This window comes from Hordeum vulgare, chromosome 1H (assembly GCF_904849725.1).
Source record: "Hordeum vulgare subsp. vulgare chromosome 1H, MorexV3_pseudomolecules_assembly, whole genome shotgun sequence".
Taxonomy (NCBI): Eukaryota; Viridiplantae; Streptophyta; class Magnoliopsida; order Poales; family Poaceae; genus Hordeum; species Hordeum vulgare.
The window spans coordinates 296,303,144-296,375,232 of NC_058518.1; the positions used below are offsets into that span (position 1 = coordinate 296,303,144).

The 72,089-nt window shown below is 46.1% G+C and overlaps 2 protein-coding genes and 2 pseudogenes across 2 annotated transcripts; 1 reads left to right on the forward strand and 3 right to left on the reverse strand.

The window, feature by feature from the left end:
• Nucleotides 1–7,873: 7,873 nt before the first annotated feature.
• On the reverse strand, nucleotides 7,874–9,570 carry LOC123398653 (leucine-rich repeat extensin-like protein 3). The gene is made up of 3 exons (XM_045093108.1): nucleotides 9,481–9,570; nucleotides 8,221–8,950; nucleotides 7,874–8,153 (listed from the first exon to the last, which is right to left on the reverse strand). The coding sequence occupies exons 1-3, from the start codon at nucleotides 9,568–9,570 to the stop codon at nucleotides 8,113–8,115; spliced, it is 861 nt and encodes a 286-aa protein (XP_044949043.1). The 3' UTR covers nucleotides 7,874–8,112.
• A 1,716-nt stretch (nucleotides 9,571–11,286) lies between these two features.
• On the reverse strand, nucleotides 11,287–13,806 carry LOC123409830. The gene has a single exon (XM_045102704.1). It carries the CDS (start codon nucleotides 13,770–13,772, stop codon nucleotides 11,703–11,705), a length of 2,070 nt encoding a protein of 689 aa, XP_044958639.1. The 5' UTR covers nucleotides 13,773–13,806; the 3' UTR covers nucleotides 11,287–11,702.
• A 6,656-nt stretch (nucleotides 13,807–20,462) lies between these two features.
• On the forward strand, nucleotides 20,463–21,175 carry LOC123409840 (annotated as a pseudogene).
• A 5,524-nt stretch (nucleotides 21,176–26,699) lies between these two features.
• On the reverse strand, nucleotides 26,700–27,908 carry LOC123398664 (annotated as a pseudogene).
• Nucleotides 27,909–72,089: the final 44,181 nt, after the last annotated feature.

The following is a 72,089-nucleotide window of genomic DNA, read 5'->3' on the forward strand; positions in this document are numbered from 1 at the left end:
CCAGGAGCAGGAGACAGAGGACTGCAAAGTCCTTTGGTGATGATTTTCTTGTGTATCTCATAGATGACACTCCCAGTTCTATTTTAGAGGCCTATGCGTCTGAAGATGCTGACTACTGGAAGGAGGCAGTCCGTAGTGAGATGGATTCCATCTTGGCAAATGAAACTTGGGAGATCACGGATCGTCCTTATGGGTGCAAACCTATAGGATGCAAATGGGTATTCAAGAAGAAGCTTAGGCCTGATGGTACTATCGAAAAGTACAAGGCACAGCTCGTGGCGAAGGGTTATACCCAGAAGGAAGGTGAAGACTTCTTTGATACTTACTCACCCGTGGCTCGACTGACCACTATTCGAGTACTACTTTCACTAGCCGCCTCACATGGTCTTCTCGTTCATCAAATGGATGTTAAGACTGGTTTCCTAAATGGAGAGTTGGATGAGGAAATTTACATGGAACAACCAGATGGGTTTGTAGTACATGGTGAGGAAGGGAAAGTATGCAAGTTGCTGAAATCTCTATATGGACTTAAGCAAGCACCAAAGCAGTGGCATGAGAAATTTGAAAGAACTCTAACTACTGCATGCTTTGTAGTAAACGAAGCTGATAAATGTGTGTACTATCGCCATGGTGGGGGCGAGGGAGTTATCCTTTGCTTGTATGTTGATGACATACTGATTTTTGGAACAAATCTGAATGTTATTAAAGAGGTCAAGGATTTCCTACCTCAATGTTTTGAGATGACGGATTTAGGAGTGGCTGATGTCATTCTGAACATCAAGTTGTTGAGAGACGAAGATGGTGGGATTACATTGCGTCAATCTCATTATGTGGAAAAGATCTTGAGTCGCTTTGGGTATAGTGACTGCAAGTCCTCTCCCACACCATATGATGCGAGCGTGCTGCTTCGAAAGAATCGAAGACTTGCTAGAGATCAATTGAAATATTCTTAGATTATTGGCTCGCTTATGTACTTAGCTAGTGCTACAAGACCAGACATCTCTTTTGCTGTTAGCAAACTGAGTCGGTTTGTCTCAAAACCAGGAGATGTGCATTGGAAAGCTCTAGAGAAAGTTTTGCGTTATTTGAAAGGCACTGAAATTATGGAATTCACTATACTGGAAACCCAAAGGTGCTTGAAGGGTATAGTGATTCTAACTGGATCTCTGATGCTGATGAGATAAAAGCCACTAGCGGATATGTATTCACTCTTGGAGGTGGCGCTGTTTCTTGGAAGTCTTGCAAGCAAACGATCTTAACAAGGTCAACAATGGAAGCAGAACTCACAGCACTGGATACAGCTTCGGTCGAAGCAGATTGGCTTCGTCGGCTCTTGAGTGACTTGCCGGTTGTTGAGAAACCAGTACCTGGAATCCTTATGAACTGCGACAATAAAACTGTGATCACGAAAGTGAGCAGCTCTAAGGATAACATGAAGTCATCAAGACACATACAGAGAAGGTTAAAATCTGTCAGGAAAATAAGAAACTCTGGAGTTATTGCATTGGACTATATCCAAACATCTAAAAATACGGCAGATCCTTTTACTAAGGGTCTATCACGTAATGTGATAGATAATGCATCGAGGAAGATGGGTATGAGACCCACAATTTGAGTTGTTCACAGTGGTAACCTATTCTTTGTGATCGAAGATCCCGTGAATTAGATGTGGAAGACAAGTTGTTGGTCAACTGAGAGGAAAGTATCCTTATCATTAATGATACCACTCCATGAAGATGCAATACTTTCCTGAACTGCATGGCAGGTTGATATACATCTTAATATGTTCTAAGTTGTTTACTGAAGCAGAGATGTTGTCCTGCAGAACATCTTTTGAAGAACATACCTATATGAGTCAGATTGTTAAACGTCGCAATCTATGAGAGTAGGGTGCTCTCTAGTATACTAATGAAAGGTCTCGGAGTATGACGCATAAGCTCCATCCGCGGGGAAGTCCCACGGCAGCCTAGTATCGGTCAAGGATTTGTGTGAAGCTAGATTCGCAGAAAACTTGCAGTTCAAGGCCTAGTCCACTGTTCAAGTTGCTTACTAGTGTAGCATAGATTTCTAGGTGGAAGTTCAACTTAACACTCTCCACTATAGTATCGGTATATAAAACAGTGTTTTGGAACCAAAGGCAAATTTTGTGTGCCTCTGGGATCTGGTGGGGGATTGCTGGAATTTTGTGTATATATGGGCCAGCCCAATACGTAATTTCAGAAATTCCTAATAAATCCTAGAGGCCCACGCAGCCCATTTGTGCAAGGCAAGAGGTGGAAATGTTTAGTCCCACATCGCTAGTTTAGTGGGCGTTGGACCTCCTTATAAGGGAGGATGTTTTCACACATGTATGAGCTTGAGAACAAGAGAGACATACACGCGCGCTCCTCCTCCTCCGCCGCCCGCCTCGCCTCGTCACGACGCGGGTTGCGGGAATGAGCCGAACTAAATTTTTGCCACGCACGACTGGTATATGAAAGGCCATTCGGGAAAAGCTGAACGTTTTCTGCTGTAGTGGATATTGAAAGCTCACGCTGCAGTTTCGAGGTTGCGTCTGTTCGCTTCACATCCCGTCGCTGGCCTCTCGTCTCCTTCTCCTGCGCCTATAAAAGAGAGGTCGCTCCTCTCCAGAGATACGACGCATCAGAAGTTCCCACTCGCCACCGGTTCTTCTCTCTGTGCTGCTGCTACGTTCTTCCTCATCCCGTCTTGCGGCGTGCACCGTTCGTCGGGACAGTAGGCCTCCGAAGCTCCGTCTCTTCGAGTCCTGTACAGGAGAAGGGCGATAAGGTTTTTGGGGAGCGCTCAGCGCGACTACTGGCTTCCATCACGGACTCCGACGATCTCTTCCCGAACGACGACTTCTTCCCCGACGTCGACCACCTCTTCGGTACTATGGCCAACGACAACGCCAACACCAATGCTCCTACTGCTGCAACTCAGTACGTACTTTTGTGCTTCTTCTTTGAATTCCTATCACACCTTTTTGCTATAGTTTCTCTGCTAGATATATTCCGTTTCTACTCATTACTCCATATGATACCTTATCTTTGTAGAACGGTTTTACATATGCTCTTTTCTGGATCCTACGTGCGCATGTCTTGTGTCTTCTCATCTCTATATAGCTTGCCTTCTTTCGTTGTTGTTATATTGGTTATGTTTTTCCTAGTTTTTCCTATAATAAAATCTTATGGTAAATTGCTCATATTTCCAACACGTACAACCTTGTTCACCTAGGATTTAAGCAACAGAAACCCCTTATCAAATATATTTAAACTTACGCAACAAACATTTCTGCCATACAGTGGAATTAATAAGGTTCAGGAGCCAGTCTCGGCATTTCATCGTCGCTGTCGCGCATGTCGTCCCACCATCTTGAATCGTAGTCTGGAGGTGGACCGTCTGACTCATCGTCTTCACCTAGACGGACTCGTTCAAGTAAATTCAGGTCCATGGGGTCTTCAATGATTTCATCAACATCTAGCTCATCGCCTCCTTCCATGCCATCATCTTCATCTTGCTCGCCGTCTACTTCCATTTCATCGTCATCAGTGGGCAAGTGAATACTAAATTCTCCTATAAGCCCATCTTCCTGATAGAACTCACCCTCATATGTGTTAGGATTTATGCGTTGGTAATCTTCATCGGTTGGAGCAGCTGGTTTACTATGCGTGAGTACATTGATCACAACATCCCAGCCCTTCAGGTTCTTCACAGTTTGGCATGCATATGGTAGATAGAATACCTGCTTGGCCTGGTTAGCCAAAATATAGACATCATCTCCGTCATACTTGTATGCTCGCTGAATTTCGACCCATCCTATGTCTGGGTGCCGCCTGACTCTGGTTGGGTCGAACCAATGGCATCTGAATACAACAGGGTTTTGTCGGTCGCCCAAACCGTAATCCAGCTCGATCATTTCCTCGACTCTACCATAGTAGTAATGTCCATCTGACCCTAGTGTTTCGACCCCGCTGTTTATTGTCTTCACACCGGGCCGGCTCATGTTGTAACAATGGGTATGAAAGCGATACCCATTCACATCGTAAGCATTCAATTTCTTGGCGGAACATGTGAAGCCTATGGCAAAATCTTTCAAATCGGCTCTCATAGGGTCCCTTTTTGCCTACAAGTTCAATAAGAAAAGTTTGATGTATGAGTTGAAAACGACACCAACTTGAAATGTGGACACTAGAAGAAAGTTGGACAAATTGGCATACTTTTGCCGCGAACCAAGGAATGAAACCGCCATTTCCTTTACCGCCTTTATTAAAGATATGTTCCCTCTCCTCTTCGATAGGAGGCCTTTCTAGGTTCCATTATTCAAGTGTGAATTCTCTGTAGCAATTGGAAGGAAGTTAAGGCATACACAAACTTAATTGTGATTACTTGCGAAAAATATAGGAAGCACTTACTCAATGTACGGTTGTACTTCAGGCATGTTTGTCAACACGTACGACATAATAGTCATCCACTCTGGATGTTTTATGTGTCTGGGTCTTCTACCACTTGCTCTGCCACCTATCCCTGAGAAGATGCTAAGCCGGGGTAGATCGTCCGGGGTGATGACATTGTAACGAAGGATTGGATTATGCTGAGTGGGAATATTGGCATCATAGTACTTTGTTGTGTTGTTTGACACCTCCTCATTGAGGTAGGCCTCGACTATAGATGCTTCAATACGACATTTATTCGTGCATTTGGCACAAAGATTCTTATTTTCTCTCTCAGGTCCATACATCCAACGGTACTGCACAGGCCCCCCCAAACACGCCTCAGACGAAAGATGCAAGATCATATGTTGCATCGGATTAAAGAAGCTTGGTGGAAAGATCTTCTCTAGCTTGCACACCAACTCTGGTGCCTGTTTCTCTAGCTTGTCAACAATTTTTGGGTCTAACTCTTTAGCACAAAGTTGACGGAAGAAATAGCTTAACTCCTCCAGCACTCGCCAAATCTCCTCGGAGACAAAGCCTCGAATCATCACCGGCATCACCCGCTTAAGCCAGACATGATAATCATGGCTCTTGAGACCCCCTATTCGCAATGTATTCATATTCACTCCCTTCATTATATTTCCTGCGTACCCATCAGGGAACCGCAATTTATCCAAGACCCACTTCATCATTACCTTCCTATGCTTCCTTCCAGGGCAGAACGGGGCTGGTGGCTTGCACCACCCTTTTCTTTTGGGTCCGGGTTCGACCATTTTTAAATCTGGCCTATCACAGAGTTTCTCTTGATCAAGTCTGGCCTTGACGTTGTCCTTCGTCTTCTCAGTGTCAAAGATTGTGCCAAAAAGGGCCTCGGCGATATTCTTTTCAGTGTGCATTACGTCAATGTTATGTGGGAGGAGGAGATCCGCAAAGTAAGGGAGCCTCCATAGGCATGGTACGTGAGTCCAGTTATGTGTCTCTCCATATCCCACAAAACCTGACCCATTGGCATTGGGCTGGAGACCATCTAACTGAGCCTTGATCATGTGACCGGTCATCACAGGTGGTGGTGGAGCATCAATAACTTTACCTTTCTCAAAGTTTTTTTGGTCTTGTCTGAATGGATGATCAGGATGAAGGAACTGACGATGCTTGTCAAAGCAGGTATACTTCCCACCTTTCTTCAGCCAATAGAACATTAGATTCTGCATACACACCGGGCAAGGCCACTTCCCATGTACGCACCAACCGCAGAAGATTGCACGTGCTGGTAGGTCATGCAGGGATGTGAAGTACCAAACATACATATCAAAGTGTTTCTTTGTTAGGGCGTTGTATGTCCGTATCCCTTTATCCCAAGCGACCATCAAGTCATCCACAAGCGGCTCCAAGTACAAACTCATCTTCTTGCCTGGATATTCAGGACCTGGGATTACCAGTGACAGAAACATGTATTGTCGTTTCATGCAGAAGCCAGGGGGGAGATTCATCGGAATAACAAACACAGGCCAACAGCTGTATGTGGCATTAGTCATACCAAATGGATTGAACCCATCAAGTGTTATCGCAATAGCTACACTGTCCTGTTTACCAGCTTTGTTTGGGTATCGCTTAACAAAATCCTTCCATGCTTCAGCATCAGACGGATGTATCACGACACCGGGCCGGTATCTAGTCCCTTCTGCCGCCCACTTCATGTTTTGGGCAGACTCCGCGGACATAAAGAGATGTTGGATCCTTCGTATGGGATCAAGATACCGAAGGACCTTGTGTGGGATCTTGAGCTGCCTCTTGTGACCATCATCACCGTCAACCTCAATATACCTAGAGGATTGGCACTTTGGGCAGTAATTATCATTCGCGTGTTCTTTCCTAAATAAGATACATTTGTTTGGACAAACATGTATCCGCTCATATGGCAGCTTAAGTTCACTGAAGATTTTGTTTGACTCATACATGTTCTTTGGCAAAATGTTGTCTTTTGGCAAAAGAGTGCGAACAACGGTCAGAAGTGTATCAAAGGAAGATCTAGTCCAGCCAAACTGGGCCTTCACAGCAAGTAGGCGTGCCATGCCATCCAGTTGAGTGACCTCTGTATGCCCGTGTAATGGTCTCTGTGCCCCATTCAAGGTTTCATAGAACTTACTCGTCATTTGCTCCTCATCCTCCTCCCCCAGCCCCTCGTCACCTACGGCGGGATTTTCGGGCGCTGCAGCATTTTCTAGGTCATCTAGCATGAATTCAACATGAGTAACATATTCGGGTGAGTCTGTGCGTTGTCGTACCACCGACTCTCTCGCACGCTGGGGCTCAAACTCACCATGCGCGACCCACCGATGGTAGTTTGGCATAAACCCATTCTTAGAAGGTGCCAACCCATTTCATCCTTTGTTTTTTCCTTGTTGTTCCCACAACTGGTGCAAGGGCACCAAACTCCACCATGTCCTGTGTGCCTGGCAAATGCTACTTCCAAGAACTGATTTGTCTTTGTAATCCATTCTGGAAGCACATCCCCTCCACTCAGTCGTCCACTATACATCCACTCACGATCCTCCATCTGATGTGTTTTTCATTGACCAAGTAGTTTCAACCAGTATTAGTTCAATTAATTACAACTATTCAGTTTTTACGGCATGAACTCAAAACTACCTAATAGGTAAAGATGGGTCCTAATCTCACCCGAGGATGTGTAGGTTGGCTTCGCTTTCATGCCCTACTCCGATCCGACACAGAATTTTGGCAGCACCTCCCCGCTGTTCTCCAAATACACGTCTCGACATAAGCAGAGAGAATGTGTATCCGGAGAACAACGGGGAGACGCTGCCAAAATTCTGTGTCGGATCGGAGTAGTGCATGAAAGCGAAGCCAGCCTACACATTCTCGGGCTGTCCGTGGAAAACGCTAGACAATTCGAAAGAGTTACGGTTATAAATATGCAAAGAGTTGCATATTTATAAATAATGTAACTTTTTCGAACGGGAGACGCATAGGTAACGCGACTAGCTAGCTACATGATTTACATATATATATATCCTTTGAGGCAAATTATTCTTACCCTCGAAGTGTGCTCGGCAATGGTTGTCCCTCCAGCAAAAAGCCTTGCCACGACCCTTCCAATGTCAAATTGATGTGTGTCCTACAATAAAGTGAAAACTAGAATCAAACATAATTCACATGCACAAACCAAAACACAACATATTCTACAGTTCCTTAATAAGTCGTTCTTCGTTTATTTGCCACCCGACATGTTTGATAATTATCCATGTTCCTCGTGTTATATCATCCATAGTTACTATTACTTCAAAATTAAACTAACCCAAGAAATTATTAGCAAGACCAAATTCCAAATGGCTTTCTTTGATGTAATTCTCAAACAAATCAGATTTTCTGTTGTTTTCCGTTGCACCACCTTTCAAACACCTTTCTCAAACTATAATGTAAGAATCTACAACCTTTCAAACATTTCAGGTTGTTTTCTATTGCACCACCAACAAACAAATGAATCTCTGATTTTAAATCACCTAAAACTTGACACCACTTCATAGCATATCTGCATATCCACCTTAGCTACATAGATACATGCACCACCTAAAATGAACCTTCCACCTCAAATAATGCTAGGAGGAGCATCTTGCTGCTGGAGGAAAATCTTCTAGCACCTTGCTGCTGGAGGAGCCTAGTTTGTGAGCACCTTGCTGCTGGAGGAGCCTAGTCTATCTGCAAAAACAGAAACACCCAGTCAGAGAGATAAGAGAGAGAGATATAGGGAGAGAGAGAGACTTACCAGTGCAGGGGGCGGTGGAGGGGGCTGGAGGGGGCTGGTGGAGGGGCCGATGGAGGGGGCTGGTGGAGGGGCCGGTGGAGGGGCTGGAGGGGGACGGTGGAGGGGCTGGAGGGGGCTGGTGGAGGGGCCGGTGGAGGGGGCTCGTGGAGGGGGCGGTGGAGGGGCCCGTGGAGGCGGCCGGTGGAGGGGCCCGTGGAGGCGGCCGGTGGAGGGGGCGGTGGATGGGGCCGGTGAAGGGGCGGTGGAGGGGGCCGGCGATGGAGGGGGCCGGCGGTGGAGGGCCGGCACAGGGGCGGTGGAGGGCCGGCGGTGGAGGGCCGGCGCGGGGGCGGTGGAGGGCCGGCGCGGGGGCGATGGAGGGCCGGCGCGGGGGCGATGGGAGGGCCGGCGGTGGGGCGATGGAGGGCCGGCGGTGGAGGGCTGGTGGAGGGGGCGGTGGAGGGCCGGCGCGGTGGCGATGGAGGGCCGGCGCGGGGGCGATGGGAGGGCCGGCGCAGGGCGATGGAGGGCCAGCGGTGGAGGGCTGGTGGAGGGGCGGTGGAGGGCCGGTGCAGGGGCGGTGGAGGGCTGGTGGAGGGGGCCGGCGCAGGGGCGGTGAAGGGGGCGGTGCGCTGGGGAGCAGTGGTGGGATCTGCTGCGCGAGGTGGAGGGGAGATTTGGAAAAAAAAAACAGAAAGCGCGGTCTATTTTGGAGAAAGCGCGCCTGATATTTGGCCAACTCCCGCGTTTTCTGTATATGGAGTAAGCCGGGTGCAAAAATCTAAGCCGAGTGCCCTATGACAAGTACACACGGCTTACACATGAAAATATGTTCATGTGTGTGCAAATTCGTGTTTAACTTTTATTTTGAATATCCGTGTTTAACTTCCATGACATTCATCTGGTATGGTATTTAATTACTTCAAATTCACATCATAGTTTTTTTATTGACATGACGAGGAAATACCTAGAGCAATACTGTAAGGTTTTTAGATTACTATTAAGGCATTACGTATAGTGCCAAATTTTATTTCTTTTACATACTTCAAGAAAATAAAAATGTTGGTTGCACTAAATCTAATCTTGAAACTTTGGCAGGAATAAAATCGGTTTCTTTATGGCTCTGAACCATATGATGTCCTATGTGATGTATTTGTGACATGGGTATGCCTTGTGCAGTCATGGGAGGGGCAGCCCCAGTCCTCAGGATCAGGCACGATGTCATCACATGCCCCTTGTAGGGTGTCGTAAAAGTTTGGACGCGGTCTGGGTGGGGCTTACCCGAGGCCGCTTGTAAACTGCACCATCTTCGAGGTATTCTCTTGGTATCGAGAGGGAACGTGTCACGTTTGTGAAGGAAGTGTTGGTCATGTTGCTCCGTTGGCATCGAAACTCCTCGTGCTCTCAGAGGAGGCCATCGAATGACACGTGTCAGGCCCGTGCATTTTTCTGACCCGACTACAATATTTGAGACATTTATTGCAATTCTAGGGTTTCAGTGTCGGAAATTGTAGATCTGCAAGGCGACACATGAAATCATGCCCAGAAGAAGCATGGAAAATCCTATGTGATGTATTTGTGACATGGGCATGCCTTGTGCAGGCGTGGGAGGGGCAGCCCCAGCCATCGAGGGTACGAAATCACTTGGGTGACATGCCTCACCAAACCGTTTGAAGCCTCGGAAAAGGGTCGGATGCCAGGCATCATCACATGCCCTTTGTAGGGTGTCGTAAAAGTTTGGACGCGGTCTGGGTGGGGCTTACCCGAGGCCGCTTGTAAACTGCACCATCTTCGAGGTATTCTCTTGGTATCGAGAGGGAACGTGTCACGTTTGTGAAGGAAGTGTTGGTCATGTTGCTCCGTTGGCATCGAAACTCCTCGTGCTCTCAGAGGAGGCCATCGAATGACACGTGTCAGGCCCGTGCATTTTTCTGACCCGACTACAATATTTGAGACATTTATTGCAATTCTAGGGTTTCAGTGTCGGAAATTGCAGATCTGCAAGGCGACACATGAAATCATGCCCAGAAGAAGCATGGAAAATCCTATGTGATGTATTTGTGAAATGGGCATGCCTTGTGCAGGCGTGGGAGGGGCAGCCCAGCCATCGGGGGTACGAAATCACTTGGGTGACATGCCTCACCAAACCGTTTGAAGCCTCGGAAAAGGGTCGGATGCCAGGCATCATCACATGCCCCTTGTAGGGTGTCGTAAAAGTTTGGACGCGGTCTGGGTGGGGCTTACCCGAGGCCGCTTGTAAACTGCACCATCTTCGAGGTATTCTCTTGGTATCGAGAGGGAACGTGTCACGTTTGTGAAGGAAGTGTTGGTCATGTTGCTCCGTTGGCATCGAAACTCCTCGTGCTCTCAGAGGAGGCCATCGAATGACACGTGTCAGGCCCGTGCATTTTTCTGACCCGACTACAATATTTGAGACATTTATTGCAATTCTACGGTTTAGAACTTTTTTAAATTTGAAAATCACTTTAGAGACATGAGAGACATTCCTGTGGTAAAATGAATAAATAAATAACATTCAGGGATTAAAGATAAATGCAAGGGAAATCACTTTAGAACTTTTTTAAATTTGAAAATCTATAAAAAATAAACCGAGTGCTTTTGCAGAACACACGGCATATAGTGTGTAAGCCGTGTTCACTTACCAAGCACACGGCGTATACTATGTGTAAACCATGTGTTCTTGTCAAGCACACGGCCTATAGTGTGTCTAAGCCGTGTGTACTTGTCAAGCACACGGCTTATAGTTCAAGCCGTGACGGCGCCGTCAAACACCGCTGTTGTAGACACGTGGCACGTACCTTTACCGGGTGACACGCTATAAACCGAGTGCTTTCTTCATATATACCGTGTGAAAACCGTAAGCCGAGAGCTTTTTCTGGACACTCGGCTTATATGATAGCATAAGCCGAGTGCGTTGTTTTTACCGGGTGTTTTTTCTTGTGTACACGGCTTATATTCAAATAAGCCGAGTACCCGAAAAAAAGAACACGACTTATAGCTTGCCACACGGTAAAACGGGATTTTCCTGTAGTGCTTGATGCCCGTGTGACACTCTTTCGATGAATATAATCCATGGTGCAAAATACAGTAGTGTAGTGAACGAGTGACTAGAATACACACGGACAAGTGTCACAGGTTTTCTCGCCTCAAAAAAAGTGTCACGGGTTTGCTAACTCAGGGCATCCGTGCCTAAACAAACGTATGTGTTCTAAACAAAACTCAACAACTGAGCAACACATTACAGCCTAGAAGCAAACTGAACGAGCTTAACACTTGCTCGTGCATGCAGAAACGAAAATGACACATAAAGTGACATGTAGTAAGATAAGTCGCAGAACCACATCCTTCAAATCTGACCAAGTTTCACCTGAGAAGCAAATCAACTCCTGCATGTTCGCCCAAGCTGAGAATAGTGTAACAGAGCCACATCCTTCAAATCTGACCAAGTTTCAAGCGGAAAGAAGCTGGAGTTGATTTGCTTCTCAGGTGATGTTGGTCCTGCCCAGGTTGAGTTGATGGATAATCTCACTGTTACCTTCCCGGCTATAGACCAAGATTCTCTGGGGCGCCATCTTTGCCAAAACATCTTCATGAGAAGTGTACACCCTCTTCATCACGAACTCATCATGAACATCCTTCTGGTCAAGCGCTTTCTCGAACTCTGCTTTCACTCTCGTCTCGGATTCCATGTACATACCTGGAAGGTCAGGATGCAGCTTCACACGAAGAGATGGAAGAAGGCTGCCCTCCCTCACACAGGGCCCGGGTGCGTAGAGCGCATTATGACGCTTAACATATGCTGTGCCCAGACATAAACAGCAGAACTTCACATCGCAGCAGGTGGCGGTCCAATCGAAGGCTTCGTCACTGCATATAGCGCAAAGTCTCTTCTTCTGCTCCTCAAGCTCTGCCATCAGGTCTCTCCGCCCGTATTTGGCATTGTAAGTTGCCTCCATGGCCGCTTGTGCAAGATAAATCCGCTTACCATCCTTGCCTTTGACCCACCGAAACCAGCTACCGGCTCCGGCAACGCCTGCCATGGCCGCCACTGCAGCCCCAACAACGGCCCAATACAGTGGCACTCCCCGGTCCCGTGCCCAACCTTGCTCTGCCGGCCGCTGTGAATCATGCAGCGTGAACCTCTTCTTCAGATTTGGCTCGGCCGCGCCGCCGCTGTGCAGCTCTCCGTTGAGGTGCAGCAAAGGTGACTCGATGCCATGCACGGCAATACGAGAGTTGACCACCACATCCGACTCCTTGATGTGTATGTAATTGACGAAGACATTCTCACCGGCGCCGTGCGTGATGACGAGGCTCTGGTCCTCGCCAGCCAGGGTGGGGAGAATTGTGCCGGGCCGGAGACGAAGTAGCTCGGCGCGGGTGAGTCGATGCTTGAGAACGATGTGAAAACGCACCGACGAGACGTAGTCGTGCCCTCCCCTTGCGAAAATGGCCTGGTCCTCGAGTGCGAAAACTGTAAGATTCGCGAACCTCTGAAGCTCTGTGAACTGGAGCCGGAGGGCGATCGCCACAACGCCGAAGCCTCGTCGTCGTAGGCGGGCGATAGCCTCGCGCACGAGCGTGCCACCAGAAGATCGCCCCGCAAGGGAGCGGCGATGGTGCGGGTGCGGGCCGTCGAAGCAGGAGTGCGTGAGCGGGCGCAGGAAGCCGACCAAGCCATGGACGACGTAGAGGCCGTCGTTGTAGAGGTCGGGATGCGAGACCTCCACGTCCTCGGCGTAGATCCTGGCGAGGCCGGTGTCGAAGGGGCCACCTTCTGAAACGATGTTGATGCAGAAGTTGACGGAGGCAGAAGGGATCTTCACCATGGCAGCGGCCGCGAGCTCGGAGTAGGGATAATAGCCCATGGCGATGTGGTGGATGAGCAGGTCTCGACGCGAGCAAGTGGGGCAGGAGGCCTGGAGGAAGGCGTCGGGAGCGGCGAAGACTGTCATCGGCCCGGGCCACTTCGCGAACAGCGGCGAGTTGACGAGGAGCGCTCCCGCCGCAGCCGCCATCTCCTGGTACCCTAGCGAAGCAAGGGCCCTCGAGAGCTGATGCAGACCCTGCTCGCTGTCGGAGACCACCACTTCCCCAGCTGCGGCGCCGGCTTGGACGGGAGGCGGTGGACTCGGTAGCGTACTCTGGTTCGGTAGCGTCGTCGCCGTTGCAGTCGCTGACCCCTCTCGCGGCTGCGGCGTTGCCTCGGAACGGGAGGCCGCCAGATCCGGCCGCGCGACGGACGTGGGAGGCGGTGAGGGCGCCGCGGCTTGGGGTGGCACTGGCACGAGCAGAGGAGGACGGGCCGTTGTCTGCGCGTCGGCGACGGCGGGTTCCACGGCGAGCAGAGGCTGGCTCTCGGTTTCGAGATGGTTTTGATGCATGGAAGGCGCCGCGCCATGGACGGGGTGGAAATGGGCTGTGGCGGTGCCCGTCGGGTAATGGTGGTGGCTGTACGAGGTGGCGCTCTCCGGCGAGTGGGTGGCGGAGGCGGTGGGTAGGAGGGCGGTGAGCAGGAGGAGGAGGGGTAGATGGTGAAGACGGAGAGCCATGGTTGGCGATTTGGAATGGGAATTGGGATGGAATGAGTCCTCCAAACGCTGATTGGGGAGGACGGGAGCGGGGTATAAAGCCACACGCAAGTTGGGAGAGGGGGCGGAGGAAGGGTGCGGAGCACGGACGCACCTGAGATAGCTACACCTGCCTTTGGCTGTATGACACGTGGGTCAGCCACCCGTGAGACCCACCTGACATTGACACAAAGACAGATGCAGTAAATCACGGAAGCTCAGTCCGCGGAGCACGCCGTTTGCACTTGGCGATAGGATTGCCACCAACTTGCGGCAGAAGCCATGCATCACGTCACACGCTACAGTAAACTGGTCAAAAGGGTCAAGGGTCCAGCGACCAGAGCATGATGTATATCTCGCGGTGATGGGATGCTTTAGAGCAACTCCGAGGCGCCACTCAAACGGATGAACTTTTTGTCTGTTTTTTTGTCATTCGGTCGTCCGTTCGACGTTTAGGTTAAAACTAGCAAAATAGCCCGTGCGTTGCAACGGAAGCAAATAATACAACACGTTTTAACCTAATAATCATGACTTGAGATATTTATTTAAACTTAATGCATAATTAAAAATTGTTAAATAAGTAAAATAACATCATATTTAGATTATATGCATCACTATACATTCAAATTACATTATAAATAGAAATTAAAAAAATTAAATAGGTAAGATACATTAGATTTTGATTCAACACATTTTTTGAATGGAAGTTCATATGTAATAATTTAAAATTAGAGTTACAGTTTAAAAGATATAATTTTTTCAAGTATTTGTTAATTATAATTGGACCGCGGATTAATTAACAACACGGATCGGCCTCGTTATGAAAAATGGATTGTACGCTATTGATTAAAATTACAGCATAAATATTATTTAAAAATTATTAAATAAATAAAATAACATTATATTTAGATTGTGCGCATCATTATTGATTAAAATTACATTATAAACATAATTTTAAAAAATTAAAAAGATAAACTAACATTATATTCAGATTCTACATATTTTTCTAATAAAATTTCATATATAATAATGTAAAATTGGAGTTACCATTTAAAAGATATAAATTTTTAAAGTATTTTGCATTTATAATTGAACTACAGATTAATTAATTAAAAACTGTAGGGGTGTTTTCGAAAACATACGGAAAATGATTGTTTTTTTTACTCAAGTATGTAATGCGGGTTTATTTTATGAAAACTGAAGGAGGTTTCTACAAAAAATCAAAAAAACGATTCGTTCTCTCACTGTATTATGTATTGCGGGTTGATTTCGGAAAAGCACAGGGGGTTTCCTATAAAAACGAAAAAAAAACGATTCGTCTCTCACTTAAATCCGGACTGCGGGTTGATTTCAGGAAAATCCAGGGTGTTTTTTGTAAAATGACGATGACGGACGGAAGAAGCACTGCGTGCTTTATTATTAGGGAGAGACTAAAAAAAAGACCCGTGCGATACAACGGAAGGAAAAAAAACCTCTCATGCCTCTAGCTTAGTTAATTGATTTTTTTTTAAAGACTTAATACTGAATAATACATATAAATGACTTGAATAAACATTAGTCGAAACCCTTGATTTTATCAACATGTTTTTTATCATATAAAAAATATGCCCGTGCATTGCAATGAAAGAGGAAAAAAAATTCTTGCAACGTAACAATTCTAGCATCAGGTTGCACAAATATGCTTGTGTGTAGCAAGGGAAAACATAAATATTTCTTTACCTTTAAAAACTAAAAAATTTAAATGTTTAAACATTTTATTAAAGTTGGAACATTATTTAAAATTACATTTTGGAACACGAGTTTTTTGAAAAAATAAATTCTCTAGGCGCTCGCTCAAAACAGACGCATATATAGAGTGCATACTTTACTTTGGGATCTAAAACATTGTTGGATGCTTATGCCTATGAGCATCCGACATGGGCCTATATGCCGCTGCATGTCGAATACCAATGATTCGGGATAATAATTATGTTCGTTAAGATTTGACATGGGCCTATACGAGCAACGGGTAGTAAAGATTTCTAATATATTGATTTACATTGTATTTTATATATTATTTTAAAAATATAAAATAATAACATATTCAAACTCTACACATTTTTGTAATCAAATTCGATATATAACATGTTTAAATTGGATTTACGGCTTAAAAAAAATTGTGATTTGAAATTACATATTTATTCTGAATAGACTCTGAGGTTATTAAAATTATTTAACATGTAAAATAATAATATATTTAAACTCTACACATTTTTCTAATCAAATTTCATATATAACATGTTTAAATTAGATTTATGGTTTAAAAGATATTGTTATATGAAAATACGTATTTATTCTGAATAGACTCCAGGTTTATTGACATATATGTCACGGGGTTTACGCAAAAGTATATAAAACGATTCATTGCCATTGAAAGATGGATTGTGGGTTATTTAGCGTTAATGTCAGAGGGTTTTGTGTAAAATACGAAATAACGGTTCGGACTCACTTAAAGACAGACTGCGGGTTGATTAACGAAAACGACGGGGTGTTTTTTGTAAAATGACCACGACGGACGACGGAAACACTCCGTGCTTTATTACTAGAGAGAGATTTTGGGTCGATCGATCGAATCTTCAACGTGTCAACCTATTTTTTATTCGCTTGACCGGTCAGCATTTATTTTGAATCGAATTTAGACATTACTTTTATGTCAAATACAACATACATTTTTACTTTTATGTCAAATACAACATACATTTTTATCAATTCGTCGCTATGATTATAATGCCAAAGAAAACAAAAACCATAATTAAACATTTTAAAAAATGTTCAACTTTCTTAACTGCTCCTATTAGTTGAACTAAGACTAAAATATTTACTATGTCTTCGTTGTTGATCTATGGATTCTTGAACACAACGTCTTTCTTCTTCGATGCTAAAAAATTAGACGTTGTTTTCCCTTTGTTTTTTTTAGTCTCATCTATATCTTCAGTTCTACATAAAAGTGCAAGCACATCTACAAATTTTATGAGATCAATAGATTGGTGTATACTTCTTTCGAGTACCAAAAATTCCATCCTTCCTACACACAATATTGAGCAAATATAAGCTACCTAAATTGCATCAAACAAAGAGCAAATGGCCGAACAAAAATCATATCCCATCGTTTTTGCACTTCACGAACGCCCGACCGGGATGTTCTGGCGTCCAAGAAATGCATCGGACGACCTACACCGTATAAATGGCAAAGATGAGTGGGCAAGCTTTTGGGACAACACCGACCTAGGGCGATGGCCGGTCGTCGCCTTGCCGGCGAACCTGCGATGGGTCAGGCCCGAGCGGCTAGAGGTGGACTGAGCGCCTGCATGTGGCACCGGGGGATTGCCCGGACCTGGTGAACCGGCACCCACCAGTCCATGCCAAGGCAGTCCACGAACAGTCTCACTCGACAAATCCCACCGATAGGATGTGCAAAATTTCAACAAATCCCATGGTAGGATGTGTAAAATTTCGCCAAATCCCATCGCCGCAGATCCACCAATAGGCCCCCCCATCAGGACGAAGGAGGCACTGAGCAGATGGATTTGGTGCTGGAGAGCTAGGGTGGCCAAGGGAAAATGGGGTCGTCGGCCTAGGGTTTGTGTGCTTGCGGGCATCACGTGAGGGGAGGGAAGGGGATAAGAAGGAGAGATTATGACACCGACTAGCGGGCGAGGAAAGGAGAACGCGGACAAGGCGCGTGTCGTTCCGTATCCGCGTCGACACAAATGACACCCAAATTTCTGCCCAAAATGGGTCGCGAGCAGACAAAAAGCGGAAGCGCGTCCGTTTGGGTCGACGCGTTGGGCCGACTTTTCTGTCCGCGCGACCCAAACGGACGTGCGTGGATGAAATGGATCAGCGCGCTGGAGTTGCTCTTAGCCTTTTCTCTTTTCATTTTTGAATTTTGTAGATGGACTCATCCTTGCTTTAAAAGCAATTTCAATAGCTCCTTGAAAATGATTTCCATAAAAATCATTCTAGGGGATAAGGCAACTCCAATGTGCCGACCCAAACGGATGGCGCTTTTGTTCGCCTTTTGTCCGTTTGGATCGGTCGCTCGCTTGGCGTGTGCCTAGTTTAAGATTTGGGTCGGCAGTTCGCCCAACGCGCGCGATCCATTTATGTCCGCGCACAAATTTGAAAAGGCCCACGGCCGTAGATCAAGCCAGCGACCATGCCATCGCCCAAAGTTCATGCCGACACCATGCCAGTGGACAGCATACAATTTCAGCTTCAAAAAACACCACACAGTTCATGCTGACGCACTTGCCAGCGACCGGCACACATGCCAACACAAAAAAAGGGGCGGGAGTTCGACCACGCCATCACGGCCATGGTCATGCCAACACACTTGCCGGCATACAAGAAGGATGATGCTCGCCGCCATAATAAACATATACTACTTCAAAAACTAAGAGTTTAAACGTCACAAGAGTACTGATAATTTAAACATACCCGTAATAAACATATAGTTTAAAACTTAGTATCGATCATTTAAACACGCATACCCATAAACATACTCATAATAAACATGTAGTTTGAAACTTAATTAGTACTACCGATCAACTAACTACTCTTCATCATCAAGGATTATCCAAATGTGGCGCGTCTTCTTCTGATTTCTCTCTCCATCTTGTTTGAATTGACCAACGGTTATTTGTAGATCAATCCTCTCTGTCCTGAGTTGTTTTTTCTTCAGCTTTAATTTATCCCTCTCTTCCGTCAACTGATCCCTCGGCCCCCTTAGTTATTTTGACTTCATGAGGGCATTAGCTCGGTGTGTGAGCAGACTATCAATTTTTTCTTCACTCCGACATTGTCTTTTTCAAGATTTTTTATGTACCACTCTGGCGACTCTAAGAGCCACTGATTCCACTGCTCCACGTCGCCCACTGATTCATTGTTGCTTGATGAATTGTCCATGTGTGTTGTTTCAAATTATGTATAAGTATGAATCATTACGGACCACGATGAATTAGTTTCTAGTAGTAATGATGAACTAAACAGTAGTAGTATAACAGTTTATATATATCATCGCGAGTTCATCTACTTTAGTGATCTAAACACTCTTATATTTGTTTACATAGGAAGTACATACTATTTTACACAGGGAGTACATATATACCAGTTTGGGCAACGAAGGTCTTCGGGCGGAGGTGCTCGACGGTGATGAGGGTCTGCGGGTGGCGTCGGGCGTCGGGCAGGGAAGCAACGGGCGGGGTCGGGCGGGGTGACGTCGGACGGCGAAGGGCGGCGACGGGAGTCATCGGGCGTTGGACGTGGCGGCGACGGGCGGCGTCGTGCGCCGGACGAGGCGGCGACGAGCGACGTCGGGCGTCGGGCAGGGCGGTGGCGGGGATCGAGAGGAGAGACGACTGGTGGAGTTGGAGATCGAGAGAGTGAGGTCGAATGTCGATAAAGGTTTTTTACTACGCTTAGAGCCGACAGTGCTGGCGTGTGCCTAATGGACCTGAATGTGCAACGCCGGGCCTAATGTGCAAGACAAGCACTAAGCTAATAGCTACGACGTACGAATTTGTCCCACGCCGGCACTATTTGAAAATATTAGTGCTCGCGTTGGCCAGAAACGGCGCGACACCAACATAAGTTATGGCTAGCAATTTATCCACTAGTGAATAATAGTAGATGCATGCAAGAATCGGTCTACTTGTTTCGGACGTGATGCCTATATACATGATCATTGTCGTGAATAACATCATAACGTAGCGCTTTTCTATCAGTTGCCCAATAGTAATTTGTCTACTCACCATATGCTATGTGTTTGAGAGAGAACCCTCTAGTGAAAACTATGACCCCCGGGTCTACTTAATCCTATTGCTAAAATACTAAATTACTTTTTTATAGTTTTATTACTTTATTTTACTTGTGTTTTTATCAATGTATCACTATCAAAACTAATCCTCACAGTAACGAGCTCAAGGGGATTGACAACCCACTTGCCCGTATTGGGTGCAAGTGTTTGCTTTTGTGTGTGTAGTTGTTGAAGATGCGAATTTGTGTGATTCTCCTATTGTTTCGATAACGTTGGTTCTCACTGAGGGTAATACTTATCAGGTACTATATTGCTCCACCCTTCCTCTTCAAGGAAACCCCAACAAGTTCACAAGTAGCAATTGCTAAGGCTTGTAAATATTGTTTTAGCGATCCTTGTACCGAACCAATAAATTTGGATGAAATACTACTGTCGAAGACTATTGCTACTTCCTATACTTGGGGTCATGGCATCACCATCCTGGTCCGACCAACGGGGTGCTTGTCCGACCAATCCCGGGGGAAGGGCTCTAACCCTAAAACAAGACAAGCGAGGGATCATCAAGAGCTATAAGAGTCTGAAGGGAAACTGCGGGCGGTGAGCTGCATTGTTGAATTGATATGCTAGTTTAATTTCAAAGGCTATTTTCTTATTGTATTTGTATTAGGTTAACATGTTGTCCATACTATATTTATTATTTCCAATCAACCATTACTGATACTATTTGTATTAACTTATGTATAGGCAATAGGAAATGTGTAATGAACTTTAGTTTGAGTGGAGACTCGGCCCCCGCGTCGCTCCCAGGGGCGACTCGGGCGGCGAAACCCTAGCCGCCACCCAAGCCCCCTCCTTCCCCTCACCGCCGCCGGAGGATGCTGGTGGGCGATGCCCTCGTCGGTGGACGGCGGCGGCGGGGCCCTTGTTCGCGTGCTCGCGCGCTGGAGCGGTGGGAACATGCTCGCGCGCTGGAGCGGTGGGAGCGTGTGGTGGCGCGCCGGAAAGCTGTCCGCGTACAGGAGAGGTCGAGATGGCGCGGTGCGTGTGCGCGGAGGCGCTGCTACGACGGCTGCCGGCCGCTGCAGCGAGCAGCAGAGCTGGGGGCGCCCAGATCTGGGCCGCGCGGGCCCGCCTTGGCCCGAGTCAACCACTCTGCCCCCACCCACCCTTCTCCCTCCTCCCACCCCTCCCAGCCACCGCCGGTGGTTGCCGCTGGGTTGTGCACGCGCGTGGTGACCCTGACGGTTGCTGTGATGCTGTGCCACGACGAATCCCGGCGGCGGAGGCTGCGGGCCGGCACGGTGGCGGCGCGGTGCAGGTGATCGTTGTCGCCTGTTGGACGCGCTCCAGGTGGTGGCCGGCCTGCTGGCGCTGCGTTGGCCGGTGCCCAAACCTGCGACTACCGACGTTCCTAGGCTTCCCTCTCCATGTGCTTCCGTCTTCTCCAACGTTCTTCTTCATGTCCGGTCTGCATCTGCATCCGAGGTCCTTGCTCATGGGTCGGGGAGAAATCCCCGCGCAGCGACGGCCTGCGCTGTCAACGGCGACGCCCGAGGGTGCCGTCACCTCCTTGGAGGCATTGGCATGAACCCTGACTGGACCTCCTCCTCGAGCACCGGGAGAAATCCTAGGTCCGGCCTCCTGGACCGGGCAGCGGCGGCGTCTCAACGCCGTTACCCTCTTGAGGGCGCTGCTTTGGCTGCAAGGGGAGTACTTGATGCGGCAGATGGTGGCTGGTGATGCACCGTTGGTGTAGACAGCTGAACAGGGAGCAGGTTGTTTGCCAGTGCCGGCCCTCCCCCAACGATTGCTACACTAGTTTCTATCAGGCCCTGCCTTTCACCCGTCGATCCTAGGCACATGGGTGTGAGGTACGTTGGCCTGGGCAGTCCTGGAGCTGCAATTGTCCCTAGAGGTGTCTTGCAATGGCGGCAGGGCGAGGCCTAATGTCGTCGTGTGTCTGTAGCTGAGGGCACCTCCTTACCTAGTTGTAGTCGCTTGGTCAGGACGGTCGTGTGTGTGTGTGTGTGTGCGCGCGTGTGTCCCTCCTTTTTGGAGGTTGTACCCCCGCTGTCTTCTTTCTGTTCAATGCAATGAAACGCAAATTCTTTTGCGTTTTCTCGAAATAGGAAATGTGTAATGTTTATGTATAAATATGTGAGTTTTACTTAAAACATATGTGAAAGTTTATGACTATAATATTTGTCAATGTTTTAGAAATTGTGTGAGTGCTTTCACGATTATTCAAAAGGCCTATCAAGAGTAGATTAATGACTTCTAAATTCATCCACAAAGACTTTCAGAAGTTGTGTGAGCACTTTTAGGAATATTCAATAACACTTTTTAGGTTGCCTTAGCACTTTGAAATAGTATTTTTGAACAGTTTCTCCATATCAATATTCGATAACACTTTTTACATTATTTGAGCACTTCATTAAAAAAAGTCTTGAACATTTTCTTCCTTTGTAACTTCACCATGAATTGCATCATGTATATTCTCATGGGTGTTAAAATATGTAAGTTCATCCAAATTCATCCACAAAGACTACTAGAAGGAGTTTAAGCATTTTAAGGAATATTTTATAATACTTTTTAGGTTGCCTGAGCACTTTGAAATAATATTTTTGAGCACTTTCTGCATATCAATATTCGATAACACTTTTTAGATTGTTTGAGCACTTTTTTTAAAATGATTTGAATACTTTTTGCATGTGAAATGTTTCATGTATATTGTCGATGTTGAAATATATAAGTTCATGTTGCAGGTTATCGTGCATTAACTTCTAATCATAATTTGCATTCATAAAAGAGAAAGTATGTTTTTGATCCCTCAAGTTTCCAAAAAGTATAGACTTAGTCCCTCAAGTTTTTTTTGGTATACAATTAGTCCTTTAAGTATCAAAACCGGACAAGTTTAGTGCAAAACTAGATTTTAAGCCGTTGATTGGGTTTGACCAAGTTTGACCATATTGACAAAGTTTGACCAACGAATAGTAAAATTGAAAAAAAAAATCAAAAAATAACTCAAATTTTGTGACAACCAACATGTTTGGGTGCTCTAGGTGCTGTAAATGTTTGTGGTCAAATAACATGGAGCTCTAGCAAAAAAGGCATTTTTGTGTTCATTGGTCAATCCTCGTCAACATGGTCAAACCAGGTCAAACATGGTCAAATCTGGTCAACGTGCTTAAAATATGGTTTTGAACCAAACTTAGGGCCAGTTCTTTTGAGTTGTACTGTGAAAATAAGCTCGTGTGAAAATAAGCTCAAGATAAGCTTCTATGGAAATAAGCTCGAGATAATAAGTTAGCTAGTTCTTTTCAGTGCCCGATTTTTCACCTTATGTATGGTATGATGAGTGAAAAGTCTGTAATGCCCGTGGGGAGGGAGGGGTCGATCCCGCGGGGAGGGAGGGGGCGTCGGGCTCGGGACGAGGGAGGAGTCATGCCCGCGGGAGATGGCCTCGACGGCGGCAAAGCAGCGGCAACGGTGGTGGGGCGATGACGGCGGCGGGGCGGCGGCGATGGGCGAACCCTAGATGCGGCGAAGGTGGGCGACAGAGGAGAGGGAGGACGAGTCGAGTGCGGGAGCTTGGTGTCGCGATGATTCCATTTTTTTCATTCTTGTAATAAGATCAAACAATAGGGGCACACTGATATACCCTTTCTTTTTAAGTGAATAAGCTGCGGGAAGCCACTCCACCTCAGCTTTTTCCACTTTGAAGGAAGGGAAGGTGAAAATAGGTTGAGTTGGCTTCTCCAAAACGAGTTCTTTTAGGCTTCTAGGTTATTTTCACGAGAAGCTGCGAGAAGCTTCAAAAAAACTGGCCCTTATCGATTTTGAGACTTGAAGGAGCAAATGTATGCCAAAAAACTGAAGGGGCCAAGTCTATACTTTTGAGGAACTTTAGGGATCAAAAATATACCTTTCTCTTTATAAAAAGTGTCCATGCAGTTTACATAATGTCTCCGTTGTATTTGTCATTTGCGACGCAACAGGTCATGTGATATATGCAACTAGTTATCTAGTGTATATAGTAGTAGACAGACGAACGTAGACATACGTACGTAGGTGCATCATTTGTTTTCCTTTTTTTCTAACGCAGTATAGACACAAGTGTTTATATACACGCACATATACTCAACCCTATGAGCGCATTCACGCATACTTTATTTTCTATAAGCTCCTCTGAGAGACTGGGCCAGCATATCATCTTAAAATTTACGAAGTCATTATAGGCACCTCGTCATGAACAAAAACGTCTCATTCCATTAAATGTGCATCATCAGAAATCCTGAGATTTTAACCATGATGGGCTGTAGATACCACAGTCTCACTAACCATCTAACCACAGGTTGATTCACCATCATTTGTCTTCCTTATAAAGCATTAAGGTAGAGAAAATAAAATAGCGACCAGAAGCGTGTGGGTAGTGTACCAGTTGCTCTACAACAACATTGCATCACATGGTTGAACTAAGCTATCCATAGCCAAAACAGGGACAAACTTCTTTCCTCGGATGCTCGACTCCAGACGGTAAATTGTCTCTAGCTCAACCGTCTTGGAGGCATAGTAGCCCAATGATCTCCCAGTGCTCAGCAAGATTCTTCCATCTTTCGGATTGACGGCCAGCAATGCCGTATTCTCTGACGAGTACTCCGGAAAGAAACTCGCTAGCTGTATACAAAATCGCATGGACCACATGCCAATGCCATCCATGTCCCATATCTCTATGGTGTTGGTGCTTCGTCTCGAGCACGTCACACATACCTCTCCTTGGAGTTCTGTGATGGATATGTATTTGCCGCAAGGTGGCCCTGCCAAGACTTGAAATTCTAAAGTGTTAAGATCAAGCATTATGATCTCGCTGCAAGCCGACGTCGGACTAAATTCGGGGTCTACAATCCAGTAGAGCTTGCCGCTTGCATAGACCGGCGGCACGTCGGCTATCGGCCTTGACGGAGGATCTATCTGTACCCAATCACGCCGTTGGATCAACTGGATCTTGCACTCAAGTTTGTAATCCCTGGACGTCCGGTTCTTTTCCTTATACGCAAGACTCACCAGGACATGCATTTCTATGTTGGGTGCATACCCAAGGGCGACGTGTCCAAACAAGCCGTTGGCGCTGTCACTGAAATAGGATGCAGCATTCTCACCATTGTCCAACTTTACTGCTCGGTAATACTTTGTCAATGGGTTGCACAGGAAGTCATACTTGAGCAAGCTCCCGGTATTCAACCCATTGCACGGCTTGGAGAAAGCCACTCTTGAGCCCTCGTCAATCAAAGGTGGCAGCGCGTCTGATGTGTTGATGAAATCCTCCAAGGCTTTGAACCTGCAGGGCGTTCCATCTGTGAACATAATGTGAGGGATTTTATCAAGGTTTGCGTGGTACAGATGTGCACCGACGAAGCAGTCGGCCTTTATCATGGCACGCCAACCCTTGCACACCTGGTTCAAGCGCCCAACCGTCCGTGCTGGCAGGTGCATGAGCACCTGGGACGCGACTCGTGCCCATGGTGAAGTGAAGATGATCTCCTCGTTCGTGCGGCCCACGGACGCGAGGCGCTCCTCAAACAACCCAATGGTGGGTAATTGGCTGTCCCAGTTGCCCTGATCTCCCATGATCGTGTCCTCCGGCGAGAATATAACTTGTGGGACGCCGATGTCAGGGTCCACCACGAACACCTTGCATGCACCCGTGCCAAACAAGATCTTCTTCTTCCCAGCACCGTGGTCGTAGTACATGTCAAGTGGGGCGATCCAGGAGGACTTGAGCGGGGCCATCTCCGTTTCTCCCATGCTCTCCCAGTTGATGCACCGCAGCCTTTCCCATTTTCCTGCCTCGTAGTCTCTTAGCAGCCAGATATCGTAGGGGTCGGCAAAGTCCCGACGGTCTCTGTCTTTTGCGTGGTAGACACATAAGGAACCGTCCAGCTCAGTCAGCATGAAGTCCGGCGAGCAGGGTCTCACCTCCGGAGGCAGCACCATGGTGCTAAATGTCTCGGCGTGGATATTGAAAACGGTGAGGAGGTCTAGACCATGCTTGTGGACGAAATGCAGATTGCCGTTGCAGAGGACGGCTCCCTGCCTCCCATTGACTCGTAGCTGGCACGAGGGAGGCTGTGTGGCAGCAGGCCTCCAGTGCGTGGACTCGTCGAGAGTGTAGACCTCACACACCGTGTCGTGGACGTGGAGTGCGTGGTCATGGCGAAAATTGTACATGCGCACTATTTTGTACTGCTTGGTCGTCGAGCAGTGACCCATGCCGTAGATCACATGGGTTCTACCGCCGGTCCAGGCCACCCTGGCCGGTGTTCTGTCCGGCAGGGTCAGGAGCTCGTTGGCTGAAGGGTTCCACACGTAGTGCAGATCGTAGTGAAGGCAGCGTAGGAGGACGATGCCATGGCAGGACTTGGTGATGGGGAAGATCTCCCCCGGCGGCAATCTCCAGTTGTCCATGATGGTCTCCACTGCGCCACCGAGCTTCCATGCGTAGAAGACGTTCCGGCAGGTTGGCTTGAGGAACAACCGGCGGTGGCCGCCGTCGCGGCGGGATCGATCGGAGTGGAGGTTCTTGAACGCGGGGGAGGTGATGAGGGCGTGCCACGTGCGATTCACGCAGCGGAAGCGGTGGAGCGACCTGACCGGCAGGTGGGAGAGGATGTCTTCGACGATCTCCTCCGGCAGCGTGTACCCGCGCTCGGTCTCGAGCCTCTTTGTTCGGACCGCGGTGTCCATGTGTGTCTCGGCGATTGATCGGCCCGGCACGAGCTGCACCTTCTCCTCCTTTTTCTCGGCGATCCGTCGTGTCGCTAAATAGGCCGTGAGATGTCCGAATAGGGATGTGACTCGTTGATCGATGTAGCAGTGCCCTTGTTGTCGGGTGCGGTTCCCCGAGGGACCTCCTATTGCGATGCGGTTTTGGTCCAACAAACAACTACTACGTCTTCAGGGCGCGCCGACGGAACATGAACGTGCTATGTGCGTCAGGATGTAAATGGTGTTGGAATCCACTAGTCCCATATATGTCATCCACCAAAAAAATCTTAAATGGCTTTCATGAACACCCACAAAAACTAACCGAAATAAATGAACAATCCAGAAAAGCCCATCGGCAGTCCTCAACTAAGATAAGGCACCACCACCGTTTCCAATCCTTCCTCCAATCCATGGCACTGCAGCCTGATTGGAGTTATGTTTGGATGTTCGGACGCTTATACAACTGAATGAAACACGAGACAGTAGGTAGATCCCTGGCAAACCACCCTGTAAGCATAATTACACTCGGATGTTTAGACACTTATACAACTGAATGAACAGATGGATAATTTTGTCTGCTGAACATTGACGGTCGCACGGCTAGACTGAAATTACCGACAGTGTCGAACGTCTCTGCCATGGGGACAACATTTTCAGTGGACACCAATCCATGGGAGGGTCGGAGCCCAAAGATGACGCAGTAGGCCGCGGGCACCTTGACGCTGCCACCGGTATCGGTGCCGGGGGAGAAGTCGGCGAGGTTGGCGGCGACGGCAACGACGAAGCCGCTCGAGGACCCGCCGGGGACGGGGCCTCAGGCGCAAGGGTTGGCGGGGGTGCTATAGTGCGTGTTCTCCCCGTTGATGTTCTATGCCATCTCGTCCATCACCGTCTTGCCCACGCCCGTGGCGCCGGCGGCGAGCGCGGCCAGCACGGTGGGCGTCGTGGCGGCGGCCGACGCGTGCGTCCGGGCCCAATCCGGGGTGCCGAAGCCGGTGACGCAGCCGGCGACGTCGAAGCTTCGATGAATTGACCAGTCCGTCAGTCAGATTGCTGAATGTCGATGTGATCAAGGAAGGAAGTGAGGGAGGAACCGAGGTCGTCGTACATGTCCTTGATGGCGAAGGTGAGGCTGTGCAGGGATAGCGTGGCAGTATATGGACAATGTATGGACACCACAAGTCTCGTATAAAAATAACCGGGCTATCATTTAATCCCACGAAAAAAATGATGGCTAACGCGGGCAAGTCCAACAGCGTCCAGCGAGCCGCCCACTTACATCCTTATATGTGCGGTCCAGCACGCAAATCAAAACCGTATCGGACACGATGTATTTACCCGTTCTCGTGCACTGGACAACAACGATGCGCTCGACTCCCCCCTCCCCCCACCCACCCACACACCACCAACCGTCAGATCCTTGAAGGCGTAGGCGCCGCCGTACGGATTTCCCCTCCTTGCTCTAGCGCACCCCCGCCGCTTTCCCCGCCCTTTCCCACGCGTCGTTGCTGCTTTCTTCACCTTCCCTGCTCGCCGCCGCCGCTCGAGCGCACCATCCTTCCGACGAGCAGCGTCTGGCGGACGTTTGGAGCTCGACACTCACAAGGTGTTTGACGAAACGCTTGAAAGGTATGTATATTGCAACTTTATAGTTTGTAGATGAATTTGATACATTTTGTTCGTGGTTGTAAACTAGTTTCAATATTGTAGATGAGTTCATCCTACGGTTCTTCCGACGAAGAATTCAATATGCAAGAGGAGGAGGACCTCGCAATAATCGTAGCTATGCACGTAAATACAAAACCGAGGCATGGTGGTTCGGTTATGGGTCGTCAAAAATTATGGAGGGATAAGATCGATGCCCACAACAGATTGATAAGAAACTATTTTGTGGAGGATGCCACATACCCCGAGTCCTACTTTCGACGCCGTTTCAGGATGATCGTTGAGTTGTTCAAACGCATTCCAGAGAAACTGGCGAGCCATAATCGGTATTTTCAGCAAAGGACGAATGCCGCCGGAGAACTTGGGCATAGCACATTTCAAAAAGTTACTGCCGCTTTGCGTATGATGCCATACGGTATTTCGACGGATCTCATTGATGACCACTTGGCCATGGGTGAGAGCCAAGTCATCATGTGTGTCAAGCGCTTCGGAGTCGGAATTGTGCATGTGTTTGGTACAGATTATTTGAGAGCTCCTAATGTTGAAGACACCGCAAGGATTTTGGCGATGAACAAAGCCCACGGGTTTCCAAGTATGATTGGCACAATAGATTGTATGCATTGGAGTTGCAAGAATTGCCCTAAGGCATGGCATGGTCAATTCAAAGGCAAAAAAGGTTCAACTGTAATCCTTGAAGCAGTGGCCGATCAGGAGACTTGGATTTGACATACTTTTTTGGAATGCCTGGATATTTTAATGACATCAACGTTCTTGATCGGCCATCACTCATGAATAATATTGTAAATGGTGAAACTACACCGGTGGAGTTTGTAGCAAATGACCATACATACAACTATGGCTACTATCTTGCATGTGGCATCTACCCCAGGTGGAAAACATTTGCGAAGCCGCTGACGGCACCGCAAGGTAAGAAAAATCTTGATTTCCGCAGTGCTCAGTCAACGACTTTGAAAGATGTGGAGAGAGCTTTTGGGATTTTGCAAGCCCAATTTGCTATTATGAGAGGACCGGGTAGATTTTGGGATGAAAATATTCTTTGGTACATCATGAACGCTTGCCTCATCATGCATAACATGATCATCGAGAATGAGTGTGGGCAAGATTTAGACTATTCTTATTATGAGTTGTTCGAACATCCCGTGCGAAGGGGGCGGTTGTGAGGGTAGCCCGATTTATTGCCTCCTATCATGCCATTAGACGTGCTGAAACACATGATAACCTTCAGAAGGATCTAATCGAGGAGTGGTGGGCATGACATGGCCGCCAAAATTAGTTTGATGTTGTATGTTTCATGTTGTATTGTTGAACTATTTGTTGTATTGAAGAATAAACTATTTGTTTGAGTTGTAATAATAGTTGAACTATTTATTATTGATTTATTTTATTGTGGTCAGAAATATTGTTTCGGCTAGGCACGGGCAGTGTAAATATAGCGCGCGTGCATTTTGTAGCACCTACTGGAGCGGCAGCGCCGCGCCTCATTTTGCTGCACATGCTGGAGCGGGAGCGTTGTCGCGCGCTAAAAAAGGGCATTTCGGTCATGCAAACCTTTTTAGCACACCGCGCCATAGCACGCGTGTTGGAGTTGCTCTCACTTATCCATCCCGCACTCACATTGCGCCCTTTCATGGGCCAGCACAATAACGCGGGTAGATATGTCGCAAAATGAAAGAAGTCTATTTTTCACCCCCAAATGCAGCCCGAGGGGCAAATACTGTTGGAATTATGCCCTAGAGGCAATAATAAATATAGTTATTTTTATAATTCCTGTATCAAGATAATCGTTTATTATCCATGCTATAATTGTATTGAATGAAGACTTATATACATGTGTGGATACATAGACAAAACGCTGTCCCTAGCAAGCCTCTAGTTGGCTAGCCAGTTGGTCAAAGATAGTCAGTGTCTTCTGATTAATAACAAGGTGTCGTTGCTTGATAACTGGATCACGTCATTAGGAGAATCACGTGATGGACTAGACCCAAACTAATAGACGTAGCATGTTGATCGTGTCATTTTATTGCTACTGTTTTCTGCGTGTCAAGTATTTGTTCCTATGACCATGAGATCATATAACTTACTAACACCGGAGGAATACTTTGTGTGTATCAAACGTCGCAACGTAACTGGGTGACTATAAAGATGCTCTACATGTATCTCCGAAGGTGTTCTTAAGTTAGTATGGATCGAGACTGGGATTTGTCACTCCGTGTGACGGAGAGGTATCTCGGGGCCCACTCGGTAATACAACATCACACACAAGCCTTGCAAGCAATGTGACTTAGTGTAAGTTACGGGATCTTGTATTACGGAACGAGTAAAGAGACTTGCCGGTAAACGAGATTGAAATAAGTATGCGGATACTGATGATCGAATCTCGGGCAAGTAACATACCGAAGGACAAAGGGAATGACATACGGGATTATATGAATCCTTGGCACCGAGGTTCAAATGATAAGATCTTCATAGAATATGCAGGATCCAATATGGGCATCCAGATCCCACTATTGGATATTGACCGATGAGTCTCTCGGGTCATGTCTACATAGTTCTCGAACCCGCAGGGTGTGCACACTTAAGGTTCGACGTTGTTTTATGCGTATTTGAGTTATATGGTTGGTTACCGAATGTTGTTCGGAGTCCCGGATGAGATCACGGACATCACGAGGGTTTCCAGAATGGTCCGGAAACGAAGATTGATATATAGGATGACCTCATTTCATTACCGGAAGGTTTTCGGAGTTACCGGGAATGACGAATGGGTTCCGGGAGTTCACGGGGGGGGGGGGGCAACCCACCCCGGGGAAGCCCATAGGCATTGGGGGTGGCGCACCAGCCCTTAGTGGGCTGGTGGGACAGCCCAAAAGAGCCCTATGCGCCATAGGAAGAAAAATCAAAGAGAAAAGAAAAAAAAGAGGAGGTGGGAAAAGGGGGAAGGACTCCTCCTTCCAAACCTAGTTGGACTCGGTTTGGAAGGGGAGAACTCCCCCCCTTGGCTCGGCCGAAGTCCTTAGGGGTCCTTGGACCCCAAGGCAAGGCTCCCCCTCTTCCCCCTATATATACGGAGGTTTTAGGGCTGATTTGACACAACTTTGCCACGGCAGCCCGACCACATATCTCCGCAGTTTTACCTCTAGATCGCGTTTCTGCGGAGCTCGGGCGGAGCCCTGCTGAGACGAGATCATCACCAACCTCCGGAGCGCCGTCATGCTGCCGGAGAACTCTTCTACCTCTCCGTCTCTCTTGCTAGATCAAGAAGGCCGAGATCATCGTCGAGCTGTACGTGTGCTGAACGCGGAGGTGCCGTCCGTTCGGCACTAGATCATGGGACTGATCGCGGGACGGTTCGCGGGGCGGATCAAGGGACGTGAGGACGTTCCACTACTTCAACCGCGTTCACTAACGCTTCTGCTGTACGGTCTACAAGGGTACGTAGATCACACATCCCCTCTCGTAGATGGACATCACCATGATAGGTCTTCGTGCGTGTAGGAAACTTTTTGTTTCCCATGCGACGTTCCCCAACAGTGGCATCATGAGCTAGGTTCATGCGTAGATGTCTTCTCGAGTAGAACACAAAAGTTTTTGTGGGCGGTGATGTGCGTTTTGCTGCCCTCCTTAGTCTTTTCTTGATTTCGCGGTATTGTTGGATCGAAGCGGCTCGGACCGACATTACTCGTACGCTTACGAGAGACTGGTTTCATCGCTACGAGTAACTCCGTTGCTCAAAGATGACTGGCGGGTGTCAGTTTCTCCAACTTTAGTTGAATCAGATTTGACCGAGGAGGTCCTTGGATGAGGTTAAATAGCAACTCATATATCTCCGTTGTGGTGTTTGCGTAAGTAAGATGCGATCCTACTAGATACCCATGGTCACCACGTAAAACATGCAACAACAAAATTAGAGGACGTCTAACTTGTTTTTGCAGGGTATGCTTGTGATGTGATATGGCCAACGATGTGATGTGATATATTGGATGTATGAGATGATCATGTTGTAATAGATAATATCGACTTGCACGTCGATGGTACGGCAACCGGCAGGAGCCATATGGTTGTCTTTATAACTAACGTTTGTGCTTGCAGATGCGTTTACTATTTTGCTAGGATGTAGCTTTAGTAGTAATAGCATGAGTAGCACGACAACCCCGATGGCGACACGTTGATGGAGATCATGGTGTGGCGCCGGTGACAAGAAGATCGTGCCGGTGCTTTGGTGATGGAGATCAAGGAGCACATGATGATGGCCATATCATGTCACTTATGAATTGCATGTGATGTTAATCCTTTTATGCACCTTATTTTGCTTAGAACGACGGTAGCATTATGAGGTGATCTCTCACTAAAATTTCAAGACGAAATTGTGTTCTCCCCGACTGTGCAACGTTGCTACAGTTTGTCGTTTCGAGACACCACGTGATGATCGGGTGTGATAGACTCAACGTTCACATACAACGGGTGTAAAACAGTTGCGCACGCGGAACACTCGGGTTAAGCTTGACGAGCCTAGCATGTGCTGACATGGCCTCGGAACACATGAGACCGAAAGGTCGATCATGAATCATATAGATGATATGATTAGCATGGGGATGCTTACCACTGAAACTATGCTCAACTCACGTGATGATCGAACTTGAGCTAGTGTAAGTGGATCATGAACCACTCAAATGACTAGAGAGATGTACTTTTTGAGTGGGAGTTTAGCATATAATTTGATTAAGTTAAACTCTAATTATCTTGAACATAGTCTAAGTCCACTTTGAATATATTTGTGTTGTAGATCATGGCTCACGCGACAGTCACCCTGAATTTTAATACGTTCCTAGAGAAAGCTAAGTTGAAAGATGATGGAAGCAACTTTGTAGATTGGGCTCGTAATCTTAAGCTAATCTTACAAGCTGGGAAGAAGGATTATGTCCTTAATGTTGCGCTAGGAGATGAACCACCCGCTCCGGCTGATCAGGATGTTAAGAACGCTTGGTTAGCACGTAAGGAGGACTACTCAGTAGTTCAATGTGCAGTCTTGTATGGCTTAGAACCGGGACTTCAACGTCGCTTTGAGCGTCATGGAGCATTTGATATGTTCCAGGAGTTGAAGTTTATCTTTCAGAAGAACGCCCGGATCGAGAGGTATGAGACCTCCGATAAATTCTATGCTTGCAAGATGGAGGAGAACTCGTCTCTCAATGAACATGTGCTCAAAATGTCTGGGTACTCAAACCGTCTAGCTGAGCTGGGGATTGAACTCCCGCAAGAGGCTATCACTGACAGAATCCTTCAATCACTGCCGCCAAGCTATAAAGGCTTTGTGTTGAACTACAACATGCAAGGGATGAACAAGTCTCCCGGCGAGTTGTTTGCGATGCTGAAAGTCGCAGAGTCTGAACTCCGTAAAGATCATCAAGTGTTGATGGTGAATAAGACCACTAGTTTCAAGATAAACGGTAAAGGCAAGAAGGGTAATTCAAAGAAGAGCGGCAAGCCTGTTGCCAATCCGACGAAGAAACCCAAAGCTGGACCTAACCTTAAACAGAGTGTTACTATCGCAAGGGTATGGGTCACTGGAAGCGCAATTGCCCCAAGTATTTGGCTGATAAGAAGGCGGCCAAAGAAAAATCAGGTATATTTGATATACATGTTATTGATGTGTACTTAACTGGCTCTCGTAGTAGTGCCTGGGTATTTGATACCGATTCTGTTGCTCATATTTGCAACTCGAAACAGGAACTGCGGAATAGACGAAGGCTGGCGAAAGATGAAGTGACGATGCGCGTAGGAAATGGTTCCAAGGTTGATGCAATCGCCGTCGGCACAGTTTCACTTCAGTTACCATCAGGATTATTTATGAACTTGAATCATTGTTATTTAGTGCCTGCGTTGAGCATGAACATTATATCTGGATCTTGTTTATTGCGAGACGGTTACTCTTTTAAGTCAGAGAATAATGGTTGTTCTATTTCTATGAGTAACATCTTTTATGGTCATGCACCCAATGAGAGAGGATTGTTCATATTGAATCTTGATAGTGATACACACATACATAACATTGAGACCAAAAGAGTTAGAGTTAACAATGATAGCGCCATATTTTTGTGGCACTGCCGCTTAGGTCATATTGGTGTAAAGCGCATGAAGAAACTCCATGCCGATGGACTTTTGGAGTCACTTGACTTTGATTCACTTGACACGTGCGAACCATGCCTCATGGGCAAGATGACTAAAACTCCGTTCTCCGGAACAATGGAGCATGCAAGTGACTTGTTGGAAATCATACATACCGATGTGTGTGGTCCGATGAGCGTAGAGGCACGCGGCGGATATCGTTATTTTCTCACCTTCACTGACGATTTGAGTAGACATGGTTATGTCTACTTAATGGAGCATAAGTCTGAAACATTTGAAAAGTTCAAGCAATTTCAGAGTGAAGTTGAAAATCATCGTAACAAGAAGATCAAGTTCCTACGGTCTGATCGTGGGGGTGAATATCTGAGTTTCGAGTTTGGTGCTCACTTAAGACAATGTGGAATTGTTTCACAGTTGACACCGCCTGGAACACCACAGCGTAATGGTGTGTCCGAACGTCGTAATCGTACTTTATTAGAGATGGTGCGATCTATGATGTCTCTTACCGATTTGCCATTATCATTTTGGGGTTATGTATTAGAAACAGCTGCATTCACTTTAAATAGGGCACCATCAAAATCCATTGAGACGACACCATACGAACTGTGGTATGGCAAAAGGCCAAAGTTGTCGTTTCTTAAAGTTTGGGGATTTGATGCTTATGTCAAAAAACTTCAGCCTGAAAAGCTGGAACCCAAAGCAAAAAAGTGCATCTTCATAGGTTACCCAAAAGAGACAGTTGGGTACACCTTCTATCTCAAATCCGAGGGCAAATTGTTTGTTGCTAAAAACGGAGCTTTTCTCGAGAAGGAGTTTCTCTCGAGAGAATTGAGTGGGAGGAAGATAGAACTTGACGAGGTTGTCGAACCTCTCATCCCTCTGGATGGTGGCGCGGGGCAAGGGGAAACCTCTGTCGTTGCGACACCGGTTGAGGAGGAAGTTAATGATGATGATCATGAAACTCCGGTTCAAGTTTCTGTCGAACCACGCAGGTCGACGAGACCACGTGCTGCTCCAGAGTGGTATGGTAATCCCGTCTTATCAATCATGTTGTTAGACAACAAAGAACCTGCAAATTATGAAGAAGCAATGGTGGGTCCAGATTCCAACAAATGGCTAGAAGCCATGAAGTCTGAGATAGGATCCATGTATGAGAACAAAGTGTGGACTTTGGAAGTACTGCCTGAGAGCCGCAAGGCTATTCAGAACAAATGGATCTTTAAGAGGAAGACGGACGCTGACGGCAATCTGACCGTTTATAAAGCTCGACTTGTGGCAAAGTGTTTTTCACAAGTTCAAGGAGTTGACTACGATGAGACATTCTCACCCATAGCGATGCTTAAGTCCGTCAGAATCATGTTAGCAATAGCTGCATTTTTCGATTATGAAATCTGGCAGATGGATGTCAAAACGGCGTTCCTTAACGGTTTCCTTAAGGAAGAGTTGTATATGATGCAACCCGAAGGTTTTGTCGATCCTAAGAATGCTAACAAGGTGTGCAAGCTCCAGCGATCCATTTATCGACTGGTGCAAGCATCTCGGAGTTGGAACAAACGCTTTGATGAGGTGATCAAAGCATTTGGGTTTATACAAGTGGTTGGAGAATCTTGTATTTACAAGAAAGTGAGTGGGAGCTCTGTGGCATTTCTAATATTATATGTGGATGACATATTGCTGATTGGAAACAATGTAGAGTTTTTGGAGAGCATAAAGGATTACTTGAATAAAAGTTTCTCTATGGAGGACCTAGGAGAAGCTGCTTACATTCTAGGCATTAAGATCTACAGGGATAGATCAAAATGCCTGATAGGACTTTTACAAAGCACATACCTTGATAAAGTTTTGAAGAGGTTCAAAATGGAACAGTCCAAGAAAGGGTTCTTGCCAGTTTTAAAAGGTACGAGATTTAGTAAGACTCAGTGCCCAGCAACTGATGAGGATAGAGAGCATATGCGCACCGTCCCCTATGCTTCAGCCATAGGTTCTATCATGTATGCAATGTTGTGCACTAGACCGGACGTTAGCCTGGCCATAAGTATGGCAGGTAGGTTCCAGAGTAATCCAGGAGTGGATCACTGGACGACGGTCAAGAATATCCTAAAGTACCTGAAAAGGACCAAGGAGATGTTTCTCGTGAATGGAGGTGACGAAGAGCTCGCCGTAAAAGGTTACGTCGATGCAAGCTTTGACACAGATCCAGACGACTCTAAGTCGCAAACCGGATACGTATTTATTCTTAATGGGGGTGCGGTGAGCTGGTGCAGTTCCAAGAAGAGCGTCGTAGCAGATTCTACATGTGAAGCGAGTACATGGCTGCCTCGGAGGCGGCTAAGGAGGGTGTCTGGATGAAGCAGTTCATGACGGATCTTGGAGTGGTGCCAAGCGCACTGAATCCAATAACCTTGTTCTGTGACAACATGGGTGCCATTGCCCTAGCAAAGGAACCAAGGTTTCACAAGAAGTCCAGACACATCAAACGACGCTTCAACCTCATCCGCGACTACGTCGAAGGGGAGGACGTAAATATATGCAAAGTGCACACGGATCTGAATGTAGCAGACCCGCTGACTAAACCTCTTCCACGGGCAAAGCATGATCAACACCAGAACTGTATGGGTGTTAGATTTATTACAATGTAATTCACATGATGATGTGAGGGCTAGATTATTGACTCTAGTGCAAGTGGGAGACTGTTGGAATTATGCCCTAGAGGCAATAATAAATAAAGTTATTATTATAATTCCTGTATCAAGATAATCGTTTATTATCCATGCTATAATTGTATTGAATGAAGACTTATATACATGTGTGGATACATAGACAAAACACTGTCCCTAGCAAGCCTCTAGTTGGCTAGCCAGTTGGTCAAAGATAGTCAGTGTCTTCTGATTATGAACAAGGTGTTGTTGCTTGATAACTGGATCACGTCATTAGGAGAATCACGTGATGGACTAGACACAAACTAATAGACGTAGCATGTTGATCGTGTCATTTTATTGCTACTGTTTTCTGCGTGTCAAGTATTTGTTCCTATGACCATGAGATCATATAACTTACTAACACCGGAGGAATACTTTGTGTGTATCAAACGTCGCAACGTAACTGGGTGACTATAAAGATGCTCTACAGGTATCTCCGAAGGTGTTCGTTAAGTTAGTATGGATCGAGACTGGGATTTGTCACTCCGTGTGACGGAGAGGTATCTCGGGGCCCACTCGGTAATACAACATCACACACAAGCCTTGCAAGCAATGTGACTTAGTGTAAGTTACGGGATCTTGTATTACGGAACGAGTAAAGAGACTTGCCGGTAAACGAAATTGAAATAGGTATGCGGATACTGATGATCGAATCTCGGGCAAGTAACATACCGAAGGACAAAGGGAATGACATACGGGATTATATGAATCCTTGGCACTGAGGTTCAACGATAAGATCTTCGTAGAATATGTAGGATCCAATATGGGCATCCAGGTCCCGCTATTGGATATTGACCGAGGAGTCTCTCGGGTCATGTCTACATAGTTCTCGAACCCGCATGGTCTGCACACTTAAGGTTCGGCGTTGTTTTAGGCGTATTTGAGTTATGTGGTTGGTTACCGAATGTTGTTCGGAGTCCCGGATGAGATCACGGACGTCACGAGGGTTTCCGGAATGGTCCGGAAACGAAGATTGATATATAGGATGACCTCATTTGATTACCGGAAGGTTTTCGGAGTTACCGGGAATGTACCGGGAATGAGGAATGGGTTCCGGGAGTTCACGGGGGGGGGGGGGGGCAACCCACCCCGGGGAAGCCCATAGGCATTGGGGGTGGCGCACCAGCCCTTAGTGGGCTGGTGGGACAGCCCAAAAGAGCCCTAAGCGCCATAGGAAGAAAAATCAAAGAGAGAAAAAAAGAGGAGGTGGGGAAAGGGGGAAGGACTCCTCCTTCCAAACCTAGTTGGACTCGGTTTGGAAGGGGAGAACTCCCCCCCTTGGCTCGGCCGAAGTCCTTAGGGGTCCTTTGATCCCAAGGCAAGGCTCCCCCTCTTCCCCCTATATATACGGAGGTTTTAGGGCTGATTTGACACAACTTTGCCACGGCAGCCCGACCACATATCTCCACGGTTTTACCTCTAGATCGCGTTTCTGCGGAGCTCGGGCGGAGCCCTGCTGAGACGAGATCATCACCAACCTCCGGAGCGCTGTCACGCTGCCGGAGAACTCTTCTACCTCTCCGTCTCTCTTGCTGGATCAAAAAGGCCGAGAGCATCGTCGAGCTGTACGTGTGCTGAATGCGGAGGTGCCGTCCGTTCGGCACTAGATCGTGGGACTGATCGCGGGACGGTTCGTGGGGCGGATCGAGGGACGTGAGGACGTTCCACTACATCAACCGCGTTCACTAACGCTTCTGCTGTACGGTCTACAAGGGTACGTAGATCACACATCCCCTCTCGTAGATGGACATCACCATGATAGGTCTTCGTGCGCGTAGGAAATTTTTTGTTTCCCATGCGACGTTCCCCAACAAATACCACCCTGAACTCAAATTTCGTACAATTGCAACCCGCAAATCCTTAGACACGGATAAATCTTCCCCTTCAATGATTTTGCTTTAATTTGAGGCGGTTTTGGGGCAAGATAGTGTGATGTGGCTTGGTATTATGGTGCGCAAAGAGAATAGACCTCACCTGGTCCTAATGCACGATGTCTCTACCGCCCATGGCACCACCTCCTATTTGCGACTTCATCCCCGCTGTTCCTCTCACTCTGCATGCTCCTCGAGGTCGCCGGCGATGGCAGCGCGATATTCGCTGTCTAAGGATTAACTTGTTCCATTCCTATTTCAAAAATGCCCATGTTTTAGTATGTTTTGTGGTGAATGTGGTGGTTTGTATTTGTTGTTATGAAGCTATCTCTTGGTGGTGCAAATATTCACAAAACAGATCAACTTAATGCTCTTTTGTAAATATTTACTTGCTCCAAAAATCCCTTTTTTCTTTTTATTCAAATAGGTCATAATTTCTTATGACCAAGGGTATTTTAATTTTAATTTTTGGTGCCATAGGTTTCCCTGGGAGTTATTTGTTTTTTTGGTGTTGGATTTAAATTGAAAACCCCCACGGATTCTTTTCTCTCTTATCAAGCGCCAGCATGGGCTTGCTTCCCCCCCCCCCCAAGGCCCATCTCCTCTCCCTGTTCCCAGCGAGAGCCCACCTAGTGCGTTCGTCCCCTTCCTCCTGACGCCGTCGCCTTGTGCACGCTTTCCGTCAGACTTCAGAGAGAGACCGAGTGAGTTTGACGCCGTCCGTCCCATCCGCGGCCCCATATAGCCTTGGCGTCCGTGCCCTTGTGCCTAGGGTTCTGCATTTCCCCCTCCTAGCGCCGCCACACCTCCCTCCATCTCCTTCTTCCTCCCCAGGTAATCTTTCTGTAGATTAGGTAGCAGAGAAGAGGGAAGTAGAGCGCCGACGTCCATCGTGCATCCCTCGCCTCCGGCGCCGGCCAGCATGTCCGGGTGTGCGGGGAAGGTGCCCCGTTCCATTCCCGCCATCGGTGAGGCCGGGGAGCGACCACACCGACGGGAAGCTCCACGTCTCCGGCGTGTTCCCAGCGAACTCCTTCCCCTACTTCGGTTCTGCAGTAGGCCTTCTTCAGATCGGCGCCGCATCATCTTCGTCAGGCTTCTTCCCTGATCGGCCCTCTCCCTCCTTTCTCTAGGTGAGCCTAGATCCTCCTCCCCTCTCCTCCCGGTAGTGTGCAAGTAGATTCTCGTGGTTACGCCTCTCTGGTCGGAGAGGAGAACGACACAGCATGTGTTGCTCATGTGTGTAGGTGCTCGGGCTCGTCGTGGCTTCAGGGGAACGGCTTCCCACACGGTAGAGCAGGTAGCGTAGATGAACCCCGCGGCGTAGAGCAGCAGCAGTGGTAGGGGCATGCTCCCGTGAACGTTGCCGTCGTCGTCTCTCTGTGCATAGCAGAGCAGGGCGACCATGTTGTCTTGTAGTGTTACCTTGTAGAGTCCCTCTGTTTTGTCAAGTATCGAAGCGTAGCGTAGTGGTTGCAGGGTGTTGTGTAGATGCACGTGGTTGTGGGTTCGAGTCCCAGTGTTGCACCCCTTTTTTAATTCTTTGTTTCGGCACAGTAGCGCAGGGGAGTGGCTTAACTTGCTTGACTTCCCTGATCTATCAAGTGTCTGTTTGCTAGCCCAGTGGCTTTAGGTGCTGGAGGTGAGTAGGGGCTCTTGGGTTCGAAACCCCCGAGCTCCTTTTATTTTTTGTGCCACTTCTTTGCTATTTTATACTATTTGCTATATTGTTGCTGCTGCTTGCTTGAGAAGCAATGTTTGCTTGCCAGACATTGCTCCATCATGTTGCATAGTCATGTTATTGCTAGTATGTGTAGTAATGATGGTGTAGGCTTTGTGGCATGAGTAGGTGGTGTTTGTGTAGGTGTAGGAATTTGTGTGCATGAGTGTAAGTGGGAGCTAAACCATGTGTGTGTGTGTGTATGGCACTAAGGTAGTGTTGCTTATGTGCATGTGCAAGCTTCCATGATGTGCATGTGTGTGGAGCATCACTAGAGTGTGTAGTGTTGTATGTGGAGTGTGATTGTGTGGTGCAAGTGCCCATGATCTTGTGTGTGTGTGTGTGTGTGGGTTTCCCCTCCACTTACTTTGTGTGTAGTGTAGGTGATGATATATGTCAGTGTGTGGATATGTGTGTGTGTGTCACACCCATGCCCAAGGCATGATGTGCCTACTTAGCACTTGTGGCTACTTGTATGTGTAGGTGTATGTAGCATGATGTGATGAAGTGTATGTATGTGAGTGGTGTTGCTTGAGGATGTGTGTGTGAATGGTGATGTGCTATGGCACACATACATGAGGTCTAAACCCTCATGTCACCATTGTGTTGTGAGTGTGTGCATATGCATGTGTAGGTGATGAGCTAGTGGAAGCACATGTGATGATGCACTATTCACCCCTATGTGATTCCATGCAATCTTCTTCTTAGCTTTGTGCCCATTTATTCTATGCAAGTGCCTGTGTATTATATATGTTTTGGGGTAGAATCATCCTAGGAATCCATTGGTGGAATCAGTTTTGCCTTTGGAACACTTTCTGGGAATGACATATTTCAGTTTTGTTCCATGTTTAGAGCTTGGTTCCATGTGATGTGATGACCCAAGAGGTTGATTCCTTGTTGTGGCATTAGAGGGTGACCCCCTCTATAACATGTTGGTTTTGTTTTATGCTTAGGAGATCCTATGTGCAAGTTGTGCCTAGTCAAAGTAGGCATGTGGCTGAAAATTCCAGTTTAGTGAAAAGTCTAAGAATCTGCTTATATTTTCTTCTCCTGTTGTTGTGCTTGTAGAAGTCCATGTGTTGGGAGTCAGCCTTTGCTATCAACTGAAAAGTTGTAGCTTTTGTGTTTGTCTAGCTCTCTGTCAATTTTCATTCCATTTGGTGTCCTGTAGATATTGTTTTGGGTGCAATCAAAATGCTTCAGAGCATAGACAGCTAGTGAGAATCTGGAATTTTTACAAAGTCCCTGAAAACTGATATTTTTGTCCAAGTTAGCAACTGTAGAACTTTCTGTGTGAAACTCCTTTGTATTATAATTTTGCTCATACTTGTAGAGATTTTGAATAGCTTCTGCCACATATCCTATTTGGCCTATTTGGGTGGCTGTAGGTGCTTTGCATGTAGCTCTCAAACTGCTATGATGCTGTTTATGGTAGATTGGATAGTTTTGATGTTTTGATGCTTGTGAGTGCATAGTTGATGGTGTGGTGATATTCCTTGCACCACCCCATCCATACTTGATTGTTTTGTGATATGGCAACCTGGAAATACCAAAAGTATGCCATTGGAGTGTGTTGTGATGAATTTGATCCGTAGGACTCCGTTTCTTGTTTCGTTGTTTCTAGTTGATCCGTAGCTCCGTTCGTAATGTTCTTTATATGTTTTTGCATTATTTTCGCGTGACGCATCTGTTCATGTTATCCTCATGCATGTCAAGATAGCTTAGAGTATAGTTCTGTCTAGGAGCTTGTATCTTCTCATGCTTGTGCTAGTAGCTAGGATAGAGATGCATGTTCATTTTCATCTCATGCATCATGTGTTTGTTGCATCTTGTTGTGATGTTGTTCATTGGATGCTATTCTTATGTTGGGTAGCACTGGGATCGGAGAGCGATTACGTGGATCCGGGAGAGTACGTGCAGGACGAATAAGAGCAGTTCCAAGCTGAGGACCTTCGAGCTGGAGGGCTTCTACATCAACATCATTGCCTCTCCAATGACTCGTGAGTAGTCTACTTCAGACCTACGAGTCCGTAGTTAGTAGCTAGATGGCTTCTTCTCTCTCTTGGATCTTCAATACAAAGTTCTCCATGATCTTCATGGAGATCTATCCGATGTAATCCTCTTTGGCGGTGTGTTTGTCGAGATCCGATGAATTGGGGATTTGTGATCAGATTATCTATGAATTATATTTGAGTCTTTGTTGGTTTCTTATATGCATGATTTGGTATCCTTGTAAGTCTCTCCGAATCTTGGATTTTGTTTGGCCAACTAGATCTATGATTCTTGCAATGGGAGAAGTGCTTGGTTTTGGGTTAATACCGTGCGGTGACCTTTCCCAGTGACAGAAGGGGCAGCAAGGCACGCATCATGTTGTTGTCATCAAGGGTAACAAGATGGGCTTTCATCATAGATTTGAGATTGTCCATCTACATCATGTCATCTTGCTTAAGGCGTTACTCTGTCCTTATGAACTCAATACACTAGATGCATGCTGGATAGCGGTCGACGTGTGGAGTAATAGTAGTAGATGCAGAAAGTATCTGTCTACCTGTTTTGGACGTGATGCCTATATGTATGATCATTGCCATAGATAACGTTATTACTTTGCACGGTTCTATAATTGCTCGACAGTAATTCGTTCACCCACCATCTACTTGCTTTCATGAGAGAAGACACTAGTGAACACTACGGCCCCCGGGTCTATTCACAACTATCATCTCCGCTTTTACTTTTACTTCGCTTTGTTTACTTTTTGCTTTCAGTTCTCACTTTGCAAACAATCTATAAGGGATTGACAACCCCTTCATAGTCTTGGGTGCAAGCTCTTTGTGTTTGTGCAGGTACTTGTGACTTGACGCGATCCTCCTACTGGATTGATACCTTGGTTCTCAATCTGAGGGAAATACTTACCGCCGCTGTGCTATATCACCCTTTCCTCTTCAAGGGAATACCAACGCAAGTGTGACAGCCCGATGCCGGCGTTCCAGAAGACTCCCCTTCTATTCTGTTTTCGTCGTGTGTCTATTTTATTTTGTCGGATCATCATCGCATCATGCGCATCATCAGCATTGCATCGGCGTTCCGTTGCCGCCAGTTTCAAACTTGCACCCGTTAGTAGTTGTCGGTTCTCGTCGTTGTCCGTTCTGAGCCCGACCGCACACGCACGCGCCCGCGGCATCGTCAAAGCCCTGTTTTAAAAGTGTGTTGAAAAATTTCTCTGACTGGGTTGAGATTTGACGTGCGGTCGTATTTTAATATAGGAAGGCCGCCTGTCAAGTTTCGTCGCAATCGGAGTCCGTGTGGTACCCGAACGGTCGACCGTAGCGGCACCGTAGTCGGTCTATCGTCGGACGTCTTTCGATATTTTAAAATTTGATTCCGGGTTGCCCGTTTTCCCTCTCATCCCCGCCTAGCACCTCTGCACAGTGCACCGACCCTACGCGCGGCGTAGTCCGAAAACCTCCCGGAACCCGAACCCGGCGGTCGTGACCGTTGGATCCGGATCAACCCCGTTTTACCGCAAATCGTCATCGGTTTGTCCGTTGCACTCCCGAACCTAATTATCTCGACCATCCGATCTAAATCGGAGGGTCCAAATGCCCCTATACCTAACCCACTAGCTATATAGACTACCCTTGCTCTATTAGACCGAGACCCTAAAATTTCTCCCCCTGTCCCATCAGCGCCGCCGCCGCACATCACCTGGTCTTCTACCTCGTTTTTTCCTCCACCCCAACCAGGCGCCAGATCCATTCCTAGCCACCTAGCTTTCCCCGCCAGGCAGCCATGCGCCCCTGAAGCCGCAGAGTTCCTTCCCTCGGTTTGCAAGCCAGCCGCCAGCCGCCAGCTCCGCTCGAACCCCGAGCCGTGCGTGCACGTCCCCGGCTTCCCCAGCTGCCATCCGCCCGTGCCCTTCGGCCTCCTGCCGACAGCCGCCTCGAGAGCCTCGCCCCTTCCCGCGATCTGGATCGCGAGTCCAGATCGGGAGCCGCCCCGCGCCGCCAGGTGAACCGCTCCAGCCGCCAGACGTTGCTCGCCTCGGGCGATGCGATCGAGGCAGCGAGCGCCTCGGCGCCGAGCCCTCCCCCCCCCCCCCCCCCCCCGCATTGACCGACGAGCCGCCCGGCCGCAGCGCTCGTCTGGATGGGTGGGCCTCCTGCCCAACGAGCGGCCAGCCCACTTCACCGACGCCTCGGCCTCCATCGGCCTCCTCCGCGGCCCAGTCCGCCTCCTCTTCGACCGGGCCAGGCCCGAGGTGATTTTTCCCTTGTGCCCTCTAATCAGCGCCCGTGCGTGTTTTAGTTAAACCGCGCTTGCCCCTGTAGCCCATTAGCATTTAGTTTAGGCCTGGTAGTTCTTTTTCTTTTTAGGTTATTTTCGGAATTTAATTAAATTCCATAAAAATAGGTAAATATTTAGATGCCCGTATCTTTTATTCCGTGTGTCGGAACGAGGCGTGTAGCATATGTATTTCGTGTAGTTTTGCGCGTAGATTACGTTTGTGCAACTTGTATATTTGTTTGACGTGGTTTGCCATGCCAAATGCATAGATTAACGTGCTGTTCCAATAGGATAGACGCCCGTATTTATTTTTCGCGCAAGACCGGATAGCCCGAATGCCGTAGTAGAAATGCCCATGTTTTAGGAACCACTTTTCCATGTATTTTAGAGCTGTCATTGGTATTTTTTGCGTGTAGGGATTGCCGCTAGTTTATATTCTGTGTATAGGTTATTTTCTCGCATTTACGTGTGGTAATATTTTTTGTATTGCAACCCCACATGCTTTTTATGTTTTTGGGGTAGAAAAATCCATAGGATTTTTCTGTGCAATTAGTTTTAGCTTTTGAGCAAGTTAGTTCGCGCGATATTTTGCCATGTTGCCCTCTTGTCTTTTTCGTAGGATTTAATCCGTGCTTCATTTGAAGGAGGTGTCAACTAGAGAGTTTCCCTTTGATGTTTACTCTAGCCCCTGGTATTTTTGGTTGCAATAGAAATGCATGTTTAGGTGTGGTTTGCTTGCTCTCAAGTTGCTAGAAATAGTGTTGATTTGGAGGTGCTGAAATATTTCTAAGTCTGGAATCTGATATATTTTGTTGCTGTTTTGTTTTGCTTCTATCTTGTGATCTGTAGCTCTTTTGAGGTTGGTCCAATGGAGTTAGTTGTAGACCTTGTGATTCTCTAGCATGCTGTGAATTTTCATGCCATTTGGAGTCCTGTAGCTTATGATATTGCTGCTGTCAATATGCCTCAGATCGAAAACTGCACTTTCATGAAGTGTTATTTTCACCAAGTCTGAAACTGTGTGTGAGAAGCCATTTTGTGACTTCTTTTCCTAGTGATCCTTGATGTCATGCTAGTTGTTGTTAGTTGTTTGTTGTAGTGCTACTTGCCCTTGTTCGTGTCATGCCTTGGTTGAGTTTATAGGAATTGTGTAGCTCGGAGTTGTGGGGTGTAGAAAATGTTATGTGGCTGATTTTGGCAGTTTGTAGTGATTTCTTGTTTAGCTCGTAGGTTTTGATCCGTAGCTCCGTTTTGATCGTGTCCTATATGAAACTTGCTTAGAATCTCGTGTAGTTTCATTTTTTCTTGCTGGTTGGATGTTTTGAAAAGCTCGTGACCGTCGTTGCACACATATTGCATTCATGTCCTCATATCTTGCGGTGTCCGTATCTTTTGAACCGTAGCTCCGTTGGAGATGTTCTCTATGTGTAAATTTCTTGTAACGACGCATAGAATCACGTGAACCTATTTTTTTTTGCTGTTTAACAACCCATTAAATGTGTTACTTCAGATCTGGACAGAATTGTAAATTGACATGTGAGGTCGTTTCGGAGATGCTATATGTCATTTCCGACCTCATTTAAAATGCCTAGATAGGTAGATTAATTGCGCTTCACCTCTTGCCATGTTTAATCACATTTAATATTGCCGAGTACCTAATTGGGATAGAACTAAATAACTCGTATGTGGAGTTTCATCAATATGCAACTCGTTGCATATTGAACTTCACTTAATGTGTAGTGTTTGATTGTCGTGAATTGTCATGTCGTGTCTTGCATGTGTTCAGTTGCTCATGCATCATTGGTGTTGTGCATCATGTGGTGAATATCGTGTGTTGATTTGTGTTTCCGGTTTCCTCCGTCTCGATAGAGTTCCGCAAGCGTGTCGGAAAGTGAGGACCCGTTCGACTACGTCGGTTCGTCTGCTTCACGGAGGCATTCTTCTTCCAAGCGGGATCTCAGGCAAGATGACCATTTCCCCAGATACCATTAATATCATTGCCATGCTAGTTTACCGTTTCTATCGAATATGTCTCGTTGCCTACCACATGTTAAATATCAGCCTCTCAACATTGCCATGAAAAACCTTCAACCTATTCTACCTAGCAAACCACTGATTGGCTATGTTACCGCTTGCTTAAGCTTGTGTTAGCGTTGCTAGTTACAGGTGCAGTTGCTACCATGTGATAACATGGGTTCCTTGTTATATCACCATATTTAATGCTATTTAATTAATGCACCTATATACTTGGTAAAAGGTGGAAGGCTCGGCCTTTCTAGCCTCGTGTTTTGTTCCACCTTTGCCCCCTTAGTTTCGGCTACCGGTGTTATGGTCCATAATTGAGCGCTCCTAACACGATCGGGGTTGTTATGGGGACCCCCTTGATAATTCGTTTTAGATTAAAGCTGGTCTGGAAAGGCCCAACATTGGTACTATTCGCCCAACATAATAATTCTGTTAATTTGAAATGCATAAGGAGTTAGCGCTACCCGAGGAGCAATTCTACATAATACAGGGGGACAGTGCTGATGGTGCTGGTCCAAAACAGAGCACCGTGCGGGGCCAACCCAGGGCAACTCGGGAGATTTCTATCAGGCCACCGTACGCTTCGCTTATCCATCGTGTCCTGAGAACGAGATATGCGGCTCCTATCGGGATCGTCGACACGTCGGGAGGCCTTGCTGGATTAGTTTTACCTTTGACGAGATATCTTGTGCATCGGGATTCCAGTGATGCTTTGGGTAATCTCAGAGTTGAGGTTTTCCACTAAGGAATCCAACGAGATCGCGAGTGTCGTGATTGAGGATTTCTATGCGGCTTGTGGTAATTTGTGATGGACTAGTTGGAGCACCCCTCCAGGGTTAAATCTTTCAGAAAGTCGTGCCCGCGGTTATGTGGCAATGTGGAAACTTTGTTTAACACTGGTTCTAGATAACTTGAAGTTAACTTAATTAAAACTTGCCAACTGTGTGCGTAACCGTGACTGTCTCTTTCGTGAGTTCCTTCTTCGATCGAGAACACGGTGGGGTTATATCGGACGTAGGTTGGTGTTCAGGATCATTCATTTGATCATCCGTAGTTCACGTCCACTATGCGTAGATCTTCCCCCTCTTATTTCCTGTACTCGTAAGTGTAGTCACCAAATATATGCTTAGCCGCTGGTGAAACCTCACCACTTAACCATGCCTCACCCATTAAGCTTTGCTAGTCTTGATACCTTTGGAAATGAGATTGCTGAGTCCCATGTGGCTCATAGATTACTACAACACCAGTTGCAGGTACAGGTAAAGGTTACTTGACGCGAGCGCGTTGATTGTTCATTTGGAGTTGCTTCTTCTTCTTCTTCTTCATCGATCTAGGATGGGTTCCAGGCCGGCAACCTGGGATAGCAAGGATGGACGTCGTTCTTCTTTTCCCGTTTGTTTTCGTTCGTAGTCGGACCCTGCTCTTCTTCATGATGATTATGTATTGTACTGCTGTGACTCTGATGTAGCTTGTGGTGAGTGTAAGCCAATTCTATATATATCTCATCTTTTCAGTACATGTACTTGTAACGATATGCATTCTTGCGACATGACGAGATGCGCTTCTATCCCTGACGAGGCCTTTGTGCCAAATTGAGGATAGGGTCGCATCTTGGGCGTGACAAGTTGGTATCAGAGTACTACTGACCTAGGAGCCCCCTTGATTGATCGAACTTGGCCGAGTCGACTCTAGTGAAAAACTACTTTGAGTCTAGTTATATATTGGAGAGTAGGATTCTTTTTTCTCCTCTTCTATGCTCTGGTGAGGAATCTTAACGTAATAATTTATTCTACTCCTCTTCTCACTCAAATTTTTTTTAGGGTCACGCGGATATTTTTGGAATCTATATGATGCCGATGTGACAGAGTTCTGTCTTGGTGCCTCCTGTCTGACTCGATTTGTTCCGGGGAGTTGAGCTCTAGGGGATTCTCGAGCACATCGTTATCATTCAGATTTATTAGTATCTGAGGACAAAGGATGTTCGTAATTGCTTCAATACTAGTAGTGGCGAGATAACCCCGATGTCCCCAGTACTGGTGCAGATTGTTCGGGAGTACTGCCATACTTTGTATCGTTGTGATCACGAGGGTCTGTAGTGGATGAAGGTCCGAGATTCTGGTTGTGTGTTGACGGATGTGATACAGGTGACGGGTTAGTATATGAGTTGTGTGATTTTTACTCCTTGTATCCGCGTACCAAATTGCATGACCAGATATTTCGGGAAATCTTAGGTGGGAATTCAAGTAGTTACTTATAGGACAATCTTCCAACAAATACATGATGTTAGGTTGGGGTTCGACATCTAGTGGATTCGTTTGTTGACGGTCAACTTACAGCGGTTCTCGTTGTGTCTTAAAGAGTCCTTGCAGCTTGCTATGACTCGGGGACGCTTCGTATGTCGGGTGCACTGCCTTGCACTTGATGGCTACTGTAAGGATCGACTCCGTGCGATCCTGTCCACGAAAATATCGAACGGAAATCTTTCTCATGAGTTTGTTCTGGCTAATTTGCAAGCCGCATCCTTTGTTTTGTTGAATGTGGTAATTCGTGTTGCTTCGATGTCAAGTGGTGATTTCGGATCTTTTCTAAGCAGTGTTCTCATATTCATATGAGAGTGCTAATCCTTTTTCTCAATCAATTGTCTTATCAATTTTGTCAACCGGAGTCATCATATCAATTCTTTTTCAATCGGTGTGCTTCTCTTCAGGAATGCAATCCTCTCCAATTTTGCAACGTCAATCTCTCAATTCTTACCGGAGTTTGTCTCATATGTCCCAAGTTTTCTTTGTTTTTCCCGCCCTCCCGCCCTTTTCTTCAATGTTTCAGTCATCATCCTAGTGCATTTATATCCAGTGATGCTTCCGCTATCTCTTCTCCCTTTTGTAGCCGGTGATTCGTTGCGAAGATTCTCAGGAGCTTCGTGTTCATCTGTTTTCAATCTTGTTATCTATTCCGGTGATTTTAATTCAGTTGTATGTGTTCAGCATATCCTTTTTATCCTTGTAATTCTTTACCATGTTGGAATTCTTATTCAAGCCTTTTTGTTATTCTTCCATCTATGTTCCATCCGGAGTGTTGAAGATATCTCAGAGTTCGGGTTTTCAATCCTTCAATTATTTCGAGGTGCTCAACCTCATCTAGTTTTCATTGTACCGGTGCAGTATCTTTCTTTGTTAGCAATTGTTTAACGGTGATTTCCTTGAGTGGGCCCATAACCCACACGTTCTTTCCCAGGATCTTATTTAGCTCTTGTAATCTTTTCCCGGAGATCCTTAATTCTTTTCAACTATGACGTAAGTATGATTTTCATCAGTCATATTCCTTCTTCAAGATCAATTTGAACTAATTCTCATATTTGGCTCAACCTTGCATTCTTCTTTATTCCGGAGTGTCTCAGTTATTCGTGGTGTTGTTTCTCGTCATCATTCTCAGCTTGCAATTCGAAGGAGTGTTTCTCTCAAAATCTTGGTTCATTCTCTAGAAGATTCATCATTTCAGCCTGGTGCCATCATCTTAATCGTTCCAATCATGAGTATCCCTTTCTTGCTATCGGTGCATTTCTGAGTTGTTTTCATTCTCGATCCTCCGAAGGCCATCATTTCAGAAGATTCTTCGTTCTCAGCTTTCAGCTTTCATCCTCAATTCTTCTCAATTGTTGTCTCTTCGTTCATCTCTCGTTTATCCGGTGCCTTGTTCTAGTTTTATTTCAGGTGGATCATGATCTCTTCATTCTCATGTATCTCCATTAATTCTTGGTATCCCTATTCAATTGTGAATTCTTACCGGTGCTTCTTTCAATTATGCTTCAAGTGGTGCTTATCTCTCTGCCTCTTCAAGATTCATTTCTAGAAGAATAAGTTGTACACTAAATCCGTTGCTTGTCATCAATTTAATTTGATGAAGGATGAGCATAACATAATTCTTATTCTTGTTCATAGTAATCTGAATTCTTCTTCCGGAGTGACTCATGATATCAATTATTTTCGCAAGTGCTTATCTTTCTTTTCCGAAGTTCCAAGTTTATCAAGTATCTCTTTGTGAGGCTTCATCTAAATCCTGGCAAGGTCATAATCTTATTCTTTTCTACCTTGATATCTTTGCATCATTCATTCGTATACGGAGGTCCTTCTTGGTGGTTCATCAAGGTTTCAATCCATTCTCAAGTGTTCTTCAAGATTCTTGTTGGAGAACCTCAAGTATCCTTTCTCTTGCATTTCTATGTGCAATTGTTCTTCCTTTATCCTTTGAGGTGGTATTATAGAATTCTTGTTAGTGTAGGAGTCTCGAAGAGATTTCCATTCAAGAATGAGATAATTAAACCCACCAATTCTATGATCATGAGATATTTTCAACCCATGAGTTCTTCATTGAGCTATCTTGGTTTGGATTTCACCTAAAGCTTTTCCAATGGATTGTTGCTATTATGGTGCTTGTTGCTAACCCAAGTTCTCAATGCACCCTCTTGGTGTAAGAAGTTTTGACATATTTGCTTTCAACAATCGTTGTTTCTGTTAGTGGCTGGTTGTCACTTCATTAGTTTGAAAAGGTTTCCATAAGCCCACTACTATCTTGTTCTTTTCGTTGTTGTTTTTCCAACAACTTCGTCCAATTCTTCTTGAAAGGATGCTTGCCAAGTTCATTGGAGTTAGTAGTTGTCATTCTCTCTTCATTCTCTTCTTCCGTATGAGCTAGTTCATATTCTATTGTTCCGGACGCATTGTGATGTTGCTCTTTTGGGTATATTATGTTGTTCTACCAAGATAATTGTGTTCCCTTGTTATATTTAGTTGTTGGTTGTGAATATTGTCTATTTCTTCCATCTTATCGAATTTTTTGTCCCATTTTCCTACCGAAGTGCTGCCGAAATTTTCCGTGAATTCTTGCTTCTTTCTCATATCATTGCTCATTGCTTTGCTACCTTCAAGGATCGTTGGTTTCACTCGTTTGTCATAGAAGCGACTAAGTTTTTACCTCTTGTTCTTTCTCATCCTCTCCCCCTTTCATTCTTGGATCTCGGGGCGAGATCCTCCTGTAGTGTAGGAGAGTTGTGACAGCCCGATGCCGACGTTCCAGAAGACTCCCCTTCTATTCCGTTTTCGTCGTGTGTCTATTTTCTTTTGTCGCATCATCATCGCATCATGCGCATCATCAGCATTGCATCGGCGTTCCGTTGCCGCCAGTTTTCAAACTTGCACCCGTTAGTAGTTGTCGGTTCTCGTCGTTGTCCGTTCTGAGCCCGACCGCACACGCACGCGCCCGCGGCATCGTCAAAGCCCTGTTTTAAAAGTGTGTTGAAAACTTTCTCTGATTGGGTTGAGATTTGACGTGCGGTCGTATTTTAATATAGGAAGGCCGCTTGTCAAGTTTCGTCGCAATCGGAGTCCGTGTGGTACCCGAACGGTCGACCGTAGCGGCACCGTAGTCGGTCTATCGTCGGACGTCTTTCGATATTTTAAAACTCGATTCCGGGTTGCCAGTTTTCCCTCTCATCCCTGCCTAGCCCCTCTGCACAGTGCATTGACCCTATGCGCGGTGTAGTCCGAAAACCTCCCGGAACCCGAACCCGGCGGTCGTGACCGTTGGATCCGGATCAACCCCGTTTTACCGCAAATCGTCATCGGTTTGTCCGTTGCACTCCGGAACCTAATTATCTCGACCATCCGATCTAAATCGGAGGGTCCAGATGCCCCTATACCTAACCCACTAGCTATATGTACTACCCTAGCTCTATTAGACCGAGACCCTAAAATTTCTCCCCCTGTCCCATCAGCGCCGCCGCCGCACATCACCTCGTCTTCTACCTCGTTTTTTCCTCCACCCCAACCAGGCGCCAGATCCATTCCTAGCCACCTAGCTTTCCCCGCCAGGCAGACAGGCGCCCCTGAAGCCGCGGAGTCCCTTCCCTTGGTCTGCAAGCCAGCCGCCAGCTCCGCTCGAATCCCGAGCGACGCGTCCCCAGCTGCCGCAGCCGCCATCCGCCCGTGCTCTTCGGCCTCCTGCCGACAGCCGCCTCGGGAGCCTCGCCCCTTCCCACGATCTGGATCACGAGTCCAGATCGGGAGCCGCCCCGCGCAGCGAGGTGAACCGCTCCAGCCGCCAGACGTGGCTCGCCTCGGGCGATGCGATCGAGGCAGCGAGCGCCTCGGCGCCGAGTCCCCCCGCGCTGACCGACGAGCCGGCCGACCGCAGCGCTCACCTGGATGGGTGGGCCTCCTGCCCAATAAGCCGCCGGGCCACTTCATCGACGCCTCGGCCTCCTTCGGCCTCCTCCGCGGCCCAGTCCGCCTCCTCTTCCACCGGGCCAGGCCCGAGGTGATTTTTTTCCCTGTGCCCTCTAATCGACGCCCTGCGTGTTTTTGTTAAACCACGCTTGCCCCTGTAGCCCATTAGCATTTAGTTTAGGCCCGGTAGTTCTTTTTCTTTTTTAGGTTATTTTCGGAATTTAATTAAATTTCAGAAAAATAGGTAAATATTTAGATACACGTATGTGAGAAGCCATTTTGTGACTTCTTTTCCTAGTGATCCTTGATGCCATGCTAGTTGTTGTTAGTTGTTTGTTGTAGTGCTACGTGCCCTCGTTCGTGTCATGCCTTGGTTGAGTTTATAGGAATTGTGTAGCTCATAGTTGTGGGGTGTAGAAAATGCTATGTGGCTGATTTTGGCAGTTTGTAGTGATTTCTTGTTTAGCTCGTCGTTTTTGATCCGTAGCTCCGTTTTGATCGTGTCCAATATGAAACTTTCTTAGAATCTCGTGTAGTTTCATTTTATCTTGCTGTTTGTATGTTTTGAAATGCTCGTGACCGTTGTTGCACACATATTGCATTCATGCCATCATATCTTACGGTGTCCGTATCTTTTGAACCGTAGCTCCGTTCGAGATGTTCTCTATGTGTAAATTGCTTGTAACGACGCGTAGAATCACGTGAACCTATTTGTTTTGCTGTTTAACTACCCATTAAATGTGTCAGTTCAGATCTGGACAGAATTGTGAATTGACATGTGAGGTCGTTTCGGAGATGCTATATGTCATTTCCGGCCTCATTCAAAATGCCTAGATAGGTAGATTAATTGCACTTCACCTCTTGCCATGTTTAATCACATTTAATATTGCCGAGTACCTAATCAGGATAGAACTAAATAACTCATATGTGGAGTTTCGTCAAATGCAACTCGTTGCATATTGAATTTCACTTAATGTGTAGTGTTTGATTGTCGTGAATTGTCATGCCATGTCTTGCATGTGTTCAGCTACTCATGCATCATTGGTGTTGTGCATCGTGTGGTGAATATCGTGTGTTGATTTGTGTTTCCGTTTCCACCGTCTCGATAGAGTTCCGCAAGCGTGTCGGAAAGTGAGGACCCGTTCGACTACGTCGGTTCGTCCGCTTCACGGAGGCATTATTCTTCCAAGCGGGATCTCAGGCAAGATGACCATTTCCCCAGATACCATTAGTATCATTGCCATGCTAGTTTACCCTTTCTATCGAATATGTCTCGTTGCCTACCACATGTTAAATATCAGCCTCTCAACAATGCCATGAAAAACCTTCAACCTAGCAAACCACTGATTGGCTATGTTACCGCTTGCTTAACCTTGTGTTAGCGTTGCTAGTTGCAGGTGCAGTTGCTACCATGTGATAACATGGGTTCCTTGTTATATCACCATATTTAATGCTATTTAATTAATGCACCTATATACTTGGTAAAAGGTGGAAGACTCGGCCTTTCTAGCCTGGTGTTTTGTTCCACCTTTGCCCCCTTAGTTTCGGCTACCGGTGTTATGTTCCATAATTGAGCGCTCCTAACACGATCGGGGTTGTTATGGGGACCCCCTTGATAATTCGTTTTAGATTAAAGCTGGTCTGGCAAGGCCCAACATTGGTACTATTCGCCAAACATAATAATTTTGTTAATTTGAAATGCATAGGGAGTTAGCGCTACCCGAGGAGTAATTCTACATAATACAGGGGGGCCAGTGCTGATGGTGCTGGTCCAAAACAGAGCACCGTGCAGGGCCAACCTTGGGCAAGTCGGGAGATTTCTATCACGCCACCGTACGCTTCTCTTATCCAACTATGTATGTAACCGTGACTGTCTCTTTTGTGAGTTCCTTCTCCGATCGAGAACACGGTGGGGTTATGTCTGACGTAGGTAGGTGTTCAGGATCATTCATGTGATCATCCGTAGTTCACGTCCGCTATGCGTAGATCTTCCCCCTCTTATTTCCTGTACTCGTAAGTGTAGCCACCAAATATATGCTTAGTCGCTGCTGCAACCTCACCACTTAGCCATGCCTCACCCATTAAGTTTTGCTTGTCTTGATACCTTTGGAAATGAGATTGCTGAGTCCCCTGTGGCTCACATATTACTACAATACCAGTTGCAGGTACAGGTAAAGGTTACTTGACGCGAGCGCGTTGATTGTTCATTTGGAGTTGCTTCTTCTTCTTCTTCATCATCGATCTAGGATGGGTTCCAGGCCGACAGCCTGGGATAGCAAGGATGGACGTCGTTCTTCTTTTCTCGTTTGTTTTCGTCCGTAGTCAGACCCTGCTCTTCTTCATGATGATTATGTATTGTACTGATGTGACTTTGATGTAGCTTGTGGCGAGTGTAAGCCAATTCTATATATATCTCATCTTTTCAGTACATGTACTTGTAACGATATCCATTCTTGCGACATGACGAGATGCGCTTCTATCCCTGACGAGGCCTTCGTGCCAAACTGAGGATAGGGTCGCAACTTGGGCGTGACAGCAAGGCTCCAAGGCCGCGGGGGAATCCTTTGCATATTTGACAAGGAAATCCCTATAGGCGTAGCCAGCAGCAGAAGGATTTCTGGCGCTGTTGCCGGGGAGATCAAGTCAAGATCTATCCAAGTAAGTGTCACAAACTCATCTCTTGCATTTACCTTTTTTGTCAGTTGCCTCTCGTTTTCCTCTCCCCCACTTCACATTTGCCGATTTCATTTGCCTTTCTCCGTTACCGTTTTCATTTGCCTTTTGTCGTTTTCCTTTGCCAGTTTTCTTGCTTGCTTGTGTTCTTGTTTGTTTGTTGAAGTCCTCATGGCTGAAAACACCAAACTTTGCGACTTCTCGAATTCTAATAGTAATGATTTTATTAGTACTCCGATTGCTCCCGCCACTAATGTGGAATCATATGAAATCAACGCTGCCTTGCTGAATCTTGTTATGAAAGAGCAACTTTCTGGCCTTCCTAGTGAAGATGCCGCATCCCATCTTAATACTTTCATTGAACTTTGCAATATGCAAAAGAAGAAAGATGTGGATAATGATGTTGTTAAATTGAAGCTTTTTCCGTTCTCTTTGCGAGATCGTGCAAAAACTTGGTTTTCTTCTTTGCCTAAAAATAGTATCAATTCTTAGAATAAGTGCAAAGATGCTTACATATCCAAGTATTTTCCGCCGGCTAAGATTATCTCTCTCCGTAACGATATCATGAATTTCAAGCAACTTGATCATGAACACGTTGCACAATCTTGGGAGAGGATGAAGCTAATGATTAGAAATTGTCCCCTCATGGCTTGAGTTTGTGGATGATTATACAAATCTTTTACGCTGGTTTGAATTTTTCCTCTCGAAATATCTAGGACTCCGCCTCAGGTGGAACATTCATGGAAATCACGTTAGGAGAAGCTACAAAACTCCTAGACAATATCATGACCAACTACTCTTAGTGGCACACTGAAAGGTCACCTGCTAGCAAAAAGGTACACGCTATAGAAGAAATTAACTCGCTTAGTGCTAAGATGGACGAGTTGATGAATTTGGTTGCTAGTAGAAATGTCCTTTAGATCCTAATGACATGCCACTATCTTCCTTGATTGAGAGTAGCAACGCTAGTTTGGACGTTAATTTTGTTGGTAGGAACGATTTTGGCAACAACAATGCTTTTAGAGGAAACTATGTTCCTAGGCCTTTTCCTAGTAACTCCTCTAACAATTATGGCAATTCCTACAACAACACTTATGGAAATCATAACAAATTACCCTCTGATTTAGATAGTAATATCAAGGAGTTCGTCAACTCTCAAAAGATTTTAAACGCGTCCATAGAGGAAAAACTACTAAAAATAGACGATTTGGCTAAGAGCGTTGATAGGATGTCTTGTGATATTGATGCTTTGAAAGTTAGATGTGCTCCTCCCAAGGTTAACTTGGATGAAACTTTAAAATCTATGCGTGTCTCCATGAATGAGAGCAAAGAAAGAACCGCCCAAATCCGCGCTAGGCATGAATGGTTTAAAAGGGTGCGTTCTAGTGATGCAAATCACGAAGATCTTAAAGTGCTTGTTGTGACTCCTCTTGAATCTTTGTTTTCGCGTGTCAAACCTATTCATGAAGGGGCTGGATATGAATCCACTTTGGTTGAAAAATGCCCCAATGATTCGGATTCCACCTATCTTGATGATAAAGGTGTGGAGAGTGGAGTAGAAGAAATCAAAATATTGGGTAGTAACGAAACTCCCACTTTGGATTTCAAGGAATTCAATTATGATAGTTGCTCCTTGTTTGAATGCATTTCCTTGATGCAATCCATTGCAAACTCTCCACATGCTTATAGCCAAAGCAAAGCCTTTACCACACATATCGTAGATGCTATGGTGAAATCTCTTGAAGAGAAACTCGAATTAGAAGTCTCTATACCTAGAAAACTTCATGATGAGTGGGAACCTACTATCAAAATTAAAATCAAAAACTATGAAAGCAATGCTTTGTGTGATTTGAGTGCTAGTGTTTCAGCGATTCCAAAGTCTTTATGTGATATTCTTGGTTTTCATAAGATTGAAGAGTGTTCTCTTAATTTGCATCTTGCGGATTCTACTGTCAAGAAACCCATGGGAAGGATCAATGATGTTCTTTTTGCTGCAAATAAGAACTATGTACCAGTGGATTTCATTGTACTTGACATAGATTGCAATCCTTCATGTCCCATTATTCTTGGTAGACCTTTCCTAAGGACTATTGGTGCTATCATCGATATGAAGGAAGGGAATATTAGATTTCAATTTCCTCTAAAGAAGGGGATGGAGCATTTTCCTAGAAAGAAAATAAGATTACCTTATGAATCTATGATGAGGGCTACTTATGGTTTGAGCACCAAAGATGACTATACGTGATTCCATCACCTTATGCCTAGCTAAGGGCGTTAAACATTAGCGCTTGTTGGGAGGCAACCCAACGAATCTATCCTTTTTATTTCTATTTTGTGTTTTCCACACTTTCATAATTCTGTTATGATTGTGTTTTTTGTGTTTCTTTTGCGTTTGTGCCAAGTGAAACCGTTATGATTAGCCTTGGGGATGATCGTTTGATCATGCTGGAAAAGACAGAAACTTTCTGCTCACGAAACGAATTTTCATTTTTTTCTGTGAGAGCTTTTGAGTTGATTATTTTTGCTGCTGATTGTTACGCAAATTCTTCAGACTGTCGTAATTTTTCAGAATTTTTGAAGTACCATAAGTATACGAAGTATACAAATTGCTACAGACTGGTCTGATGTTAACAGATTCTGTTTTTGTTGAATTGGTTGCTTATTTTTATGAAACTATGGATAGTATCGGGGGGGGGGGGTATTAGCCATAGAAGATTGAAAATACAGTAATCCAACATCAACATAAGTAGAATTTAAGTTTGCTACAGTACCTAACGAAGTGGTGATTTGCTTTCGTATATTAATGATATCACGAGTTTCTGTTTAAGTTTCGTGTTGTGAAGTTTTCAAGTTTTGGGTGAAGTTCTTATGGACAAAGAAATAAAGAGTGGCAAGAGCTCAAGCTTGGGGATGCCCAAGGCACCCCAAGTTGATTCAAGTATGCCGAAAAATCCTAAGCTTGGGGATGCCCCGGGAAGGCATCCCCTCTTTCGTCTTCAATCCATCGGTAACGTTACTTGGGGCTATATTTGTATTCACCACATGTTATGTGTTTTGCTTGGAGCGTCTTGTATCGTAGGAGTCTTTTATTTTTGTTGTGTCACAATCTTCCTTGCTGCACACCTAGAGAGAGAGACATGCACTCACCGTGATTTTGTCGAGCTTCACTTATATCCTTTGGTTAGGCAATTCACCTCACATGTGTTTCACTTATATCTTTTGAGCTAGTTGATTTTTCTCTATGTGCTTCACTTCTATCTTTTGGAGCACGGCAGTGCGTGGCTTGGTAGTTGATCTAAGCTATGAAAGTAGTCTCAAAAGGGGTAGTTATCCAAAGGGATATGAAAACTTCCACCTTCATGTGCATTGAGTAGTTAGATAAGTTTGATTCATCTCAATTAGTTTTGAGTTGCGGTTATGGTAATATTGAAGTTATACTAGTAAGGTGTTGTGGATCTAGAAATACTTGTGTTGAAGTTAGTGATTCCCGTAGCATGCACGTATGGTGAACTGCTATGTGATGAAGTCTGAGCATGATTAGTTTATTTATTGTCATCCTTTGTGTAGCAGTCGGGATCGCGCGATGGTTTATACCTACCAATCCTTCCCCTAGGAGTATGCGTTGAATGCTTTGTTTCGATTACTACTAAAACTTTTGCAACAAGTATATAAGTTCTTCATGACTAATGTTGAGTCCATGGTTTAGATGCACTTTCACCTTCCACCATCACTATCTTCTTTAGTGTCGTGCAACTTTCGCCGGTGCATAAAACCCACCATTAGCCTCCCTCAAAACAACCACCATACCTACCTACTGTGGCTTTTTCAAAGCCATTGCGAGATATATTGCCATGCAACTACCACCATGACATGTGCCACGTCACATCCCTGGATCCCTAACTAGGGTTTAGTATTTGTGCTCATGTTTTCTTCCTTTGCATTCAAGAATTTGAAACAAACTCCAAAGAAGTGGTGAAACTCAAACCAAAAACCCTAGCCACTTCTTATTCAGAGGAAATTCAAATCTTGTCAAAATCAATGGACCCAAAATGGCCTTGTTAAAATTTCAATATTTCTGATAAATATTGAAAACAAATTATCAGGGGAGAAAACTATTTTCAAATCACTTTTGGCATTTTATTTTTAAACTAGCAAGTCTCCCAAATCAAACTTATATTTGAATTCAAAAATATATAGTTTTCAAAAATGCTGAAAACTTTATGGGTGATTGGAAATATTCGAACTAACACCCCAGCATTTTTCAAATTATTTTTAGTTTTCTTTTTTAAGCCAAAATAAATAGAAATCAATGTCAGCAAATAAAACAGAAACAGAAAAATAGAAAAATGCTATCCTACGCTTACCTGCAAGGCTGAGCCCACCAAGGGCAGGGTCGTCTTCTTCCTCTGTCTTCTAGCACACGAGAGAACGACCACAACGGCCTCCTCCACCTCCTGCTTCGCCGTGGCATCCTCCAGTGCCCCCCAGGACATCGCGACAACGGGGATGACTACCCCGAGCGCGTGCCTATCCATCCCCGCTCTCCATTCCTCCCCCTCCTCTCGGTTTGTTCCCTCTCCTCCTGCCGCCATTGACAGAAGCTTGACCTCGAGGAGCCCGAGCTCTCTGGCCACAGGGAAGCCTTCCCGAGTGTTACATCCTCTCCGCAACGTCGAGCTCGACACGCACGTCAACGAAACCGTCCTCCCCGAGCCCTGCAACGCCCCCAGTGTCGTCGTCTTCAACCTCCGGCCGCCGGCAAATTGACAGTGGATCGCCGGCTACAGCCCCTCCCCGAGCAGTCTGAGCCCAGCTTCGCCTCCACCGTGAGGTTGCGAGCATTTCCCCTCTGTTTCCCCTCTCTCCCCGGCACTCTAGCCCTGAGACCCATGAACCCGAGCTCCGGCAGCCGCCTCGGCTCGTCGTCGGCATGCTCCGGCCACCCATAGCCCCTCCTGTTGCCCGTAGAGGATGAGGCCGAGCCTGGGGATCATCCCAGTGCTCTCGGCACTCGATCCCGAGCACCACAGCGTGATTTGGTGCGTCACCGGCGAAGATCCGCCGCGGATCCGGGCGCTGCCGGTCAGTATCCGGTGGGGGACGACGTGGCCGACCTAATCCCGGTGGATTAGCGCTAAGTAGCCACTGACAATGGGCCCTAGGAGTGGGTCAAACCCACTTAGGGGCTGGTCAGCGCGGGATTAGCTCGTGAGACACTGACCAGTGGCCCCCACCTGTCAGGTTTGACCTGACCAGGTCAGTTGACCTGCTGACGCAATGCTGACGTGGTTATGACGCAATAAAGAGTTTTTTTGATTTAAAAGAATTCTAGAAAATGCCCAAAACTTCTAAAAATCATAGAAAATAATCTGTAACTCCAATGAAAATAATTTATATATGAAAAAGTATCAGAAATATCCGAGGAGTCTGATTTTGATATTTTCAAACATGTTTGAAAATGTTAACGTCACCAAACAGATTAAATGATGATTAGGATAACCATTTTAAGTAATATAGATTTGGAATTTGAAATCCATTTGAATTCCACTTCAAATATTATGACCAAACAATGATCAGGAACAATCAGCACCTCAAAATACCATCTTCATGCATGCTAAAACAAGATTACCTGAGCATCAGGTCGAATCAATTAAAAGGGTATTTGAAAATACCTTGTTTGAAGTGATATTTGAATCTTGATTCAAATCAACTTCAACTTAAGAAATGGTAATCACATTAGCCTACCACCTTTCCTTTTTGTGTCATGCTCATGCATCATCTTGTTGCATATGATTGTTATTGATTGTTATTGTTCTTACGGGTAGGCCCCGCTCCTCCGGATTCCACCGAATATCCGACTGACGGATATTGTCCCTCTGCTGAGCAACAAGGCAAGCAACCATTTTGATCATCCCGATAAATCCCATGTTCTCGCTCCTGCTCTTATTTATTGCATTAGGGCAAATGTTTTCACTGCTTTTACTACGTTAGTTGAACCTACTTCCTTTGCATGACCTGTCTTAGTCACAGTAAATAGCTGAACCTTGCCACCTAGCATACCTGGTAGATGCTTGAGCCATGATGTGCCTTATCGTGCTATGCACGCTATGCTTAGAGTTGTGTATGGTCTGTCATCTGGGTGATGAAAAGAATTGTGAGAATGTGTTCAGTAAGTAAAGGTTGTGTGTTGAACCTGATTTGGTAAAGGTGTCGGTGAAAGGCTATGTAGGAGTACATGGCGGGTTGTTTCATTGGAACCGTCCTTAGGAACTGAGTTCCGTGTATGTAATCCAAGACTAGATACTACCACACGTTGGGATACTTAATTGACCCTCTCGACTTATTAATCGCTTAGTACTCGGTCCAGGAGTTGCAATTAGTTTCTGGTGTTTATAGTCATGTTGGAGGCCGTGCGTAGCGCTAACCTTAGAGGTGGGCTATGATGCGGTAGGCAGTGGCACGGTGTACCAAGTGGCACCCGGATGGTGGGCTTGGGAACCCTGCGCACATCGTTTGGGGCCGTGGCGGAAACCTCGGCCGGACTTCCGTGCGGGTTACCCTCAGATAGGCGATATACCTAGACTAAGTATTAGCGTGGTTAACGGTCGTGGCCGACTCCCTCGCTGGGCTTCCGATTGAAGGTTGCAAAGGTGCATGACGTGCACATGGCGATAAGTGGCGAGAGCGTATGTGAAGAAGTACACCCCTGCAGGGTTATGATCTATTCGAATAGCCGTGTCCGCGGATATGGACCACTTGGAGACATATGTTGTTCATAATAACTTTAATGGCTACTCATAAAATTGTCAAAATAAGCGTGAGTGTCGTGGACGGCATTTCCGTATGGATACGAAATGATTCCACGATGGAGTATTGTTGTGGTGTTAGTGGACTCGTGTGCGAGAAATCAAAGTTGTCAAAACTATTTAAAAATGCAAGTTGTCTAGCCACGAGTCAAATGCTGGCTTTCCGCATGAAACCCCACAATTCCTTATTGATACATTGCATGAGTAGATAGCTTATCCTAAAGACTTGCTGAGTACTTTTGTACTCACGTTTGCTTAATAAATTGTTGCAGAGGTTGTTAATGACCCTAATGGAGGGTTCTACCTAGACATCGACGACGACGAGTAGCTGGTATCCCAGCTACGATCTGGCCCTAGGATGGGTCTGTTGATAGTCACGCCATGTGCCTTTGTCTTTCCTTCTGTCTGTACTCAGACAACTTTACTCTTCCGCTGGTTTGTAAGAATTGTGTGTATGACTTGTGATGATGGGTCGTGAGACCCCTACCTTGTAATATTATGTGTGTGGCTCTTCCGAGCCTTCTAAATAAAGTTGTTATGTTTATGGTTATGTTGTGATGCCATCGATGTATCTATACATATCGGTATGCCATGCGTAAGTGTGTTCTACTTTATATGTATGGGGTTCGATTACCTAGCCGTAGGCTTTAGTAGCATTCCTTACAGGGAAATGCCCCTTTGTGATCCAACGAGCCATGGTAGTTCGCTACTGCTCCGGACACATTGGTTGACCGGCATGTGTCCTTCTTAGCTGATGTGTCTGTCCCCGTTGGGGAAATGTCACGCGATGTAATGGAGTCCTTGTACCTTGCTACGACTCGTCTACATTCGGTGGTGACCGACACCTGCTTTGTTGGGTCATGTATGTCTGTCCCTGTGCGGAATTGCCGCTTTGGTTTATGACTAGACATGTCGATCCGGGTTCTTTGTCATTGGATTGCTAGCGACACAATTGCATACGCGAGTCAAAAGGCGCAAACGGTCCCGGCTAAGGTAAGGCTGCAGCCGTGGGGATAACCGTGCATGAGACGGCAAAGAGATGCGATGTGTTACAAGTTGGATTCCTATGGCTTAGGATCGGGTCCCGACAGCGTTGGTATCAGAGCCTGACTGACTGTAGGATTACTAAGCCAAACTGGTCAAAGTTGAGTCTAGAATTACTTTAGTTATATATAAGGGAATTGTTTGTGGAAGGGAAGTAAGACTCTTGTTCTCTTCTCAAGTTATTCTATTCTGGTCATCCTCGTCTTTTCTGCGAGGATTAAGGATTAAGTTACTCATCTTCTTTTAGGCTTGTGTTTCTGATCAGTAGAATATAGGACAACGGGTCGAGAGTTATTTCGGGTTTCTTTAATCCCTAGGAAAAGGAAGTAAGTTTGATGATCAGAGAATTGAACTTGATAGTTGAGTGGTTGCGCTATTATATTTTATGGGTTGTCTCAAAATTGTTTTTGAGCATTTACAGCCGTTCTGATGCCCAACTTTGTATTCAGAGCTCTAATGCTTTTGCATTACTCTCTATTTTCAGGTGCCTGGTCGTCCTTCTCGTCAGGTGGTCCGTCTGACTAGGTGCATTGATGTGCCAGGTCATACGGCCATGCTAGTCAGGATGATGTCAGTGTCCGGTTACCGCTGGTACCCAGAGTACACAGTGGAGGAGCCGTACCGGGATTTTAATCAGAGCGAGTACCTCTGCACTGTTAGGGTATTCCCAGATTACCTTGGAGCTGAGGAGCCAATCCATTGGTCCATGGATTGGGGGTCACTGTTGACATGGCAGTACACGATGCTACCTATTCAATGCTGACCATCATGAGGGCTAGACATGCACTGCTGCAGAATTCAGAGTTCTGCTATGTTCCTGCCTCTCAGCTAGGTGAAGAAGGATACCTCAGTGGGGTCTACTTTGATTCCTCTATGGAGGATCCGCCTGCTGCAGTCCACTGCTGAGATGCTAGAGAATAGTGACAGGGATGCTCGTGCCCTTCGTATGGAGCTTTATGCTACACGTGCCCGTCTGTGGACGGCTTTGACGCAGCTGGCACCTGTAGTTCAGGCAGGGTATGGAGATATGGAGATGTTGAGACCTGTTAGGAACCATCTTCCGGCTCATGTTGACTGGCCTGCTATAGGAGGAGTCACCCCTCTTCGGGGACCTCTACTACCACCAGTCAGGGGACCAAGGCCACAGCCGTGTCTTTACGGATCCTAGGGGTCTCAGGCTGGAGTATTTCCTGATCCACAGGTTGAGCTTCCAGGCCATGGAGGCAATCTTTATGAGATGTTCTATGCGGATGCCTGAACCGTGAGTGGAAGGATAGTATGGTAGTAGCTGTACTTTCACAGTCCTGTGTGACTTGTCAAGTATGCTTGTGTTGTGAAATGAATTCCGGAGGCATAGATAAATAATGTATAGGAAGCTTGGAAGCCTGTGATGAGTAGTTTCATAATTTCAGTAGTTTGCTCTTCGGTTAAGGTTGTACTGAACTATGTAATGGTGTGTATGAACCATGGTGTATATATAGCAGTTGCTTGTTACCATGCAGTTCGGATATTCATTTCCGCATTCCATGTGTTCAGTGCATTCTTAATCCATAACTAGTATTGATGTTGATATTGGTCTAAGCTGTGAGTTTGTTTGTCAGGATGGTGTTCACCAGGTTGAACCGTGCCCCTGCTCAAGAGCAAGGCGAGGGTAGTCAAGCGTCGCAAGAAGAATTGCCTCACCCGCCCTCTCTGGTGGAAGTTATGCTTGAGGCAGAGAGAAACAAAAGGGAGACCAACCGACTGTTAGAGCGTATTGAGCAAAATACGGCTCGTCAGCCTCGGAATGCTGCAGTGTCCCTCAATGACTTTGTGAAGTTGAATCCTCCAAAGTTCCATCACTCCGTCGATCCCCTCGACGCTGATGATTGGCTGTGCAGTATATCACGCAAGATTCGCTCTACGAATGTTTCTGAGGCCGACAAGGTGACCTTTGCGGCATACTTTCTGGAAGGACCCGCCAATCTGTGGTGGGAGAACTTTGAAGCTATGCGTCTTGCTGAACCAGCAGCTACATGGGCAGACTTTAGTGCAGCCTTCCGTCTGCACCATATTCCAGAGGGCGTGATGGACAGAAAGAGAGAGGAGTTCTGTGCATTCACCCAGGGAAAGTTGACCGTGGATGCCTATAGCCGCGAGTTCGGTAACCTCGCCCGCTATGCAACAGAGGAGGTGTCTACTGATGCCAAGAAGCAAGCAAGATTCCGTAAGGGTCTGAGCCCTGAGCTTCGTCGTGACTTGCGCCTCCATGAATGTACAAGCTTCCAAGCCCTGGTCAACAAGGCGATCAGTGCCGAGACTGGTCATACCGACTATGAAGCCACAAAGAAGCACTCCCATGACTTTGGCTCGTCATCTGGTTCCGCGTTTCCAAAACGAAGGTTGTGAGTTCCAAACAGTTCTCTGCCGCCAAGATACACTCCGAGGCCATACTATGTGGCGCCTCAGATGATTCAGACCAACCCTACAGCAAAAACTTATGGTGGTCGAGCTACCAATGCAGCACCACGTGCCAATCAGGTGATCTGTTACAAGTGTGGAGAACCAGGGCACTATTCCCGTGAGTGTCCCCAGAATGTGGGTGCCAAGCAACCCGGAATGTCCGTTGGGCAAGGCAAGTCGAGCAAGGCTTATTATGTGAAGCCAACTCCTGCACGTGGCCGTGTGAACTATGTTTCAGCAGAAGAAGCTGCAGAGGATCCCGACGTCATACTGGGTACGCTCCTTGTTAATCATCACCCAGCGTTTGTTCTTTTTTACACTGGGTCTTCTCATTCCTTCATTTCAGAAAGTTATGCACAGTTGCATAACATGTCTTTCCGTGTTATGCCAATCCCATTGGTTGTCCAAACTCTTGGTAGTAAGTGGCAAACCTCCAGGATAACCTATGACAATGAAATTCTAGTAGATAGGCTAGTTTTTCTAGCATCATTGATGGCCCTGAAATCTTTGGATATTAATATCATCTTGGGTATGGACTGGATGTCAGCTCACTATGCCAAGATTGATACTCATTCCAGAAATGTTCAGCTTACCCATCACTCGGGTGAGATAGTCAATGTCTCTACTCGAGTTGCCAAAAGCCAACTCTATTCCCTCAATGCCAACCCTCTTCCGGAACTTGAAGACATTCCGGTAGTCCGTGACTTTCCGGATGTTTTTCCAGAGGAACTGCCAGGAATTCCACCTGACAGAGATGTAGAGTTTGTAATAGATCTTGTTCCGGGAACCGTTCCAGTAGCCAGAAGAACATATAAGATGGCACCCCTGGAGCTAGCCGAACTTAAGAAGCAACTAGATGAGGCCTTGAATAAAGGTTTTATTTGTCCTAGCTCTTCTCCTTGGGTTTGTCCCGTCCTCTTCGTCAAGAAGAAAGACGGAACGGATCGGATGGTTGTAGATTACCGACCAGTTAATCTGGTCACCATAAAGAACAAGTATCCGCTCCCCAGGATCAACGACCTGTATGATTAGCTCGCTGGATCCTCAATCTTCTCAAAAATGGATTTGAGGTTGGGATACCATCAAATCAAGATCAAGAACGAGGACATTCCAAAAACGTCTTTTGTCACTTGTTATGGCCAATACGAGTACACCGTCATGTCCTTCGGTTTAACCAATGCCCCAGTCACCTTCTCTCGCTCGATGAATTCAATCTTCATGGAGTATTTGGATAAATTCGTCGTAGTATACCTCGATGATATTCTCATCTACTCGAAGAACGAACAAGAACATGCCGAGCATCTAAGGCTGGTATTGATGAAACTTCGAGAGCATCGCCTTTATGCCATGTTTTCAAAATGTGAATTTTGGTTACCAGAAGTGACCTATCTAGGTCACGTAATCTCTGGTAAGGGTATTGTTGTCAATCCCGAGAGAGTTCAAGCTGTCCTTGATTGGACTCAACCTGAATCGATTAAGCAAGTTAGGAGTTTTCTTGGTCTAGCGAGCTATTGTCGCCGCTTTGTCGAGAATTTCTCCAAGGTTGCAAAGCCTCTAACTGAACTCCTCAAGAAAGATAAAAAGTTCGAGCGGACACCACAGTGTGAGCATAGTTTTCAGGAACTGAAAAGAGGCCTGACTTCCGCACCTGTGTTGCTACCACCAGATTTCTCTAAGGACTTTGTTATCTACTGCGACGCCTCGCGACAAGGATTAGGTTGCATTCTCATGCAAGATCGTCATGTGATTGCATATGCATCTCGATAGTTGCGTCCACATGAGGATAATTATCCCATACATGATCTTGAGTTTGCAGCTGTAGTCCATGCACTTAAAACCTGGTGACATTACCTTCTTGGTAATCGTTGCGAAATATTCACTGATCACCAAAGTCTGAAATATATCTTCACCCAGCCGGATTTGAATCTCAGGCAAAGACGGTGGGTTGAGTTGATCATGGATTACGACTTAGGGATAACTTACACCCCGGGGAAGGCCAATGTTATGGCTGATGCACTAAGTCGTAAGTCTTATTGTAACAATTTCATGCTACAACGAGGTCAACCACATCTCTATGAGGAATTTTGGAAGTTAAATCTTCATATTGTTCCTCAAGGATTCCTTTCTACCCTGGTGGCGAAGCCTACTCTTAGGGATCAAATCATAGCCGTGCAGGCTTATGATAAGGGTATATCCCAGATCAAGGAGAATATTGCTAGCGGAAACGCTAGGGATTTCTCCATCAATGAGAAAGGTGTTGTGTTCTTTCAGAACCGTTTAGTGGTTCCTAAGATCAAACGTCTGCGGCAATTGATCCTTAAGGAGGCACATGATTCACCTCTCACCATTCATCCTGGTAGTACTAAGATGTATCAGGACCTACGCCAGAGGTTTTGGTGGACTAGGATGAAGAGAGAAATTGCTGAGTTCGTTGCTAACTACGACGTTTGTCGTCGAGTTAAGGCAGAACATCAAAGGCCTGCTGGCACCCTTCAACCTTTAACTATTCCTGAATGGAAATGGGATAAAGTCAGTATGGATTTCATTACCGGATTTCCCAAGATCAAGAAACGAAATAATGCTATCTTTGTGGTCATTGACCTTCTTTCCAAAGTAGCTCATTTTCTTCCAGTTCATGAGAGTGTAACAGCTAGCCAGCTAGCAAAGTTCTATATCTCTCGAATAGTGTCTCTTCATGGTGTTCCTTTGGAGATTAACTCAGACCGTGGAAGTATCTTTACTTCTCGCTTCTGGGAAAGTTTTCAGAATGCTATGGGGACTCACTTATCTTTTAGCACTGCTTTCCAACCTCAATCAAGTGGTCAAGTAGAAAGAGTGAATCAAGTCCTAGAAGATATGCTCCGAGCTTGTGTTATATCGTTTGGTATGAAATGGGAGAAGTGCCTTCCATTCACTGAATTTGCTTATAACAATAGTTATCAATCAAGCCTGGGCAAAGCCCCTTTTGAAGTTCTCTATGGACGAAGATGTCGAACACCTCTTAATTAGTCAGAAACCGGAGAGAGGCAACTCTTTGGCCCGGATATGATCCAGGATGCAGAAGAGCAGGTTCGCATTATTCGTGAAAAGTTGAAAACATCCCAGTATCGTCAAAAGAGCCAATATGATCGTCATCATAAGGCTGTGACCTTTGAAGTTGACGAGAAGGCTTACCTTCGGGTTACACCTTTGAAGGGTACCCATCGATTCAGTATCAAGGGCAAGTTGGCTCCTCGTTACATTGGTCCTTTTTGCATTCTTGCCAAACGAGGAGAAGTTGCCTACCAGTTGGAACTTCCTCCACATCTTTCCAAGGTTCATGATGTCTTCCACGTCTCGCAACTCAGGCGTTGCTTTTCGGATCCTATCCGTGAAGTGGACCACGAAACGCTTGATCTCCAAGATAACATTTCATACCGAGAATGCCCTGTGCGTATTCTTGATCAAGCTGAGTGTACCACTCGACGTCGAAACCTCAAGTTTCTTAAAGTTCAATGGTCAAATCATTCTGAAAAGGAGGCAACATGGGAAAGAGAGGTGGTCTCCGACTTGAGTATCCCGCGCTATTCCCGACGACTTCTAAATCTCGGGACAAGATTCTTTTAAGTGGGGGTGAGTTGTCACATCCCTGGATCCCTAACTAGGGTTTAGTATTTGTGCTCATGTTTTCTTCCTTTGCATTCAAGAATTTGAAACAAACTCCAAAGAAGTGGTGAAACTCAAACCAAAAACCCTAGCCACTTCTTATTCAAAGGAAATTCAAATCTTGTCAAAATCAATGAACCCAAAATGACCTTCTTAAAAGTTCAATATTTCTGATAAATATTGAAAACAAATTATCAGGGGAGAAAACTATTTTCAAATCACTTTTGGCATTTTATTTATAAACTAGCAAGTCTCTAAAATCAAACTTATATTTGAATTCAAAAATATATAGTTTTCAAAAATGTTGAAAACTTTATGGGTGATTGGAAATATTCCAACTAACAGCCCAGCATTTTTCAAATTATTTTTAGTTTGCTTTTTGAAGCCAAAATAAATCAAAATCAATGTCAGCAAATAAAACGAAAACAGAAAAATAGAAAAATGCTATCCTACGCTTACCTGCGAGGCCCAGCCCACCAGGGGCAGGGTCGTCTTCTTCCTCTACCTTCTCGCAGAGGAGAGAACGACCACAGCGGCCTCCTCCACCTCCTGCTTCGTCGTGGCGTCCTTCGGTGCCCCTAGGACAGCGCGACAACGGGGTTGACTACCCCGAGCGCGTCCCTATCCATGCCCGCTCTCCATTCCTTCCCCTCCTCTCGGTTTATTCCCTCTCCTCCTGCCGCCATTGACAGAAGCTTGAGCTTGAGGAGCCCGAGCTCTTTGGCCACAGGGAAGCCTTCCGAGTGTTCCATCCTCTCCGCAACATGAAGCTCGACACGCACGTCAACGAAACCGTCCTCCCCGAGCCTTGCAACGCCCCCAGTGCCGTCGTCTTCAACCTCCGGCCGCCGGCAAATCGATGGTGGATCGCCGGCTACAGCCTCTCCCCGAGCAGTCTAAGCCCAGCTTCGCCTCCACCGTGAGCTTGCGAGAATTTCCCCTCTGTTTCCCCTCTCTCTCCGGCACTCTAGCCCCGAGACCCATGAACCTGAGCTCCGGCAGCCGCCTCGGCTCGTCGACGGCATGCTCCGGCCACCCATAGCCCCTCGTGTTGCCCGTAGAGGATGAGGCCGAGCCTGGGGATCATCCCGGTGCTCTCGGCACTCGATCCCAAGCACCACAGCGCGATTTGGTGCATCTCCGGTGAAGATCCGCCGCGGATCTGGTCGCCGCCGGTCAGTCTCTTGCGGAGGACAACGTGGCCAACCTAATCCCGGTGGATTAGCGCTTAGTAGCCATTGACAGTGGGCCCTAGCAGTGGGTCAAACCCACCTACGGGCTGGTCACCGCGGGATTAGCTCGTTAGACACTGACAAGTGGCCCCCACCTGTCAGGTTTGACCTAACCAGGTTAGTTGACCTGCTGACACAATGCTGACGTGGTTATGAAGCAATAAAGAGTTTTTCTAATTTAAAAGAATTCCAGAAAATGCCCAAAACTTCTAAAAATCATAGAAAATAATCTGTAACTCCAATGAAAATAATTTATATATGAAAAGTATCAGAAAAATCCAAGGAATCCGATTTTGATATTTTCAAACATGTTTCAAAATGTTAACATCACCAAACAGATTAAATGATGATTAGGATAACCATATTAAGTAATATAGATTTGGAATTTGAACTCCATTTGAATTCCACTTCAAATATTATGACCAAACAATGATCAGGAACAATCAGCACCTCAAAATACCATCTTCATGCATGCTAAAACAAGATTACCTGAGCATCAGGTCGAATCAATTAAAAGGGTATTTGAAAATACGTTGTTTGAAGTGATATTTGAATCTTGATTCAAATCAACTTCAACTTAAGAAATGGTAGTCACATTAGCCTACCACCTTTCATTTTCATGGCATGCTCATGCATCATCTTGTTGCATATGATTGTTATTGATTGTTATTGTTCTTACCGCTAGGCCCCGCTCCTCCGAATTCCACCGAATATCCGACTGACGGATATTGTCCCTCTGCTGAGCAACAAGGCAAGCAACCATTTTGATCATCCCGATAAATCCCATGTTCTCGCTCCTGCTCTTATTTCTTGCATTAGGGCAAATGTTTTCACTGCTTTTACTACGTTAGTTGAACCCACTTCCTTTGCATAACCTTTCTTTGTCACGGTAAATAGCTGAACCTTGCCACTTAGCATACCTGGTAGATGCTTGAGCCATGATGTGGCTTATCCTGCTATGCATGTTATGCTTAGAGTTGTGTATGGTCTGTCATCTTGGTGATGAACAGAATTGTGAGAATGTGTTCAGTAAGTAAAGGTTGTGTGCTGAACCTGATTTGGTAAAGGTACCGGTGAAAGGCTATGTAGGAGTACATGGCGGGTTGTTTCATTGGAACCGTCCTTAGCAACTGAGTTTTGTGTATGTAATCCAAGACTAGATACTACCACACATTGGGATACTTAATTGACCCTCTCGACTTATTAATCGTTTAGTACTCGGTCCAGGAGATGCAATTAGTTTCTGGTGTTTATAGTCATGCTGAAGGC

Coding starts and splice junctions, on each gene's coding strand:
- LOC123398653 (XM_045093108.1), bottom strand. CDS start 9,570: ATGACCAACACTTCCTTCACAAACGTGACACGTTCCCTCTCGATACCA. Junction 8,951..9,480: donor CAGTTTACAAGCGGCCTCGG/GTAAGCCCCACC, acceptor CTCCATATACAG/AAAACGCGGGAGTTGGCCAA. Junction 8,154..8,220: donor CTCCACCGCCCCCTGCACTG/GTAAGTCTCTCT, acceptor CTGTTTTTGCAG/ATAGACTAGGCTCCTCCAGC.
- LOC123409830 (XM_045102704.1), bottom strand. CDS start 13,772: ATGGCTCTCCGTCTTCACCATCTACCCCTCCTCCTCCTGCTCACCGCC.